Here is a 72,089-nt window from a genome sequence, read left to right as displayed (position 1 = left end):
AGCATCCTCACAACATGGTGGATGGATCTCCCAGAGATCCAGGAGACCAAAGTGGAATCTGCAATACCATTTATGATCTAGCCTTGAAAGCCACATGATGTCATTTTCACCATATTGCACTGGCCCCACAGGACCAGCTGTGATTCACTATGGGAGGGGACCACATAAGGGCATGAATACCAGGGGACTAGGATTCCTGGGGGATGGCTACCACATTGCTGCATTGATGGGTTCAATTCCTGGTTCCACAATTGTGCCAGTGCCACATCACCTCTTAACTTCCTGAGTCTTGAGTGTTGCATTGGTATTTTTCAACAGTCACCCCTGGCTCCTCAGGGCTGGGCCTTCCTAAGTGTCTTTAAGAGTTCTGAGAGCAGTGTTTATTATTAGCAAAGCACTGACCCCCATCACTGAGCTAACTCCAAGGCTCATCTGCTTGCTTCTCTAGAGGTTTTTTAATAGACAGAAATGTGTTAATGGCCTAGTACATCATCTGTCTGCTACAGTTTTGACAGGCAACATGGAAATGTGATTTTTTTTAAAGAAAAAATAATATTTTGATTTTATTCTTAAATAACCACAATTACTTGCTAATGGTATGTGTGTGTCTGTTGGGCACTGCACAGTCTCTCAAACCACGGAAACAAATTCAACACTTCCATCCATGTTTCCTGTTCCATGTTGACTTTTGCACAGTATTTTTTATTCTTAAAATTTTAGTTATTTATTCATTCATTTATTTATTTTTGGCCACACTGCACAGCTTGCAAGATCTTGGTTCCCTGACCAGGGATTGAACCTGGGCCCACAGCAGTGAAAGCGCCAAATCCTAACCACTGGACTGCCAGGGAATTCCCTTTATTTATTTTTAAAATATTTATTTATTTATTTGGCTGTGCCGAGTCTTAGTTGCGGCATGCGGGATCTTCGTTGCAGCACGTGGGCTCTTTAGTTGTGGCATGCAAACTCTTAGTTGTGGCATGTGGGATCTAGTTCCTGGACCAGGGGTCGAACCCAGGCCCCCTGCATTGGGAGCTCAGAGTCTTAGCCACTGGACCACCAGGGAAGTCCCTCCCTTTATTTTTAAATAAAAGAAAAAAACAGATGAACACTTTGTTTTCAATATTGTACCAGTACTAACAATACCTCAAAGAATGTCTCGTACATATATTCTTATTCATGTGTGAGAGTAGAACTGCTGGCTCCCAGGGCATCTACATTGCCAGTCTTAGCAGGTAACACTGAACTATCCTCCACAGCCATTGTACTAATTTATGCCCCTAGCAGCACTGAAGAATTTCCCTTTTCTCCACATCCTTGATGAAATGAATATTATTAAACTCCATTTCTGCCAATCTGATGGGTGTGAAATGCACCTCGTTTTTTAAAAATTATGGCAAAATACACATTTAAAACTTTACCTGGATCTCGCTTTTAATTTAAATTTTAATACAGATAATTATAGATTCATATAAATTTGTAAAAAATAATACAGAGAGATCCCTTGTTCAGTGAATGTTTATATATGAATACAGTAATGTAACTACCACCCAAATCAATATATAGAATATTTCCAACAACCCAGAAGGCTCCCTTGTGTCCTCGCCCATCAATACTCCATCAAAGGCAAGTTAGAGTGGTTTACATCTTTATTTCATGATAAGAATATAGTGTATTCATTATAAAAAGGGGGAGTTGTATCCGGTGAGGTTGAGAACCATTGTGTCTAGAAGGACTTCCTATAGCTAGTGGGTTAGAGATAGCGGGAGATGCCCCTCCCATCCTTTACTTATTCCCATTGCCTGTCCTAGACTGTTGTCACTGGCACTGTGCCCGGTAAGCACCATGTTAAAATGCAACGTTGAAGTGGTTTTTGACAATAATTGATGACGGCCTTGGAACCCCACCCTATCCCCACCACGACCACAATGCTGTTCCGCATTCATGCAGCTTTTGTGTTTCTACTGGGAAAGGAGACAGAAGAGGCGCATGGTGGCCTGCGGAGGCCACCTCTGAGCACCAAACAGCAGGCAGTCACCATGTGATAACACAGGACGGCACACAGGCTGTCTGCGGCCCAGGACCAGCCACCCTGTGTTCTCTATATTGTGGTGTAGCAGTGGTTGGTCACTCTTGGTTAAAGAGAGAAGAGGTAACTATGGCTACAGAGAGAAGACTTTCTGGGAGTGAAAATGTAGAATTATGCACAGGGAGTTCTGCTGGACACCTTGTGTTGATTTTCTCATTTAATTCTCACAACTATAAAGCAGGTGTTACTATTCCCTTTCTCTGGGTAAAAGAAGAGCAGTTATTCTGAAATCAGGCAGATGGGGATTTGCATCCTAGCTCTGCCAGTTAACTAGCCGTGCCTGTGACCTCAGCCGAGCCAGCCACCTTCCCCGAGACATGGCTCATTCACAACTCACCGAGTCGTCTCCCATCTCAAACTGGATAACAAATGTGAGGGGTTTTTACTCCATGAAGTGACTATATGTAATGTTATTAATCATTTATAAATATCTAAAACACAGCTTGCTAGAGGCCTAGCAAGGGCATTTTGGGTTCTGGACTCAATATGTGAGCAGAATCCCTGGATCCAGAAAGGAAAGAAGCCTCCAGAGTGAGAAGCAACATGGGGCAAACCTGTCCTCACCAACACAACCTAAATGTGAAAAGAAACTCTCTGCCGAGCAGAGCTGCCCCACCGGCAACCCCACCTTGGTGGCCCGTCGCCACTGGCTGATGAGAAAGGCTGCCGCTAATTAGCATACTAACACTCCAGGCTTAGCTACACTTGGGGGGCCTGGTGCCCCCTTCCTCTGTGGATTCACCTGTCCAGCCCTGACTAGGTGTCCCTGATGGGGAGAGAGCATGTATGCAGTAGAAATATCTTCAGAGCCAAACAGGACGAAATGGTGAAATGAGCTTCCTCATCTCTGTCCATGACTCCCCTTCCCTTCCACTCTGCCCGCTCCCCCTGCTTGCTCTCTGGTGGCCCCGGGGCTCTCGAGTCAGAGGAGAATGTCCAAACTCACTTTACATGAGAGGATTTTGGTCTCATCCCCTCAAGGACCTGCTCACTCTCCATTGGTTGGTTCATGTCACTCTTCCCTCTGTGCCCTCAGAGCCTTCTCTTAATTACAGTGCATTCTTCTCTCCCATGACCTAAAGCAGCTAGCCCTTAACCAGGGCCTCAAACTTTCACGTTAGCCCTTTGAGTTCACTGATAAAGGCACTCCCTCTGGGCACATGTAGCCCATTTGCTGTGGGACGTGCCTAGCGAAGCATCAACTGGATTTCAGCTTAAGCTCCTTCCCTTACTGGCATGTTTGGGCAGTGCACAACTTGTACAACCGTATGGGGAAGCCCTGTCATCAGCTGCTGTGTTTTACTCATCTCTGCATTTCACACTGCCTACCATTCTGCTTGATCTCAGTGAACATTTGTTGACTGAATACGTGCATAAATTGACGACCTACTGAGTACCACTACTAGGCTTTGCCGGTCCACTCACTCTCTTACTCTCACAAGCATGGTTTTGAACCCTCTCTACTCTCCTCAGATTTCTTCACTCAGGAGGCGATCTTGCTCCTACTATACAGAGAAATAGAAAGGGTTGAGACAGCAATTGCCCCCTCTTCTTCCTAATACCAGATGAAAGCCTGCCTTTTCTTCTCTGTGTTCTCTTGTTATGGCAGGGATGCCGTCCCTCCTACAAAAGCAAAGTCCTTCATTCCTGCCTTGAATCTTGGCCAAGAGTCCTTCGGAGGAACATAAAACTGTCCATTATCCCTTCTCTCTCCTGTTCTCAACCTCTGGCTTCTGGATCCTTCCTATTGATTCCATAACATACACAAGTCTTTTCCAACAAGAACAAAGCAACATACACACACGCACACACACATACACACACCCTTACCATCTTATCTCCGCTCACTGTCTCGTGAATGAGACAGTGAGGTCAAGTACTGTACACTGGCTGCCTGGAGCCCACCCACATACAGCGACAGAAAGTTTGGGACCTGACCTTGGCTCCTAGACTGGGAAGTACCCCCCAAGCATCTGTTCTGCCAGGTAAAATCCAAGTTCCTTAGTTTGGAGTGAGAAACTTACCACAATCTTATTCTACTCTGTTTTCCCAGTTTCTCTCCTGGCTTCCTTCCCCACACACATACCCGCACCTAATAACCAACGTACCAATAGAGCTGGCCTTGCCATGACTACAGGCCTCTACAGATGCTAGTCACATTCTAGAATGTTCTTCCTCCTTTCCCACCTGGCCAGCCTCAAGAAGCCGACTCAAATGTCATATTCTCATGAGTAAAAAATAAACTGGATTCTAAGTTGCATTTCACTGAGTTTTATCAACTCAGTTGTCATTGTGATAAGATTTTATCATCTCTGATGGGCAGTAATAGATATGTCTCACAAATATGAAATGTGCATAGTAAATTGCTATTAGTCACCACAAATTTCTATGAACCGGCATCCCTAAACCCTGACAGTGCAATTACCATTGACAGCAATGTAGAAGACACAAAAATTGTTTCTCGAATCCATTAAAAGTAAAGTTAGGTTGTATGCAAAAAAGAGATGCTTTCTGACCAGACTGGTAGTTGCAACTCATTGCTAGCTGGGCACGCTGCTGCCTAGATAAAGACTACACTTCCCAGCCTTCCTTGCAGCTAGATGTGGCCACATGACTAGGTCCCTGCCCTGGAATGTGAATCAAAGGGTAGGTGCAGCTTCTGTGTTTCCTGCTTAAAAGGAAATTGCCTGCCCTCCTCTTTTTCTCTTCCCCTTTCCCAGGCTGAAGCTTGGATATTGTCATGACCCAGCTTTGACAGTGCAACTAAGGACAACATCCTACGGATGATGACGCACAACGAGATGGGAAGCGGCCAGATCCCCAGCTGACCAGTCTGGACCACTCTGGTTTCTGGTGTGAGAAATAAATAAATTTAATTTTCTTTAAGCCACTGTGTGTGTGTACGTGAGTGTAGATAGATGTCTCTTTAACATAGCAGCTTAGCCCTAAACTGTTTTCCTAGGTGGGGTAGGCAGTGAGCTTCTCCAGAGCAGAGATGAAATCTCTGTTATCTTTTTATTTCCAGGTCCCAGAAAAGCACCTGATAAAAAAACAAGTGTTCAATAAGCCTTTCCTGATTGATTGAATGGGTGCCTGAATTGGTAAGAACTAAAGCCATAAAAAGTGAATTGGATTAAATCTGAAGGGCCTGGGGTGTCCTGGGTAGGAATTTGGACTTTACACTGCCCACATTAAGGCTCCATGGAAAGTTTTCAAATAGAGAGAATGAACTTTGCGTTTTCTGGCTGCTCAGAATCGTGTTAGCTGGCGACGCCTGCTGGCCATTTGGAACACTGCAGCCTAGCGCAGGCTGTGACTCCAGGGAAGAAGAGATGAAGCAGTTGTTAAATACTGAAAGTTACAAATTAGAGGGCTAACACCTTGTGATAAATAACCTTTTGGAACTACTCTGGACCATTCAGTGTGATGGGTGCTGTAGTGGGGATGGAGCAAACTTTAGACATGGTTCCTGGTGTGGAAATTTTAGGTTTCTTTTTTTAGCGTTTCTGTCCCTTGCTCTTAAGTTTATAAAAAATGCCTCTTCAACAGCTGGCCCAGCTGACACAACAGCTGGCCCAGACAGAGCAACACCTGAACAGTCTGATGGCCCAGCTGGACCCCCTTTTTGAGCGTGTGACTACCCTGGCTGGAGCCCAGCAGGAGTTTCTGCACATTGAAGCTGCAGAACGTGCACCAGCTGCTACAAGAGAGCAAGACAAAACAAGGGTGTGGAAGTTCCGGAACCAGAGGCCAGCATACTCTTTCCTAAGGTCTTATGTATAGAGGAGGGCGAGGAAGGGGCTGGTGACAGTCAGACCCCAGAGGACCCCCTAACCTGGAGCACAGGGACAAGAAACCTAGCAACACCCAGGGAAATGGTGCGGGGGGCTAAGAAGCAAATGCAGGAAGGTAGCAGCAAGGGCCCTGTCACAGCCCCCAACTGGGAAGGAGGGACAACAGCTGACGGTTTAGTAAAACAATCTGTTCTTATGAGAAAAAAAAAAAAAGGCTCTTGCACCCTCTGCTTCCTTCTGTAATTCTTTCTTGTCCATTTGCATCGACTTACGCTTTTCTCATTTCTACCAAAGGAGTAAGTTATTTGAGCCAACTTGTGATTTTGATTTAAAAAAAAAAAAAAGAACCACAACCAAACCAAAAACCGCACACTCTGTGCACCACAACGAAGAGCAGCCCAGCTCACCGCAACTAGAGGAAGCCCGCGTGCAGCGGCGGAGACCCAACGCGGCCAAAACAAACAAGCAAGCAAACAAGACCCCCCACTGTCATAAGAGATGAGCCATTTTCTCGGATGAGACGGTACACCGAGGTCTTTGGCTGGACCCGCTGGCGAGATTTTTCTCCGTTCTCAGTGTTGAGAGAATATGTTCTATTCCTAAAAACCAGTTAGATTGCACCTAAAGACGCTGTGCAGTCCCTGCAATGATCCTTTGCCCTTTAACTTCGGCCTCCGGAAAGAGACTTAGAGAAACTTTCTGGCCCCCTTTTAGCAACTGGATAAGACTGTGCTTTTCTCTGTGCCAATATCATACCTGAGTTTTAAAAATCTTCTTTACGTTTTTGTAAGCCACTACAGATCTCTAACACAACATATGACTAACCATCGTTATGACTGGCCCAGATAAAAAGCGTCTAGGAAACCACAGGACCGGAGAGGTGAAGGAGGAGGGCCTTAGGAGAGGGTCTGTACCTGGAGGGGTGGGGGGAGGAGGGCAAGGTTAAGCCTTGAAGGGAAGATGGTACATGGTAGGCTCTCCCCATTCCTAGCAATTCTCTCACACTTTCCTTATAACTCTTGTCCTGGCTACTGCAGATGACAAAAGAGCCGGTGTCTGAGATGATTTTTAAAATACTTGATGAACTGGTAACTAGCCACTCCCATCCTCCGCCCCGAGTGGGTAGGTCTAACCGGGGCAACTGCGTCCTCCCCAGGTTGCCGTCCGGATGCCCAGCAGTACTGGAGGCAAGAGGGTGGCCTTCCCTGAGCGGACTGTGCAGAGCTGCTTTTTGTGGGTTGGTTGTTGTTTGTTTGCGTCGGGGGAGCTCATGTAGGAGTTAAGTGAATTAAGCTACAAAGAGCTGGCGGCTCCAGCAGAAAGGGGCCTTAGTTTTCTGCCAGCAAAGTGTTGCAATCTGTTTTGACGGCCGTGCATCTCTGTGCACGGAAAAGGTGCTTTTCCTTGCTTCCAGCTGCTAGAAAAAGGAGGGGAAGGAGCTGTCGGCCCTCGTTCCCGAGGCCAGGCTTTCAGACCTGGGCGGGAAGCAAGGCCAGGATAAGTCCTCCAGGTCTATGTCCCGCTCCTTTTGCGTCCTCCCAGACCGTTCCTGGGCCGGGCTCGCTGGGGTCCGAGGCTGCCCCACCAGCTCGGCCAGGCCTTCAGCTCATCACTGGCTCTGTGACCCCAACACCGGGCCACATCCCTCACCTCCCTCCCCACGGTGGCGAGAGGCTCCCTACTTTGGGCTGGCAGCCCCCTGATGCAGAAGACTGGCAGAATCGACTCTAAAGATTCAGAGTGACCGGTAATGAGAACGATGGACTTCTGCCTAGAGCAAAGTGTCTATCTCTGCCCTGAGGCCTAGCGAGCAGTGGGGCTGGGGGGACAGCTGGGGGCTTGGGGTCGGGGAGGAGGCCCCTTGAGCCTTCCAAGGGCTCAGCGCAATGAGGCTGCAGAGCTGGGAAGGCTGTGGATTTGCATCTGAAGCTAGCATTGCCCCGGGTGGGCCTCCATAGCCCCTAGCTACCTCACCCCATGGACACTCAGAGGGTCGGGAAGGTGTAGGAGAGAATCAGGCCTGAGTGGGGGGCTTCTGGGTCCGGGCCTGGTGAGCAACCACTACTCCTCTCCTGAAGTCCTTACCCACATTAACTCCGAGGTAAGGAACGTGCATCGTTGTGTTAAGACAGTTTCGAAGTTACACAGCAGTTGATGACCAACACGTAAAATGAAGCTGGGACCTTCAGAGGACACGAAGGTGCCTCTCGGCAGGTGTGGCCCGCCTTCCTGCGGCGAACCACAGGAACTTTCTCTCCTGCCCACAAACCTCCCTCTCCCTCTGCGTCTTCATTCACAGCAGCCCAGGGAGAGACTGAGATGTATTTCCTCCTGCCATTCTGACCCCATAGGTGTAGGAAAAGTCGTCGAGCTCCTTCAAGACTCTGCGCTCCAGCACCACCCCTACCCCAGCCCTTCAGGAGGAACTTATTCCTCACCACACACCCACCTCAGGACCTCCTGGCAGCTCCTAGCCCCATAAAGACAGTCACTCCCTGGACCCCTGAGAGGTCCCCAGGTCTGCACATTGAAAAGTTGGTGACAACATCCCGCTCACATTTTCCCCGCCAACCTTGAGCCTCAGCCTCTTATCTGAGGAGAATCTCTCCATCAGCAATCAGTTTTTTACGACACCCCTCTTTTAAAGGAGGTTTCATAAAAATATTTTCTTTATGAGAGTAATATAAGCTCAATTTCGAAAAAGTAGAGAATCCGTAGAGCGATCACGGTTAAGGCTTGCGTGTGCCGTCAAAGCACATTCACTGTAAATAATGTATAAGCAACGAAGCGCTGAAGTGATTTATCTTGCTGTAGCCAAAGCTTTGAAATGAGACGGTTTGCAACTGGAGGCCTTGTGTATTGATATTTAAGGCATATTCTGGCAGACAGCTACTTATATCTTCTAGAAAAATAATGGATGCAGATATAAGGGAGGAAAGGGATTTTTGTGGGCCTCTTTCTGTCTGACCAGAAAGAAATAGCCATCAGGTGGGGAGGATGGTGGAGAAAGGAAATGACACAAAACACCTGTGTTTCAATTCGAACTTTGCTCAATGCCTGACACCTGTGATCTCTGTGGATCTCCCCCCCCACCACCAAATACCTCACTGCCCCTCACAGCGAGAGCCACTGTCCCTTCCCCCCACTCGAGTGCCAGAGCTCTGCCCATACCCGTGGCCCTCTGAGGCCACAGCTTCCTGTAATTAGTTTGCAAGCACTGCCGTAACAAACACCAGCACCTGGGTGGTTAAAACAACAGAAATTTACTCTCTTACCGTTGCGGAGACTAGAAGTCCCAAATGAAGGTGTCAGCAGGGTTCGTTCCTTCATGGGGGCTCCGGGGAGCATCTGTCCAGGCCTCTCTCCCAGCGGCTGCCAGCAGTCCCTGGCGTTCCTTGGCTCGTAGACGCATCCCTCCAATCTGTCTCCGCCCTCACGTGGCATTCTCCTCTCTGTGTATCTTTGTCTTCACGTGGCTTTCTTACAAGGACGACAGTGATTGGATTTAGGGCACACCTGATTCTAGTATGACCTCATCTTATCGAATTGCATCTGCAAAGACCCTGCTTTGAAATGAGGTCTTGTTCTGGGGTTCCAGGTGGATCTGAATTTGGGAGGGATGCTCTTCAATCCCGTACATTAATGCCCGAACAGTCCACATTATAGTCATCAGCCATGACAGTGCCTGGGTTATCCCCAGTGGATTATAAATTGTGAGAAATAAAGGAAAAAGAAGAGATTGTGAAAAAGAAAGTCTTGAAACCCGAACTCTGCTGAAACATGTTGGACTAAACAAGTTTTCTGAAGGTCCCAGGAGAGTCTGGATGAAGATTTTGCTGTCTTCCTTGTTGCTTGGAGAAAGCAGGGAGCAGTTCTTTGCAGGAGGAAACTCTAAAACATGGGTAATGAAAGCAAATCTCCTGGAAACATAAGGGCTGGATCACAGCTACCTTAGGCAAGAAAACAGTGCAATGAATGTCACACAACCTATAAAATTGTCTTTAAGAAGAGTTCTTAAGGACATGGGAAAATGCTCATGCTGTAACGCTAAACAACAAGCCAGGATTCAGAAATGCACTGCGGTGTGAGCTCGACTGTGCAATAAAGAGGAAGTACTTCCAGAAAATAAGGCTGGTGCCAACCGTGAGGTGAGGAGATGGAAGCAGGGAGCTATTGCCTTTTGTTTTACACACTTCCATGTTGTCCGAATTTTTTTTCCCAAAACATGGATGAAAATGATCAAAAGGTACAGACTTCCAGCTATATGATAAATAAGTACTAGGGATGTAATGTAGTATATGATTAATATAATTAACCCTGCTGTATGTTATATATGAAAGTTGTTCTATATGAACATTGTTAGGAGAGTACATCCTGAGTTCTCATCACAAGGAAAAAACATTTTCTTTTTCTTTTGTATCTATATGAGTTGATGGATGTTCACTAAACTTACTGTGATAATTATTTCATGACATATGTAAGTCAAATCATTATGCTGTACACCTTAAACTTTTATAGTGCTGAATGTCAATTATATCTCAGTAAAACTGGAAGAAAAAAATAAACTTTAAGTTTGAAAATAGGTTCAGATTTACAGAAAAGCTACAAAGATAATGCAGAGAGTTCCCATATGTCAAGTACCCAGTTTCCTCTATTGTTAACTTATTTGTCACAATTAACCATTTTTATTAATGAACGTCCATTCCTTTATGGGATTTTTAAAGTTTTTAATCTAATGTCATTTTCCTTTTCCAGGAGCCCATCCAGGACACCGCATTACGTTTAATGATCGTGTCTCCCTAGGCTCCTCTAGACTGTTAGGCTAGGCTTTCCTTATTTTTGATGATCTTGACGGTTTTGAGGAGTCCCGGTCAGATGTTCTGTAGAGCGTCCCTCAGTTTGGGTTTGTCTGAAGTCTACCCTCATGACTAGACTGAGGTTATGAATTTTGGGGGAAAAGACCACAAAAGTTAAGTGCCATTCTCATCACATCATATCAAGAGATATATTACTTAAAAAAAATATTTTTTATTTATATAAAAATAAAATAAAAAAATAAAATATTTATTTATTTATTTTTATATATTTTTTAATTTATATAAAAATGAAATAAAATTATTTTTATTTATTTTTAATTTATTTTTATTTTATTTTTTAATTTATTATTTGTTGTTTGGCTTTTATTTTGGCTGTCCCACACGGCTTGCAGGATCTTCGTTCCCTGACCAAGGACTGAACCTGGGCCACGGCAGTGAGAGTGCCCAATCCTAACCACTAGACTGCCAGGGAACTCCCTGTATTACTTTCTGAATGAAACATACAATAAAATATATTTTAAATAAGGATTATGCTAGAAAAATAGCGGTGTCTGACTCTGAGCGTAGATCATGAGGGTTTTCTTAATATCTTTCTTTATAGTTCTCTATAAGAAGCATAAAATCTATTTTATAATTAGAAAAAGGACAACAACAACAACAAATCCAACTGTAAATACACAGGAAGGGCGGCAGAGGGGCTTGGCTGTGAGGACAGGGTTAGAGAGCAGGAGTTGGGCCCGGGTCTGGTGCGGGAACAGTGTCAGCGTGATGGGGAACACGCCAGGCCTGGCTGCTGGGAGCAGTCAAGATTACTAATGGCAGGACAGACAGTAACAGCAACAAAAGGAGAGCGAGGTCCAGGGCTGGGAAGACAGCGCTAATGAGAACACTGAGAAACATTCCAGGCAAAAGGGTCACCCAAAAATGTAAGCAAGCCTAGAGCCAAGATTAGTTATAGCCAAATAAGTCTCGCAGGATTCAGGGGGTGCCGGCAGCTGGGTGAACGCTCGGGCACCTCTGCGTCTCTGAATCCGGCAACGCAATGCTTTGTGTAAATACTGACTTTTTAGGGAAGACAGAGAGGAGCCTCTTTCTTTTTCCACTGCAGGGATTAAGAAAAGTTTATTGATTTTTAAACAGGCTGTTTCTAATCTGGGCTTATTTTAGATCTAATAAGACTGTTATCATTATTTTTTAATTGGGTACAGGGAAGGGAATTCAACGTCAATCTGTGGGTAAAGTATTTTTAATTGCTTTGGAAGAGTTACATTAAAACTGAGATTGTAGGTCACACGCGAGTCCCAGGGCACTGGTCCCACAAGGATATTCTACTGGAAGCAGTACGTCGCCCCTGCTCTCAGCCCAGCATTAAAATGGCTGGGCAGACGAGCTGGCAACCTTTGAAAGAAGCAACCTTTCAGTTATGCTGGGCAAACTTCTATTCCTCCTTCCAAGACCCAAGTCAAGTGTTGTATGACATCTTCTCAAATTCTCTCAGGCATCAAAATCTCTCTGAGGTGATAAAAATCACCTCCCTTTCCACCTCACAGGTTATTCTAAGGAATGAGTGAGCCCAGTTTTTATGGAAGTGCTTTGGAGTCTGCAAGGCACCATGTAAATGATGGATGATGTTATTATAAAATATCTGCAGGGAATGCCCTGGCGGTCCAGTGGTTAGGACTCTGCGCTCTCACTGCCGAGGGCCCGGGTTCAATCCCTGGTTGGGGAACTAAGATCCCACAAGCTGTGAGGTACAGCCAAAATAAATAAATAAATAAATTTTTAATTAAAAAAATAAAAATAAATAAATAAAAATATCTGCAAGTTAATGGTATGTGCCTGTCAGCGGGCTAGGTAACTGTACCTTGGTACAAAGACGCTTCTGGGAGGAAAAAAGTCGACCAACATTGACGATGGATAATTCAACCTATTTGAGTTCGGCAGGACACATGGCTTGCATCCCATATTCCTGACTCTTTCTCCACCAGCTGCTCAGAGCTGGGACCGCTGGCTTCACTGATGCTCACCCCTCAGTGCAGGTTCCTTTGGCGCTCAGGCAGGAAAGGATTACAGAGTTTAAGCACCACCCCCCATACCTGTGGGTTTAGGGACCCTGGACCCCCAGCTGACCCCTGGGCTCACATCGTGGTCCCAGCTGTGCTTGGCGGCCAGTCCCATGGGGTGTCCAGAGCCTCAGAGAAGCCCAGGGCTTCATCACCACTGGACAGGGCATCTGTGTGGCTCCAGGTGTAATTCTGGACAGGGCATCTAAGATCCAGACTCAGGACCGCCTGATCCCTGGATTTCCTGGGCTGCTTCCCCCTCTCCAGGTGGGAACTTGCTGCCACCAGGGACCTAAATGAGGTTTGAGACCCGAGACTCTGTCAGTGGCCGGACATGCCTTCCCTGTCCTTTTCCACGTGGCGGGCCGAGCTGGACCCCCCTCCTCTCCACCTGTCCTGTTTTGCCAAGGAAGCGCCCTGCTTAGTGCCGGTCTTAGGTTTTAACAAGTTTCTTAACTAATTTGTTGTTTGTCTCTACATATATTCAGGTGTGATCTCTCCCATTATACCTCTCCAAACTGCCAAACCTCTACCAATATTTGAATAGTGTCCTGCTCTAATTTAGAATCCCTGCTCTCATTTCAAATATACTGAGGACCCACATAACAATAACAACCACAACAATCAAATAGCGACTGTTTATAGAGCACATCCTATGTGCCTGGCACCAAGCTGAGTGCTGGACCCTCCCTGTGAGGTGTGTCATCGTCTCTTTACAGGTGAGGACCCTGAGCCCCAGGGTGGACAGCTGGTGGGTGACAGGATTGGGATTCCGCCCAGAGCTGTGTGGTCCCAAAGCCCGTGCTCGTGGCCGTGATGTGACACAGGTGAGCAGACGACTCAGGTGCATAAACTGCGTGGAATGGATAGAAACACAGCCGAGTTCCTGCAATGGACATAGGTTGTGGTACGTACTTTTGAAGGTTTTATTACATTTCCAAGTTACACGTTATTTTTTTCCTCTGGCAAATCCAAAGGGCCCACGTCCATCCTATCCTGTCTTCTCCTCCAGCGCTTTGCCGTTCATATCCAAAGCATCCTGCTAGGAGCTGTGGGAAACAGAAAGAGTAATCAGATGTAGCTTCCGCGTTCAAAAGGTTTTAATACAGGAGATGAATGGGAAACGACATGAGAGCTGAATGAAGCTTTAAGTCAGTCTCTTTTCTGTTTCCTTTCGGCTACCTAGAAACGGCTCGATTTCTTCTGTGGAATATCTCAAATTGGAGAAAGGCCTTGAATTCAACAGTGAATGGCTGAGTTTTAGGAGTCCAATTTTTTTTTTTTTTTTTTTTCGGTACGCGGGCCTCTCACTGTTGTGGCCTCTCCCGTTGCGGAGCACAGGCTCCGGACGCGCAGGCTCAGCGGTCACGGCCCACGGGCCCAGCCGCTCCGCAGCACGTGGGATCTTCCCGGACCAGGGCACGAACCCGCGTCCCCTGCATCGGCAGGCGGACTCTCAACCACTGCGCCACCAGGGAAGCCCAAGGAGTCCAATTTTTATGTGTGCTTTAAGGGGCAAGGATAAGACTTGAAGGGTGAGGGTATGTGATACTGTCCATTGCTGTGAAAGGTTGCAGTCTGCCCAGGGATTCCGAGGGGGGAATCAATTTTACATTCGGTCACCCTGGAAGCCATTCCGTTTCCCAGTCCCTCCAGCCTGCCTTGAATTATGGTTGGGTTCAGTTAGCAAAGCTTGATTGACGGCCCACTCTGAACCAGATAGAGCGTGGGGAAAGCAGGGTGTTAAAGTTGCGAAGGACATGGTCTTTGACCCTGAAGGGTTTATCATCGAGATAGGAGGACAGATTTGTCAGTAAAAGCTGGTCAGTTCAGTGACAGAGGTTGGGTGCTAGGAGAGCCCGGGGAAGGGATTTAGCCCAGTCTTACAGTATGGTGCAGTATGGGGTGTGTGTGTGTATCTCTGTGTGTGTCTATATGTGTGTCTGAGAGTGTCTATATGTGTGTCTGAGTGTGTCTGTGTGTGTCGATGTTGTAAAAATTAATAAACAGAAACCTCAATTTCTTTTATTTCCTTTTTTTTTTGGTGGCACTGTGTGCCATGTGGGATCATAGTTCCCGGACCAGGGAGCTAACCCGTGCCCCCTGCAGTGGAAGCTTGGAGTCAACCACTGAACCGCCAGGGAAGTCCCCCTCAATTTATTTTAAATGGAGTTGGGAGACCAGAAAGGGGAGATCTCAGGGCCTGTGATGACAGCAGAGCCCACCAGGAAGAAGAAAGACTCCTTTCCTGGTTAGCACTCAGCCAATGAAAAGCCATAGACTCTTTGTTTACTGTAGCTCCCCAACTTCTCTCCTCCCTGCCCCATAAAAGCAATCTCCTTCCCTTGCCCCTGGCTCACCATGGCTGCAGACCCCAAACTGCAATTGCTGGGGAGTAAGAAATTTTCCTCTGCCCCTCTAGGTTCTTCTGGCTGGTCTAAGAATTAAATGCACATGAGACAGATTAACAAGAGAAAATCAAACAGAAGTCCAGTAACATGTATACATGGGAGAGACCCAGGAAAACTGAGTAACTCATGAAAATGACCCAAGCCCTCACCTTAAGTACCATCTTCATCTAAAGCCAAAATGGATGTTAGGGGTAGTGCTTTGGGACTTCAAAGGGGAGGAAGGCAATGCACATGGAGATGGAAAAGCAAATGTTTAGTAAATAAATGTTTGCTGGGCCTGCAGAGACAGTGGGACCCAGCGTGAACTCGGGTCTCTAGGCATTTCCCCCACCACTCGAGCCCATACTCTCTGCTGATGTCTCTGGTGACAGCTCTGTTCTGGGAACAGGCGCGCTATGCAAACTCCTTTAGGCAGTTAGGGAGAAGGTCAAAGGTTCTGAGCTTTGGGGCCCTTGACTGTTCTCAGCTTGAAATAATCTGCCTGACAAAGAGACATTTTGGGGTGGCGTCTTGCTCCCCTCCACAATTCTTTGCTGATCCCAAATAAACCCATTTTTGTTGGAGAAATATCTGGCACTCTATTTGTTTTAGGTCAACAGTGTATCTACATCTTCCTTGAAGACAAGACACATGACCTAAATCTTGAAAAGGAGATTCCAAGCAAAGAGAAGGGCAGAGCCAGTCAGTACACAGAGGCAACAGTTGACTTGCCGAGACCCATCAACAGGGTTGGGAGGTGAAGAGCGGCACGGATTACGACTGGGAAGCACGTGGGTTAATCCTGTAATAGCAGAGGGCCCTGGGAAGCAAGGGAGAGACAAGGTTACATTAGCCCCTTGGAGACACTGCTCTGGTGGCAGCCTGGCAACCAGAGTGATGGTGGGCACAGGTGGCGGTGGGACACTGAGCTTAGTCACCAGGGAAAGCAGTCCAGGAGAGAGGCAACCAGAGCCCAGATTCCAGCAGGGGAGAAAGCGATGGAGAGAAGGTGCCACATTATCCTGCTGTCCCACAAGCCAAATGACATTTCCGTCTCTTCCTCACTGGCCTCTCTGACCCCTCCAGCCCTCCCCCAGCCTTCCATGGCCTTCCGTGATCCAGCCTCTGCCAGGCTCCCCTTAAACAGTGGGGAAGCCGGCAGTCGTGGGGGCGGAGAGACCGATCAGAGAGGGGGCAGAGCAGAGTCAGCCCAGCCTGCCCACCCCCAGAGTCCTTATCTGATCATCACGTAGTGTCATTTGCTCTTTGCAGTTCATTAAGTTCATTACTTCTCTATCGGTCTAATAGAATTGTACACCTAGACACATACGAGGAGTTCTTATGCTGTTACGGGGATAGGGGTTCTAACCCTGGGAGTTTTTACAGCACCGGTACCTTTTAATGGAAACAAATTTTCCTTCTTCCTCCTTTCATTGCCCTCCCCTGCCATGCTCCGGGTTATCCAGGTAAAGACTGACCCCTCCCGGGGGGCGGCTGGTGTCTGTTACCTCCCGAACAGGCTTCCATGGTGAGAGTTTCCTCATAAGAGCTTGTTCTTTGCTTCTAGAAATCTCTTCAATAAATACCCAGCAGATTAGATTCTCATGTAAACAGTATCTGTTGTGAGGACAGGAGAGAATGACAATGTAATGAGACTGTTAGGAAACCGATCTGTGACTCCAGCTTTCTTTTTCTGGTGGAATCAAAGGCAGCAGGCATTTTTGAGCACCTGGCCCGTTGAAGTATCGCACTTGGGAGTCGGGTAGGTAGTGAGTGAGGAAGGGAACAGCCCTGAGCTCCAGGAGGTAGGTCCACGGGCCCATGGAGCTGTTGACTCTGCCCAAGGGACTGGGGGTGCTTGTGATGAACTGGGTTTTTCAATGGTGAGTGGGTGTTTGACAGGCAGAGACAAGAGCATTCCGAGCTGAGGAGACAGTGTGACTGACGGCATGCAGGGGGGTGGGGTGCTGGGGCCGGGAGACACGGGGCGTGGCTGGAGACTGGAAGTCATCGAACATGTGGAGGCGTGGTGGATTCTGTGTTTTGGGAAGATAACCAGAGACGGGGGAGTGATGAAAAGCAATCTGGAAGCCGTTACAGGATGAAGGTGATGAAGCCTGCTTCAGGCGGTGGGTGGGACGGAGAAAAGGGGACAGTGTCTCGAGATACTTAGGATGTAGGATTGAGCTGAGCTGGCTGGTGACTGTGTAGGAAGGAATAGCGCATGACAGAAAGTTTGCTGGTTTGGGAGAACAGGTCCTTGAAGCCATGCACTTGGATACCTGAGAAGAGGTAATGCTTCATGAACTGGTATCATCTCAGGTGCCTCTAAGGATGCAGCTGCCGGGGATTTGGCAGAAGGTACAAGCAGGAGCTACAGAAGGCACATGAAGAGAGGCTTGCTCTTCGTGCCCAGATGGAATCTGCTAGTTTTCCTAACGTCTGCAATAGTGCCACTGGTGGCAGCCACTGTATAAACTGGGACGGAATCAAGCGGGACTCACTCCAGACCCCCCCCGTGAGGCACCTCTGGGAGGCTGGTCAGGTGGAAGCTCACGTTGAATGCAGGGCTAGGAGGCCATCGGGTGGTGCTCTCTAGAAGACGGCCGGAGCTTGGATATCAGGTGATAGCCAGGTTGGAAATCCGGGCCACAATTAGCAGACTGGAGGCAGCTGAAGCCAGGGGCATGGGTGAGATGACTCACGGAGGGCCCCGGACAGAGCAGTCGAGGAGGAGGTGCCAGTGGAAACCGGTATGAAGAGGACGAGGAGAGGGCAGAGGCTGGGAGTCTGCTGTGGGACGGACTGGGCTGGCTAAAGGGCAAGTAAAACCAGTGAAGCCAGTGAGGGGAGGCTGGCAGAGAGGGAGCAAGGGGAATGGGGCGGGCGGGGTGGGGAGGAGGGCGGGGGACGGGGTGTCAGCCCTAGCAACCTGGACTGTCGTGCCCTGACCCGTGTACTAACTTCTCTGCATCCAGGCCCAGCTTAGTTTGCTCCGGGCCCATCCTTCACGGCTCTAAGGGAGGCCACCATCTTGACCTTTGGGGGTTCAAGCCTCTGGGATCAGAGGTAAAACAAGGAGGGTCTTAGAACCTCCCTTCACTCATCTCTTGGATAACAGCTTCTGGACTACTGGGCCAACGCCACTCTTCCTTGCTTTGCACTGAAAAAAAAAAAAAATCAGCGTAGATAGCATGTAGCGATATTTCTGAGCGTGGCTTTGATCTTGGGGTAGGAACATTCCAGGAGAAAAGCAAGAAAAAAGTTCTTAAGAATCTGTCGATTGTAAGCTGAGAGATTGGGTGTTGGGCTGATTGATGGAGGTCCTGCCGCTCAGCAGTCAGGGGAAAAAGGCTCTCCCCTCGCTCTCTGAAGACCAGCGTGGCGCGTTCTAATCCTGGCCGCCAGCTGCTGCCCTCATGGTTAAGCACCTCTAACATCTACCATGTGTCAGCTGGAAATTTTACTTAAAGAAACAAACAAAAATCCTAATAGTGAAATAGGGTTTGTGTATCTAGGCTCACATCACAGGTGGAATCATGTTCTATAAATGCAAACAAACTTTTTAAAATACATGTATGAAGTTTGATAATCACCTCTGAAGATTTTTAGTGTGGGGATGTGATGGGACAGGGTTGGAGAATTTAACAATGATGTAAAGACTCTACAAGTCAAATTGTTCTTTTACTTTCTCCGCTTTGCATAATCACAGTGTAAACAACACATATATTAGTATTAATGCTTATTCCTTTGGTTAAATAAAAATTCCAATAGACAGGAGGTAGCTTTTAGAGGTTCTTAACTGTGAACGAAGCGAGATAGGGTAGTTTTTCGCCTGAGATAAATCCAAGAAAATTACATTCAACTTGGTGGGTTGGGACCAAATGCAGATTTTTTGAGAAAAAGTAAAGAGACATCGAACCCACAAATTTTCTTTTCAGGAAATTAGTATTTTCAATTTGATTAATGATGGAAATTGACCATGTCTACATTGCCTTTCTCTTCTTATCAATTCAGAAAATAGAATATATTCCATCTGCTGTCCCTCCTCTCACCCCCAATCTTCTTAATCTCATTAAGACAGAATTGCTAAATAGTAATAGCTGATGACAGTTTCTGATCAGATGAGGAGAGGTGGATGATCATAGAGATGAAGGGGCATCAGGTAGGTCTGACTGAGGCAGGAGGCTGCCTATGTGGTGAAATCTAGGGGGTCTCATTTTGACAATTTTATTTGACAACTCATTCTCTTCTTTAAATGCTGTGGGGTTGTTTTGTTTTTCTGGACTGAACTGGAAACTATTAGGGTCATTTTTGTTTGGATGTTGTTTGGTTCTCATTCATTTACTTACTGAGTGTGCACCATGCACTGTGCTAGGTACCTGGGGAGAGGTAATGCTTTTATAAACCTCCTTCTGGTATCATCTCAGGTGAAACAGGATGGACTCACCTAAGGATTTGGCAGAAGGCAAAAAGGAAGAGCTATAGGAGGCATATGAAGAGAGACTTGGCCTTTGTGCCCAGGTGGAATCAACTAGTTTTCCTAATGTCTGCAATGGTGCCACTGGTGCCAGCCACCGTCTGCTGTATAAAGTGCGACACTCACTCCAGACCCCGACATGAGGCATTTCTGGGAGACTCGCAGGGACTGCACTAGGGCCGTTGGCTATACAAGTTGGTTCTTGAGGGCAGCATCTCAGATCCAGATGACAGATAACAGAAAAATCCTGTTTGGTTCGATTCTGTGTCTCTCTGACCTGCACTAGAAATATTTCTTGAGAGTCGTCTTATAGTTGAAACCTTCCATTATATGTGATGGGAACAATGGAAGTTACTCTTTTTTCTTATTTGTCATGGCTACCAAGAATCACAGAGATGTTTTGCAGACCAAAATACTGGGGACCTTGTTGCCTCCAAATTTTCCAGTCAGAGATGGAAGAGCTAAACGTATGGGAAAAGGACATTGCTAGTTTAATCTTTTTTTTTTTTTTTTTGGCCGTGCTGCTTGGCTGGTGGAATCTTAGTTCCCCGGCCAAGGATCAAACTCGTGCTCCCTGCAGGGAAGCATGGAGTTCCAACCACTGGACTGCCAGGGAGTTCCCAATCATTCTTTTTTAATTGCTGAAATGCAAGGCTCAGATGATCCTGAGTTAGAAGAGCAAGCTTGGTGCTGCACTGTACCAGAAGATTCCAATCCAATGGCATCTTGTTCCAAAATTATTTTAAAGCCTTAAAAATGAATGTAGCTGCAACTTCATGAGATGAAATAAAATGGGTATTTGAGAAATGTAATACTGGTTATGAATTATAATAATACTGTCTATGACTTATTAGCCCTTATCACGTTCCAGGTTTCCTGCTAACTGCCTTGTATACTTGCTCTTGAAGCCAAGTCTGACCGGCAGTCACAGTGGTTAGCTAGTTCTCGGGGTTAGGATGTCTGCTTCGCCTCATTTTCCCACTTGCTCTGTTCATGTCTACTTTGTTAATCTTTTTTTTTTTTTTTTTTGGCTACGTTGGGTCTTCATTGCTGCACACGGGCTTTCTCTAGTTGTGGCGAGTGGGGGCTACTCTTCGTTGTGGCACGTGGGTGTCTTATTGCGGTGGCTTCTCCTGTTGCGGAGCACGGGCTCTAGGCACGCGGGCTTCAGTAGTTGTGGTACACGGGCTCAGTAGTTGTAGCTTGTGGGCTCTAGAGCACAGGCTCAGTAGTTGTGGCGCACGGGCTTAGTTGCTCCGCGGCATGTGGGATCTTCCTGGACCAGGGCTCGAACCCGTGTCCCCTGTATTGGCAGGCGGATTCTTAACCAATGTGCCACCAGGGAAGTCCCTACTTTGTTAATCTTTTTTTTTTTTTTTTAAATAGGGTAACTCTGTGGGTCTCTGTGAGGTTTTTCAAGACAGGGTATTAATTAATTAATTTATTTTTGCTGTGTTGGGTCTTTGTTTCTGTGCAAGGGCTTTCTCTAGTTGTGGCAAGCGGGGGCCACTCTTCCTCGTGGCGCGCGGGCCTCTCACTTATCGCGGCCTCTCCTGTTGCGGAGCACAGGCTCCAGACGCGCAGGCTCAGTAGTTGTGGCTTACGGGCCTAGTTGCTCCGCGGCATGTGGGATCCTCCCAGACCAGGGCTCGAACCCGTGTCCCCTGCATTAGCAGGCAGATTCTCAACCACTGCGCCACCAGGGAAGCCCCCCTACTTTGTTAATCTTAATGTGTACACATTCTTTACCTTAACCCACTTCAAATTTCTTTTGGAAAAAGGCAGCATTCTGATGAATGAAGTACATTTTTGGAATGATTTTTTTAGAGAGTGATTGATCGTGAAGGCTTTAGTTTGTCTCAACTTCTAAAGAATCTATGGTTTACCTGAAAGACAACAGCCATTCTTGTTAAACTACTCTGCTCACGTTTACTTTGTAAGACAGCGGTATTTTACGCAAAGTTGGAAAGCCTTGACTTGGGCTCTGCAGGGGCAAAGGCCTTTCCTCTGCTACCAAGTACAGAATATGGTCCCCAGCTTAGTTTGACTTACAATTTTTCGACTTTAGGATGGCGTGAAAGTGATAGGCAGTGAGCAGAAACCGTACTTCGATTTTGAAGTTTAATCTTTTCCTGGGCTGGCGGCATGCTCTCCGGTGACACTGGGCAGTGGCAGCGAGTCTCAGCTTCGGGTCAGCCCTGCGATCATGAGGGTAAAAATCAATACACTGACAGTCATTCTGGACCCAGACAACCATCCTGTTTTCCACTTTCAGTACAGTATTCAATAAATGACATGAGATATTCAACACTTTATTATAAAGTAGGCTTTGTGTTAGATGATTTTGCCCAGCAGTAAGCTCATGTAAGTGTTCTGAGCATGTTTAATGTAGGCTAGGCAAAGCTATGACGTTCTGTAGGTTAGGTGTATTAAATGCATTTTCAACTTATGGTATTTTCAACTTACGATAGGTGTATCAGGAGGTAACCCCATTGTAAGTTGAAAAAGATCTGTACTGTCTGGTGGGGCTTCAGAGGGAGGCTGTGTCATTTCCACACCTGCCCATGGATCATAAGGGACAGGTGGGGTGATTGTCATCTAGAATGAAGTCTGGCTCGCTCTCCTTTATAGTATTTTTTCACGTACACATAATCTTTACACTTGTACTTTATGGACAGTCTACGTGTGTGCATATAAATATAGTATAGATGTGATCATTTCTCTAAGCTGTTTCATTTCTCCGTGAGTCACCCTCCGTAATTATGCACAGTAACCTAATTGAAATATAAACTATTCAAAGAGAATTTACACATTTCCAGAGAGGACAGGTGCCCATTGACAAGGACTCCTGGCCTTGGCAAGCAGTTTTTGAGGGAGCTGTCAGAAGTCTGAGGGGGTCAACGAACACCTTCACTCAAGGGCAGGAAAAGCCACCTCCAGCTGGCAGCTCCCTTCTGGCACTTGGGTGGTGGTAAGTCGGGATGGGCGCTCCCTCTGGGGCTGGGATCCCATTATCACCCCAGGCAGACTGCCTTCGGAAGAGGCTTCGGGGAGGCAGGGAGGGGACATCAGGTCTGGTCAAGGCTCAGAAATCTGTATTGTTGACTTAAAGATCGTCTCAGGAATTTCCAGGTGCCTAACAAGCAAGGTTTAAAGGGAACTGCACATCAAAGCAAGTGGCCCATAGACTCTGAAGGGGAAGGCAATTCAGTATCCCCAAATGGAAGCTTTGTTATTAAAAGAGCCCTTATCCGGTAGGCTCTGAGGTAAAACCAGTCAAGTCTTGACTACCTGTTTCTGTGTTTTAACTGTGGCGAGTTCTTGTTTTGACCTAGTGAGGCTAAGGTGGGTGGGAGGGATGGACCTTAAAGTGATGGGAGGATTTTTACTTCTAATTTTCTGATAACCATACTTCCGGCCTTGCCTGGAAAATGCTTCCTTACAGTGTCAAGTAGTACAAAATAAAACCAAATAGTCTTTGCGTATTTACACTGGGGCCTTAGTTATATAAAATATATGGATAGGAAACATTAGTAGAAAATACGATTAAATGGTACCAGTGGTTTTCTCCTTATTTTGGGGTTGTATATGGTTTTTTCCCCCCAAAATTTTATGTACTGAATGAGACATATTTATAATGAAACTGAAATACGGGAAAACAAAACAGAAAAAACCACCCTACCCTTGTTTTGCAATTTATGCCACACATTTGTCTGAAAATTCCATCAAATGTAACAGTCTTCAAACTTGGGGGCTGTGTGTCACCTGGAAAGCTTTTTTTTTTTTTTTTTTTTGCGGTACGCGGGCCTCTCACTGCTGTGGCCTCTCCCGTTGTGGAGCACAGGCTCTGGACGCGCAGGCCCAGCGGCCATGGCTCACGGGCCCAGCCTCTCCGCGGCATGTGGGATCCCCCCGGACCGGGGCACGAACCCGCGTCCCCTGCATCGGCAGGCGGACTCTCAACCACTGCGCCACCAGGGAAGCCCACCTGGAAAGCTTTTAAATTTTTCAGAGACTATGAGGTCTGGCCTGGGGGGCTGACGAACAGCCAAGGTAGAGGACCTATGAGCTTGTAAGCAGATAGGTTAGGGGACTTTCCTGACATGAGAAGAAGCCATTTTGGGATCTAAGTCTGGCCACAATGCTCGCCCTTGAACATGTCTCAGTAATTAATGATGCTAAGGGAACAAAGGAATACAGGAACAGAGAAAAGGCAGTCAAACAATAGTGAAACGATAAAGCAGAGTCCTAGTTCTTCCTCAAGGGATATACATAATAATGTCTTTGAGTTCTGCGGGAACGAAGGCTCCCCCGCAGGTAGAGGAGGAATGACCTGACACTCCTGACGTCAATCAACCAAAGCTTGGACTCCGTTGACCTCTGCCCCAATTCTGTGCTGAATTCTCCTCTGCTCAAGCCCCTTCATGAATATGCATGTACACTTAGCTTAAAGCTTCCCCAATTTTGTGGTTCAGAGAGACACTGCTTTGGGAAAGATCACCAGTGTTCTCCTTACTTGCTGCAAGTAATAACAAACCCTTCTCCTGATCTGTGGCTTGGTTGTGTCTTTTGGCTCGATGCCCAAAAAGAGGCAAACCCAGTTTTCAGGTAACAGGCTGATGGTTTCCAGACTTCCTCACTAATCGGGGGGGATGATGACCCTCCTGTGAAGTCCATGACAGCAAGACTCTGGCTGGAATCAGAAGCTGAAGGGAGTGTCGGCAGCCACCACTACTGTGAATGGCGGATAACGGGGTGGGTCTCCTGCGTTCGTCCAATTGAACAGATTCCCCATGGGGGCTTCCACGTCCATTATTAGCCTACTGGGTACTGGAAAATGGTCAAACTTAATTCTCAAAGCCATATTCATTTAAATTCATTAAAAAAAACATACAAATCTCACAGTACTCTTGGAAACAGGAGAGAGTTTGTGAAATAAAATATATATGCAACACTGCAGGTTGGGATTCACCTCTTCAGATGGTTGATATCAATCAACAGGCCAACCGTGACAACTTTTAAGCTAAATATTCAAGGAGGCATCTGTCTTTTTAGCTAGTGAGTATGTGGGTGTGTGTGGCAGTGGTGGTGATGGTGGCCAGGATCTGAAACTGTAACATGGGAAGTGACACAAATCCCTCAAGGCTTGGTTTGCAATAAAGATAACATAATGGAGATTTTGATCTAAAAGATCAATAAGTTTTCTCTCTTAATTATCATCTCCATAGGAAATGAGAGTATTTCATTTCAGATTCTAGAGACTCATACAAATGAAAAGTTCCTGAAGTTCAGGCATACAGACAAGCAAGTTCATGTTCAGTTGAGTGGAGCGGGAGACACAGATGGGGTGTCTCTCCGCCTCTGCTCCCCTTTCCAGGGGCAGCGTCACACTTGCTCCACAGGATGCTGCCTTCCTGGCTAGAGCTGATGGGATTAGCAGTGGGACTAACAAGAGTCTCAATCCTGAGAGTTTTGAATTGGGGCTGTGAGGCACTATTTAGTCATTCCTGCAGGGCAGTGAACGGAGGACGCGGAAACTAGGGAGTGAGGGCAGGCACTCCGGGTCAGGGGCACGCATGAGCAGTGGTGGTTGCTTCGCTGAGAGATCAGCAGAGCGGATAATTTGAGAGAACTCGAGCGAGGGAAGCTGGCTGCCGGCTTCCTGGGCCAGTCCTCTGTTGGTCCCAGCCAGGCTGGATGCCCTTGGATTCCATTAGCCACATCGAGAGCCTTCCATAAAGTCTTTTTCCCTTAAACTAGTGTGAAGTGATATCTTTATCTTGTGACCCAGAAAGCCTTGACTAGAAAAAAATGGTAACCAAAGCAAAATGCATAACTTAACCAGTAACTAACATTGAGAAAGAAATGTTAATGGAAGCAGACATTAAGAATGCATTAGTCATTTTTTCCCCAATGAAAATTTTAGAGCAGTCATTCTTAGCTTTTGCGGGGGTGGTAGTGGTTAGAATTCTTTAAGAAATTCACAGAAGTTATGGACCGTGACCATCTTTTTAGGAAAAAACCCACAGTTTGCATATAATCCATGGACCACAAGTTAATTAGTGTTTTGATTTGAGCCTTAATAAATGTGCATATATAGGTGTTATTTTCATTATACCTCCCAATTCGAGTATAAGCTTCATTATACCTCCCAATTCGAGTATAAGCTTCTTTCTGAGGGATAAAACCCGTGTTTCTCTGTAAAATTACTTTAATTCATTACCTGATGGCTCAATTAGTACTGTTCAATGCAGTTATTATTATCTGTTAAATTATTGGATGTATATTTTATCAAAATATTTTATAATGGGACTTCCCTGGTGGTCTGGTGGTTAAGACTCCACACTTCCAATGCTAGGGGCTAGGGTTCAATCCCTGTTTGCAGAACTAAGATCTCACATGTCATGTGGCCCGGCCAAAAAAACCAAATAAACCAAAACAAAAACAAACCACTCTATAATATTGAAAATACTTTTTTCAATTACTAAAATACTTTTTGCATGCAAGCCATGATCTGTGCCCCAAACATCATTAGTCATCAAAGAAATGCAAATCAAAACCATAAGATACCACTACTTCACACCCACTAGGATGGCTAAAATAAAACAGACAAATATTAACAAGTGTTAGTGAGGATGTGGAAAAATTGGAATCCTCATTCGTTGCTGGTGGGAAGGTAAAATGGTGCAACCACTTTGGAATACAGTTTGGTAGTTCCTCAAAAAGTTAAACATAGAGTTACCAGCAATTCTTCTCCACTCCCAGGTATGTATAAGAGAAATAAAAACTTGTCACACAAAAAAACTTGTGCATAAATATTCATACCAGCATTATTCATAATAGGAAAAAAAAAAAAGAAACTAGAAGCAACCCAAATGTCCATCAACTGATGAACAGATAAACAAAATAAGGTATACCCATATACTGGACTATTATTCAGCCATCAAAAGGAATGAAGTACTGATACGTGCTATTACTTACACGAACCTTGAAAACATTATGCTAAGTGAAAGAAGCCAGTCACAGAAGACCACATATTACATGATTCCATTTACATAAAATGTCTAGAACAGGCAAATCCACAGAGACTGCAAGTTGATTAGTGGTGGCCAGAGGTGAGAAGGAAGGAGGAAGGACTGCTAATGGGTGTGGGGTTTTCTTTTTGGAATGATGAAAATGTTAAAAAAAAAAAATTAGTCACGATGATTGTATTACTCTGTGAATGTATTAAAGACCACAGAATCATACACTTTTCTCATAAATCTCTCTTTAGTTTTTCCATTTGTCCATACCTTTATTGCTACATCCCAAGCTACCATCATCTCTTGTTAACAAAGTTTCTTTTCTGCCCTGTTTATTCATTCTTGCCCCTCTTCAATCTGCCACCCATGCAGCAGCAGGCAGTGCTGGGTTGCTCAACAGATGAACCAGGCTTGTGCTAACTACACGAGCAAAGCAGGCCACCAAAAAATTGAGGCGGGAAGACTGCCACCATGTCCTGCCTGCTGTCCGCAGTACACAGGGGGGTGTTGCTTCAGGAACTTGCTTCAGACATAAACTAAGAAACTAAGACCCCCATCCAGTGGAGGATGTTGACTACATGCTGACCACAAGCATGTAGACCCCAGACTGGTTGGAACCAGAAGACTGATGATTAAGATTTCCAAAACATCACCCTGTTACCTCACCACCAACCAACCAGGAGAATGTCCATGAGCTGATGACCTGTGACCCTCGCTCCTAATGCTGCCTTAAACAAACCCTTGCTCCAAAGCATCAGGGAGTTCAGGTCTTTTGAGCATATGTTGCCCATTCTCCTTGCTTTGTGTCCTGCAAATAAACGCTGTACCTTGCTTCACCACAAAAAAAAAAAAAAAAAAAAGAAAAAAAAAATTGAGGCAAAATTTCTTGAAAAATTTTGTATTTTCTGCAATAGAAACCCCAGCTAAGACAATGAGAAAATGTCTCCCCTAACAAGTTCAGGGTTAGGTAGGCTCTAAGGTTAGGCTCAGCCATGTCTTGGAGCACCTATCTTTCCATTCTGCTGCCTCCCCTCATGGTGGTAAGGTGGCTGCCAGCAGCAAAGAGGCAGCCTATTCCCCTATACACATCCTGTGGCAGAAGGAAAATCTCCTCCCCAACTCTTAAGTCCTTCCCTGGGCTTGAATTAAGCAAATTTAAGTTACATGTGCAATTGTGGACCAGGGAAAGGGCAAACACGCATTGGCACCGACTGACTGAGGTTTACTTGTGGATTGGGTAGACAACTGAACAAAATTTGAGGATCTACTCAGAAGGATGAAGTGGGGATGGATGCTTGCCCCTGATCTAATACGGCTCTTCTTTTATGCAAAGCTTGAAATATAGGGAAGGGGCCCTTGTATACTGCAGAAAGAGGAAGGTGATTTAAGCAAAATGTCATTTACAGCATGACTTTTCCCCCTTCTTATTTCAATATTCAAAACTCAACTGCACTTGATTTTTTGTCATCCAGCACAAACACACTTTAATAATTTATTTATAATTCAGTAAAGAGCTTTCTAATTTTTCTTACTGCATTATGATAAAGTTAAAATATAAAGGCTGACAGCATATGGGATCAGGTGTGGGTCATTCTTTCCCCTATTAAAAAATATATCGGGCTTCCCTGGTGGCGCAGTGGTTGAGAGTCCGCCTGCCGATGCAGGGAACGCGGGTTCATGCCCCGGTCCAGTAAGATCGCACATGCCGCAGAGCGGCTGGGCCCGTGAGCCATGGCCGCTGAGCCTGCGCGTCCAGAGCCTGTGCTCCGCAACAGGAGAGGCCACGACAGTGAGAGGCCCACGTACTGCAAAAAAAAAAAAAAAAAAAAAAAAAAAGTGGATGGGCCTTGAGCACCAGTCCTATTTTTCACAGAGAACAGAGACTGGTTCAAAGGTCTGAATCACAGGAAAGTGGAGTTGGTTTAAGAAACAGAACATCTAAATTCAGAGCCTTAGCCCTCAAACTCACATGAAGTTAGTGTGGAAACTCTTTTGTGAGGGATGCTAACAAAGATTTGAGAAACCTTTCTTTGCTAGGTCCCTGGTGGGACCAGCAATGCTTCTCTGAGGGAGACGCCGTGCCCGAACCCCCGTTTGGATGTGTGTAGCGTCACTGGTTCTACTCCTGGTAAATTCTCTAAAATGTTAAAATATATCTCCCTTTGAAGGGGGCAGGAGAGGAACTGTTTCTAGTTTATGTTTAATAAAATATGTTTAAAGTAGCCTTAATATAGGTTGGATTACTAAGGATAATAAAATTCTCTAGGAGAACCCAATTGCTAGCCAAAAGCAGAAAAAATGATGCTGTTTCCCTTCTGTGATAAAACAGCAGGCCTGCAGTGGAATTATAAAGTTCTAAGATTAAATTATCTTCATTTACCTTCATTAGCGGTTGGATTGCACACTAAGAAGTAGACACTAAAATGATAAAAGTGGTGGTGCTTTAGGGTGGGCCATGAAATTAGAAGTATTTCCTCTCTATCCTCTTAATGTCTAAAATGAAATTATATTACTTTTATAAGTAAAAACAACAATAAAAATACCACCACAATTTACCACCACACTTAATTAGTAATAATATGCAGAAGTAGTTCAAAGTTTTGGACAGAATGACCTGTAGCCTTATCATGAGAATCCCTCTTTGGGTAATTCTTACTGAATTCAGTGGGAAGACCAAACAATTCTTTTGAAATTTTCCTATTGTTTTGTCTCATGCGGTTTAAAAACTTTAAGAGAAACAAAAACTAAGCAAGACAAATCCACAGCTATTTTCCTAACTAGTATTTAGGAAGCTCACCAAGCTATGGAATCTCTATCTTAAAAGGTTTAACCAGTCTTCCAAATGGCAGCCTTGAAAGGGGTTAAGGTTATGAACTCCGGAGCTGAAATGCCACTTACCAGCTGAGTGACCTTGGATGATTACTAAACCTCTCTGTGCCTCAATTTCCACATCTGCAAAATAATGGTAATAAGATTACCTACCTGATTAAGAGTATTAAGTAAGTTAATGTGTAGTTAATAAGTTATGTGTAAACTGCTTTAAACAGTGCCTGGCATGTAATAGGTTCTATACAAGTTTAACAAATACATGCAAATTTTTAAAATGTCAGTGAGTTTACTAAGTACATACTTTAGCATTTCTGTATGATTTTCAACATTCTCTCATTCAACATCCTTATCCTTCAAGATTTTTATTAATAATTTCTATTAAGCCTAGACAAGTTAAACTGATGCTTAATGAAATGTATGCTAAATTTAGGACAAGTAATCTAAATGTCTAAGAAGACAGGGTTTGGGCTTCCCTGGTAGTGCAGTGGTTGAGAGTCCGCCTGCCGATGCAGAGGACACGGGTTTGTGCCCCGGTCTGGGAAGATCCCACATGCCGCGGAGCGGCTGGGCCCGTGAGCCATGGCCACTGAGCCTGCGCGTCCGGAGCCTGTGCTCTGCAACGGGAGAGACCACAATAGTGAGAGGCCCGCGTACTGCAAAAAAAAAAGACAGGGTTTATAGGTTATGAGATGAAGATCTTGAATGATGTCATGTGTGTGCCCATCAATAAACAGCAGTCCTTCCTAAAGCTTCCCCACAGCATGGGGGCCCCTAAGAGATGCTGATGGTGTACTAGGGAGGAACCCAGGTGGGAATGATGCGTGTGTATGCTGGCAGCTTTAGAACATGAACAGGAGTTCTTGGATGCCCCTCCCTTCAAAAGGTAGCACCTAATCACCCCCCCTTGAGTGCGAGATGGACTTAGGGACCTGCTTCTAGCAGATAAAATGCAATGGAAGTGGTGGTGTGCAACGTTAGAGACTAGGTCTTTCCTCGCTTGGATCTGGGAGAAGCTGAAGGAAGCTGAGGGAAGCCAGCTGCCCCATCACGAGGACACTCGGTAGCCATGTGGAGAGGCTCAACGTGTGCAGAGCTGAGGCCTCCTGCCGATGGCCATGTGAGGAAGCCACCTTGGAAGTGGACCTTCCAGACCCAGTTGAGCCTTCAGATGACTGCAGTCTGGCTTGAGTGAAACCTGAGGGGCACTGAGCCAGGACCACCAGCTGAGCCGCTCCTAGATTTGACCTGAAGAAACCACGCAAGAAGATAATACACATCTGTTGTTCTAAGCTGCTGTATTTTAGGGTAATTTTCTACACTGCATAGATAAACCCCTACAGTGTGTGTTAATGGATGAAGAAGACAGCAGGGTAAAAAGTACCCTTTCTAGACCTGACACTTCACCTGGTGAAAACCCATCATCTTGACCCAAGAAATATCACCAAACTGCGATGATAAAATGGTTTCTTTCTTATCCCTGCTTAGTTGCTACTTTTTATGTCATCAGCATGTCAGGGTTTGCCCTACCACTTAGCATAATTGCCTAGAATATCTGTGCTGAAGTTTGAGTATTGAATGTGGTCTCAGTGAGACAGAGACTGTCACCAGGAGAAGGCTGGGGGCCTGGCTATGGAGAAGCCCCAAAGAGTAAAGACTGCAATAAACTGTCTGGGCTTTGATTCTCTGTCCTGAAGGATTATAAACTATTTTATTAGAATATTCAAAACTCACAGACTAAACTGACGGACTAAACTAAATTCACATGATACTGATGTATAAATCAGGAAGCTTCTCTAAGTTTACTATGTGCAGAATGGAATTCTGATGCTCTCATACAGAGCTCCCCCTTTTCCTGAATGACAGCTTAGAGTCCATATCGGCAATCAGAAGGTGGCTCAGTTAAGCTTGCAGTTAGAGGACAAAGTGGCAAGTCTTGAGGTATGCTCTTCCCAAGCCACAGCAAGTCTTCATAAACTGATACTATGGGAAGTAGAGAACACCTCTGGTCACTGAATGGCTCACATCTCTTGGATTCAGCACCTCCCCTCCGTGGGTTAACACTATATTCACACTGTCACTTTTGTTTCTCTAAACTCTTGGTAAATTGACATTTTCTTTCCTCAAATGAGTTAATAGTGATTAAAAGCCACAGTGTACCTGGGAAACGTTGAGGCTCTTCTCACATGATGATTAAACTAGTTTGACTCTCTGGGGATATCTTATTACCAAGTCCTCAGGAGGGATCTCACTGCTGTCTTCACATACTACCTGTATAGTTTGGAGCACAGGGCATTTATTAGCATATCAGAGCCTGTCCAGAGATAATATTTCAGAACTGGTACAGCATTTCAAGGGCAGTTTTGTAATTTCTGATCTTTTATCTAGAAATTTTCATGATCAACAAAATCCTAAGTTGATCACCAGGGGTTGAAAAATGAATAAAGAGCAGTTATCAAAAACAGGACATTTATGTGATGTTCTCATTTTTCAAACCACTATATGTAGTAGTACAGTTTTCTAACTTGAGCCATGAATATTCTTACCAAAATCAAGTCGTTCACAACTGGAACAAAGGCTAATTTGTACCAGTCAGTTTCAGAAATTCAAAAATAGTTTTTTACTATCCACAATTAAAAATTAATCTTGTAATAATTTACAATGGAAAAGAATCTGAAAAAGAACACATATATACGTATGACTGAATCACTTTGCTGTATACCTGAAACTAACATAACATTGTAAATCAACTATACTTCAATGAAAAAAAAAGTTTCAAGAGAAAATATTTTAGCATTTAATGTCTTAGTATTAATCAACATCTACTGATTCAAAAGTTAAAAAGTATGTCCCATTAAATGTATGCACTTGAATTATTAAAAAAACTTGGAATTACAATAAAATCCTCAATATTTTGCCCATTATGTAATTAGGTAAATAGAATTATGACAAGGTCGATAATTAGTGATTAGTAATATGCCAAAATAATGTCATACATTTATAAATATATCAAAATCTCTTCTAGTTTCATTGTTCTCAGAAACCTAAGAATACCACTCAATGGTCATTTTACTTGTCATTTTCATCAGACACCATTCTTTTTGATTTTGTATTCTACTGAATACATCTTTCCCTGATTACTTTTGTTTTACTGAAAAAAAAACCAAATCTTTTTCTTGGAAACAAAATGAAGTCTAAATTAATTCAATAGCTGCTGAAATTTCACTGAAATTTTAAACAGCTACAAATCCACATTAGCTTTAATATATAGCTAGTACACAATAAAAATTAAAAGAGCTATTTTGGGAGAGTTGATGCAAGTAGAAAAATTGATTAAAGTATATTCACTGAAAGTCCTGTCATCAACATTTTTATTTAGTTTAGTAAATGTTAGAATATAAATACATGACAATATGTTCTTTCTTATCATGGGTAGTCTTTTATATAACTAAAATTCATGGCCAACATTTTACATAACAAAACAACACAAAATAAGAAATCTGTAAATTATCAGAAATGGGACAAGGACATCAGAAAATAATACATTTTATATAAATTATAGAGGACAGTTACAATGAAAACCCATTTCTTTCCTCTCTAACTCAATTTTACAAGATAAAGTCAACACATATTATTCTGCGGACTGCTAAGAGTGCATAAACACTGTGGCTCTTTCAAAAGACAGTGGTCAAAGACAAATGTTATCTTGATGTCATATATTGTTCTTAGTTCTTAACTGGAGTTGAGCTTCCTTTCATAGTCTTCTTTAGGTGATGGTAGTTTGGCAAGATTTTCATCAGGAAATCCAGCTGTAGTGTCTGGGGCTAAAAAGATAAGAGAATTAAGAACTGACCAGCAGAAAGCAAAGAGTATCAGGTAGAGATGATTATCACCATGTCATGGGATTACAGGTGATTTTCAGACTTTTTTTTTTTGGCCCTGCCGTGCAGCATGCAGGATCTTAGTTCCCTGACCAGGGATCCAGGGATCGAAACTGTGCCCCTGCAGTGGATCCCATTCACTGACTTATTTTTGCTTCTGTTTTTTCAACTTACAATGAACATACGTTAAGTTTGGTAATAAGAAAAAGCCAAAAAATTTTACATATAAAAATATATGTTAATCAGTTTTCAACCTTGCTTTCGTAGATTTCACCTTGGCCTCTAAGAATTGAAAAAGTTCCAATTATAGTAGACAACACAAGTAAAATACCCCGAGTACACTGCTTTCTACACGACCTTCAGAGCACACAGCTGTGATACTCACCTGATCTTCTCTCTTCATATACCAGCTTTGCTCAAACTTCCCTCACTGTAAATCTCACTGGGAGTACTTGTGAAAATTACGGACTTTTAGGCCCTTGCCCTAAGAACTTTGTTTCCAAAAGTCTGGGTGAATCCTCTGTAATAAGGACTTCTACATGATCCTTACGTTCAGCAAGATAATGGAAAACAGAGCTGCATACACACCATTATGTATTAAACCTCAGATATTCCTGCTCACTTAATTCTAATCTCCCTTAACCCAACTCCAGCTTCATTTCTCCCTCTTCAATTGTTTTGCTGTTATGCAGAAAGATAGTGAAAAAATACTGGAGTTGTTCTTATTTCCTTTTTGGTCTACAGAGGTAATACCTGCTTATAATAATAGTAATAATAATAAAAGCCAAACATTACAGCATTACAATAACCCAGAAAGAACTGGAATTTTAATTTCTGATAAAATATGGCTAAGAAGCAAAAGTGCTAAATGTCTTGAAAAATACTTTCTTTGGGGAAAGGGAAGGAGGGTGGGTAATATACTGAGTGTGCCAAACAGTGAGGCTCCAAACTTCAATCAGAATATCTTCTGTCCAAAGGAAGTCCCAAATGCCCTATCTTACTTATCTCCTACTCTAATGTGAAACTCCAAATACATACTTCCCATTATTCTTGGTTATTAGGAGGGGACAATTTCTCGTAAGACAGGAAAATATCTAAATATACCTGCATACTCACAAGCTGTGCTTATTTTCAAGGCACCTATGTTAGTAAACTAATAGATGAACCCAAGTTGGCTATTCAGTATAAATTTGGTAGGTTCATTCCTTACCCTCGAAGGTTGGTATTTTTAGGAGCAAATCCATATAGTTTGTAAGGCTTGGTGATGCACCTCCAGTGAAAATACATAAGGCTAGGAATAATATCCCTGGATTTTCTTTTCCCATAATCAATGTGTCATTGTCATCTTTGGACATATTTCTGATATTAAGGACTCAATAATTACAAAGAAATTATAGTTTTAGGAACGTTTCTCTCATGTTTTATTTTAATTATTTGCTTTTTAAACAGCTGACTTGCTGCCCCATTAAAACAATTATGTGGTATTTTGGGAAAATTAGCAGCCCTGGAAAAGACTCTTTTTAAAAGAGAGGTTCTAGTACCTGTGGTCGCTCAGTCTGCACCCGACGAAGGCAGTCTGCGCCATAAATCACTGTGTTCTCAGGGATGACTTCAAACGTGTTCAGGTTGCAGCAGGCCCCGATGATGCAACCACTTGTCAATATTACGTTTCTGCCTACATACGCTGCAGGAAAGACACAGAGAGAACTACCATGTAAGACATTCAATGACTAGAACACTATTTTTTTTCCTAAGATGATGCAAGTCTAAAAATACAAACTGCCCTTAAAAAAATATTAAGAAATCACTTTAGTCCAGAGTTTGTACGGCGCAGAGGCAGGCACCAGACTAGTATCAAGAGCATTCAAAACAGAGCTCTGCTGCTATCTGTGCAATCTTGGGCAAGTCACTGTAAATTCTCTGAGCAAGTTCATCTATAAAATGGAGACCATCCCACTTCATAGTTTGCTGTAAGGAAAAAATGAGATAGTAAGTGTAAAGTGTCAAGCACAGGTTTGACACATAGTAAGTATACAATAAATAGAAAATGACAGTGGGAATCATCATCATCATAATTGGTAATCCAAATTAAATAAAAACCATTATGCAGATTAACAAAAAGCCTAATTTTTTTTTTTTTAAAGAAAACATTTTCTTTCATGCCAGTCAAGACCAAGAAAGGAAAGGCACTATTCTAAAAAAGTCTTATCACTCCAGTTCTTTCTGCACAAGCTCTTGGAGCTGCTTCCCAGCAGTGATGGTGACTTACACGGCCCCGGCATTGCCCCACCTATGATAAAGTAGCTTACATTTGTTTCTGATGGGCTAGGGGAAAGCAGTCCTGAAATTCAAGAAAGTAAACTGCTAGAGAAACGAATTTTTTTTTAAAGGAAGGAAGGAAGTTTTTTTTGGTTTTAAAAAATCATTTATTTATTTATTTATTTTTGGCTGCGGTCGGTTTTCGTTGCTGCGCGTGGGCTTTCTCTAGTTGTGGCGAGCAGGGGCTACTCTTTGCTGTGGTGCATGGCCTTCTCATTGCAGTGGCTTCTCTTGTTGTGGAGCATGGGCTCTAGGCACGCATGCTTTAGTAGTTGTGGCATGTGGGCTCAGTAGTTGTGGCTCACGGGCTCTAGAGCACAGGCTCAGTAGTTGTGGTGCATGGGCTTAGGTGCTCAGCGGCATGTGGGATCTTCCCGGACCAGGGCTCGAACCTGTGTCCCCTGCACTGGTAGGCAATTCTTAACCATTGAGCCACCAGGGAAGTCAGACACTAGTTTTTAGGAGAAATCTTTTTCAAATCTTTCACCTGAAGTTTATGGTTTAACTCAATCCTGATTTAAATGTACATAGCTAGAATTTTAAATTAATGTATGAAACACATTACTAGATTAGGTTCCTTAAAGGCAAAGAATTCATCTCATAGCTGTGTTAGCCACTTCCAACCACGCCTTCCTTCCAAGCACACCGCTTTGCCGTGGTCTGTACTTAGGTTGTTTTCTGGAACACCACAAAGAGAAAGGAGGTAATCAGTTTTCACAATAAAGTTCCAAACATAACTTACCTTTTGATTCAATAACATTATTATCTCCTATTTTCATGGCTTGGGAATCTGTAAGCCAGAGTTAAGTAGACATTGTGAATATGTTCATCTTTCTTCCCTACTAATTCACTCTGTCCTTATCCTGCACTGGGGCAGAGACAGAGGCATGGGAGGGGCCACGCAGGCTGGCCTGGCCAGAACTCCTTGCCCAGGGCAGTCTGCAAGTAAAGTTTTAATCTTTATATAGAAATACCTCAAGTATAAATAAATGTCTTCTATATTTTTAAAGAAATGAGCACCTTATACCCCGATTTTATGAGTAACGTATTTTCACAATTGTTTTAAGGAAATGAAAACTAACACCCAATCACTTAAGGGTAGCACTGTTAATGGCTTGATATATCTTTATGTAAATATGTATAATTCCCTTTATATAACTGGAAATCAAACTGTACAAAATCAAACCGTATAAACGTCTGTAGCTCGCTTTATTCGGTTCACTTCCATTTGCAAGCCTTATCCCATACCATCAAAAATCTTTAAAAACATAATTGTAAATGACTGCTTAATGGTTCTAGTGGTCCATTTTATGCTTGCAGTTTAATTTATTTAAATATTTTGCTATTGTTAAACCTTTAGATTTTCTCCTTCAAGTAGTTTCTATTATAAAATAAGGTTTCGCTGACATCTTGAAAAGATTTTACTATCTTTTTAGAGTATGAAATCAGCAAAGACACTGGTGACACTTGGGGGGAAAAATGCAAAGAATGAAATGTTTTCATCTCCATCCACCATTTCCTTGTATCAGACAACATACTGTCAACCTGAAACTATATAGGAATCAAATGGACAGAGTGTGGTTCTTAAACCAGGACTGAAGCCAAGATTACTCTATTTCATGTCTACTGCCACTCAGTCACTGTACCTACCAACAAGATGTAGCAACAGGAGCGAGATGGTTCCTAAAGGTGAGTGTGAGTTTGTGTGTGCATGCATGCACACCTGAAAACAGCATACTTCTTTTACTCGGGTTATTCAATGGAACAGAGGGGATTATACTGTAAATAAGTCCTTTCAAAGAGCTGGATGGCCTAGTCCTAAAAACATAGTTTATATATGTTTATATATACACATAATATAAATTACACAATATATAACATATATTACATACAATTACATTATGTGTTAAAAAATAATTATATATATATAAAATGTAAGTATTTGATAGATAAATTACAACAATCTCTACAGAGGAGATTTAGGTACCAAGACAGCTGGAAACGATTTATCTTAAATTATGGCAAAGGATACAGCAGCCAACTTCAAACACATTATTGGTGCCAATGACCATAGGTTTGGGCTCTGGATCTTCAGCATCAGGAGTGATATTTTCAGGGTGACTATAGAAAGGAGAGACAAGTTATCAACAAGTTAACAGTGCAGTAAGCAATTCTGCTGGTTTGGAATTTGGGTTCGTTCTCTCAATTTTACCTCCATCAAGCTTAATATATGTAACGATGTAAGTAATTTCTTAATCCAAGTGAATTATTTATCCTCTATGCTGCAAAAGACTTTATTCTGAGTTGAAAAAGAACTACTGAAATGTAAAGAAGTCATAGGTGTGTACAGAAGGTCAGCTTTTCTTTGTTTATTTTTTAAACTCAAAGCCCAGTGTGCCTTTCCCAGGACAAGGTAGAAAAGATGCTGGCTAGGACTTTCGGCTTGTTGAAATGGAATCAAAATCATGCCTAACTTGAAAAATTCCCTTTCTTAATAATCATTCAAGATTGTGAAACGTAAACAGATATTCACATAAAATAATCATTTTATGCTGTTAGGTGGATAGCTGAAACATTTAGAACATAAGATGTTTGTGGTCTAAGAGGAAAAAAGCCATTTAAAAACAGTGCTTTATCTCTGACAGCTGAGTTACTGCAGAATATAACTTGTTAACTGACTTACACTAAAAGTGCCAAAATATATTTTAAAAAGAAACTGCTTAATATAGTAAGAAACTCCCAAATCCTAAGTAAGCATTAAGAGAAATCAATCTCTTTATCACAGTTAAGTATTTTCCCAAGGTCTTGATTAAAAATTCCATACACTGTTGCTATAAATTAGGTATAAGCTTGAATTTCCTGCCAAAATTTTACCTAGAAAGCTTTACAAATGCTTATAAAAATTTCACAGGTATGATAGTCTAGTTCACTAAGATCATGTACATGTTCTAATATTTTATAAAGTTTAAAAACTGCCTCTAGAACCCCCAATTTTTCAAATATAATTCTGAGTGTTATCCCTCAAAGCATATGAAAATATATATCAGATTTAAGTTCACATGTCTGGGTATGAGAAATAACATTGCAGCCAGAACCAAGACATCCAACTAAAAGACTATCTGAGGCAGTGAGCACAGCACTGGGCCACTGGGGGTGTCCTCAGGAAATGTTCGCTTCAGGAACAGAAGAGGCTGTCATATGTAAGGGGAAGATTATCAGACTGAGACTCGGAGATTCTAGTCATCCACCTACGAGCTATCTCACCTTGGACAAGTCTCTTTACCCCTCTGGTCTTTGCTTTCCTCATTTACTAATTACTTGTGTTGAAAAAGATGCTTAAGATGAATGGATAAAGAAGACGTGGCACATATATACAATGGAATATTACTCAGCCATAAAAAGAAACAAAATTGAGTTATTTGTAGTGAGGTGGATGGACATGGCCTGCCATACAGAGTGAAGTAAGTCAGAAAGAGAAAAACAAATACCGTGTGCTAACACATATATATGGAATCTAAAAAAACAAAACAAAAAAGGTTCTGAAGAACCTAGGGGCAAGACAAGAATAAAGATGCAGACGTAGAGAATGGACTTGAGGACACGGGGAGGGGGAAGGGGAAGCTGGGATGAAGTGAGAGAGTGGCATGGACATATATACACTACCAAATGTAAAATAGCTAGCTAGTGGGAAGCAGCTGTATAGCACAGGGAGATCAGGTCGGTGCTTTGCAACGACCTAGAGGGGTGAGATAGGGAGGGTGGGAGGGAGGGAAACGCAAGAGGGAGGAGATATGGGGATATATGTATATGTATGGCTGATTCACTTTGTTATAAAGCAGAAACTAACACACCATTGTAAAGCAATTATACTCCAATAAAGATGCTAAAAATTAATTAATTAATTATTTTAAAAAAGAAAAAGATGCTTAGTGTTTCCCTAGTTCTCAAATAGTGGGCTTTGCAGATGTCAGTTGTAAAAGGTCCCTGGAGATGGGGCTGAAATGAATGGAAACGCTCTCTGTGGCACCTGATTCGAGCATCTGTAAGAGTCTCACTCACGCATTTATGATGAGCGCCTGTTCTTCTATTAGGTTCCCTTCGCCGATCACTATGGGCCCGGCTTCCGCGATGATGCGTGCTTTAGGGTGGATCACTGTCCTGGGTCCTGTTAAAAGTATGGTGAAAAGAAATTACTTTTGAAGGCTGCGCTTCCAAGGAGGCTGTTGGGAGGAACGTTTCCTAAAGTAGGTGCCAGGCACCACACTAGGCACGTTACAAATGTTATCACTGCCGTTTGTGCCAAATCTCAAGCCGAGGTGAGTGGAGACAGCACACGCTTTGGAGCCGGACAGCCCTGGCTCACCCTCTGTTCTGAAGCCTCTGTTATCTCAGCGGTGAAATGGGGGCGGTGATAGTAACAGTCTTGCAGGGCTGTTTTAAGAATTAGATGAAATAATGTTTGTAGACATAGTATTCTGACACATAGCCAGCAATAAAAATTAATTCCTTTCCTTCCTTTCCCTCATAAAGGTAAGGCTCTCTTTGCTTATGGTGGTGCTTTCTTATGCTAGTGCATTACAGAATTAGTCCTTTTAATTAGCTAATTAATTTATTTATTTTAATTAATTTATTTTTGGCTGTGTTGGGTCTTTGTTGCTGCATGCGGGCTTTCTCTAGTTGCAGTGAGTGGGGACTACTCCTTGTTGCAGTGCGCGGGCTTCTCATTGCGGTGGCTTCTCTTGTTGTGCAGCACAGGCTCCAGGCGCACGGGCTTCAGTAGTTGTGGCACGCGGGCTCAGTAGTTGTGGCTCGCGGGCTCTAGAGCACAGGCTCAGTAGTTGTGATGCATGGACTTAGTTGCTCCGCGGCATGTGGGATCTTCCTGGACCAGGGCTCGAACCCGTGTCCCCTTCATTGGCAGGCGGATTCTTAACCACTGCGCCACCACAGAAGCCCAAAATTAGTCCTTTTATTAAGGGATTAAGAGGAAATATGGGCGAGATGAGAGTTAGAAAATATGGAGACTAACTTTGTTAGTCTTTCTTACTATGTTAACTTTGTTAACTAGCTTTGTTACTCTGTCACCATCCCTACTGGTCTAGGATGTGATTTTAACCAGGTGAAAGGGGTAACGGCAGGCAGAGGAAGGAGCCAAGCATGGTTACTGGAGTCCTACGACTCTGATAAAAGGAGACCTGAGGCAGTGACTCCAACCTCAAGTCGAGGGGCAGGAAGGGCTCTCATCAAGCCCATTGGCGGGTCAGGGTGAAGGAGGCACTGCACTGCCTAAATCCGGTAACATCCCCTCCCTATAGGCCTAGCATTTGGGTGATAATGAAACCACTAGTGAGAAAACAGAATCTCTCCCGGCAGCCGCTCTCTCCAACACCCGCCCACCCACCCATACCAAGGCCATTTTTATCTGTAAACAAGCGCACAGGAAGTAACTGACTCTGAAAGTAAGAGAGGGTGGGCAGAAGTGCTGACAGAAAGTAGGAGGGGAGTCAGATAGATGGCACTGTCCATGAAATTCAGTATTCTATTGTTTTAATAAAGTATATTAATAACTTGTTAATTTATTCAGTAATCATTATCTGCTTGTGACAGGCAGGGCTGTATGTTACAGGGAAACAAAAAGGAATGTGTGCTATATTTGCCCTTTTGAGCTTGTTTATCTTAAAAATTGGGATACTTAACATGCTTGCTCAAAAATGTATTAAAATAAAGAGGCATTCCAGGTGCCCAGAAACTGGAAGGAATCTCGGTGCAGCTTATTTTTTTCCCTAACAATGAAGAGCTCAGGATTGATAAAGAGGGAGGGGCCCAAGTCAAAGGATGCACAGAGAGTGGCTTTGTTATTTCTGTCACCTCTGGCTTCCCAAATTCTCAGCTACTAAAGTACAATTTCCCTGGCGAATTCTCCTGTTCAGGATAGGAGATTTCAGAATAGAAGACGGGATCACTGAGATCCCCGGGAAGCTTCTCAAGGCGACTGTGACTGTGACCACGTGTGCCTTTTTCCTTTGCTAAACACACACACACACACACACACACACACACACACACACACTTATAAAAGGAATACATACTCATTAGAAAAACCTCAATCAAAGCCAAAAGTGAAAGATCCTCTCTCCTCTTGCTAATCCCATTCCCTAGAGATAACTATTCTTAAAAATTTGGAGTATATTATTCCAGACTTAAGTACTACTATATACTTAAAATCTGTAAATATCACTGTATATAAAATATATTTCATTAGAAAGTTAAAAAATAAAGGAGAAAAAATACGAATTACAAGTACATACTTTTTCAAAAAAACAAGGAATAGTACTTATTCTGCAATTTGCTTTTTCACCTAATAAGTCATGGTGATTTTTCCATATAAGTATCTAGCTGGCTATTCTTTTTAATGGCTGATTATTATTTCACATCATATGAATATACCATAATTTATTTAACCAATCCCTTAATAAGGGGCATTTAGAAGTTAACACTTTTGGGGAGAGGTGCTAAAACATTTCTGAAACAAACACTGGATTCCTTTGAAATGAGAAATTTCTTACAGGTCTTCCAGCCATGTGAACCAATTTAAATCTGTAGTTTGCACAATACCAGATTTACATTTTACGTCAAAATATTCCATGATAAAGGGACACGATCTTTCTATTTTAGGTTCTTTATAATTAAAGCCCCAGCTAGCACCCCACCCCTTGTCTAGAAAGTCCAGGCTCTGGCCTTTATCACTTAAAGGCTATGTGCTTAATCTCTCAAATGCCTCAGTTTTCTCATCTATAAAATATGAGCACGATAACCTACCTCACTGGGCTGAAGTGTGGATTATATAAAATAATGTTTGAAAAGGAGATCATAGTTCTTCAAAATGGGAAGTTCATCATAACCTGACACTAAGAGCTAAGAACTTTATCACAGTAAACAAAATAACTTCTTCTGGTCTGAGAAATAGAAGAAAAGGGAGTGCTTTACTTCCCTGATACTCAGGTACTGGGGTAAAACCTCTTTTTAACCAGGGAGGAAAATTCTTCACCAAACTGTAAGATAGTGAAAAAGATTAATAATTAATAAAATGAATAACTTTCCATTGCTGGCATTAAAAATCTGACAGGAGGAAGAGATCGTCATGGCTGTGACAGAAAGCAGATCCTTTGCCACAGCTAGATAAGCAGCCAGAGGCACTAGATATTCTGCTGGTACTCAGGCTGCAGCTTTTGACAACAAGCAGCCTTGCAAGAAGCTACCTGAGAGAGGGCTAATAAGACAAAAGTACCACTGGGACCTGTGCTCCTTTAAAAGTTCCTCTAGAGTCCAGCTTTGAAAACAATTGGTATTTTCATCTCCCTTTCAAAAATAATATAATACATGTTAATTATACAAAAGAAACCCAAAGAGATGAGCACAAATTTTTAAAAATTAAATAATCCCAAATCCCATGTCTTCTTACACAATATTTAAAAATAATGCTGGGGCTATTTTAGCCAGGTGTTTATTATTGTTATTGTTTTTATCATTATTAATAAGTTTGTTAGTAAGTAACTGGAAAACTGGTTATAAATCTGATGGCCTTGCCCTGGGATATAAAGCATTATATGAGACCTGTGAGCAGCTGCTGTGAGACCTGTGTTTAGGACAACACCTCCACCTGGTGGCCACACTGCCAAACTACAAGTCTTGGAGTTCAGGGCGTGAAAACTATCTACTTCAAGTTGTGATGTTAACAACAAGGTCATGGGTGACAATAAACTGAATAGCTTCCCTTAACCTCTTGTAGGTCTTTTTTGGGCAGAGACTAGAGAGGTTAGTACGTGTATATGAACCGCAGGACATGTGACCGCTAAGACTTAAATTTGGTGAACTCCTTAAAGGAACCTTCTGACTTAGGTGAGTGAGGCTTTGTCTCTGCGCAGCGCTGGAGGTCGTCACCAGACAGCCCGGCAACCTGAGCACTAGTCCAAGACACTGGAATGTGAGCACAGTCTGCTCCATACTTTTCTGCACGCAAGAAGCATTTTTACCTAGAATGGGTCTGAATTCAAACCAAGCTGAAGGGTCTTGAGGTTAAAATGCTTTAACAATAAAAATCTGTCACCATGGAAAGTTTTTTTTTAAAAGGCTGCTGTGAACTTTCTTGGCGCTCTTTCTGGCGGGGCAGTTTGTATATTTTCTTACCAAATGTGCTGAAACCCTATTTGGCTTATCTCCTTGTTTGGATAAGTGTGTCTAGAGTCGGAGCTGCCTCACTGGCTGATGAATTATTTTTCTAAATGGTTGGCCGGGCTTGACGCAACCCAGCCAGAAAGACATTCCTTGCATCAAATTTCCATTCCCCTCATTTAGTAAAGGGCATTTTTCTTGTCTATCTTTGCCACAGAAAGCAATCTTTGTGGACATTTTCATATGTCAATAAATAGCTCCAAAAGCCACAAGGTCTCTTTTGAAAATGAAAACAATTCCTTTGACCTGTAAGCTGAAGTATCTTTAAGAACTGCTTTATATTCAATGAATTTCTCAAGTCAAAGCCACTGTTCTGCTTTAATGAAAAAGATTTCCATATAATGTATATATGAAACTTACATAATGTTATAAACCAATGTTACCTCAATTAAAAAAAGATTTCCACAATAAAAGGGAAGCTTATATTAAAAACTCTAATGGAAAGAACGACAGAATAAGTGGGACAAAGTGCTTCCATCACAAAGCTTTGCCACTATACCCAGTTCTGCCTTCACATTACGATGTCCCACCAAGCCCTGTCCTAACCCCAGGAGTCTGCCTTCACCCTGTAACAGGACTACAGGACTGTGCTCAGAGCTACCTTTCTGAAATGTTTTTCAGCTTTCAAAAAAAATTTTCAGGAAATAATGCATGGCCCATGAATCAAGGCAAACTAATTAAAAACAGCCTTCATACTATGAAATCTTATTTACCCAAATTATAATTAATGAGAGTGTTGTTAGTTTTCCCAAGGTCTGTTTCCTAGCTGCCTCTAATGAAAGGGTCAGGTTCCTGCAGAGCCACAGCCATAGGGTTTCTGGTTAAGGACAATACTTCAAAGCTTCGGACTAGTTACTTTGATAAACCAAATACCTGATTTTCTAGGAAAACAGAAGATCAGGTTTAAAGTTCTACTAACTGAAATATAGCAAAGGAAAAAATTACTTTCCTCCTCAAATATTTCAGAATGGAATAATTTGATAAGAGTAAAACTGATAAGGGAATGATAAGTTATGTAAAACATCCTGAAAAATCTATTAATTAAACTACACTTAAATTCATTGCCACTTAAGCCAGAAAACAGAGCTTATTAAGTGCTCAAATCTCATACTGTAACAGAAGACTTACATTAGTTGTTTTGATAAATTAAACAAAAACAGCCGTAAGTTGAAAAATAGTCCATTGACAGAGGAATGGATAAAGATGTGGTATATATATATACAATGGAATATTACTCAGCCATAAGAAAGAATGAGATAATGCCATTTGCAGCAACATGGAAGGACCTAGAGATTATCATACTAAGTGAAGTAATTCAGACAAAAACAAATATCATATATTGCTTATATGTGGAATCTAAAAAAATGGTACAAATGAACTTACTTACAAAACAGAAATAGAATCACAGATGTAGAAAACAAACAGTTACCAGGGGGAAAAGGGAGGGAGAGGGATAAACTGGGAGATCAGAACTGACATGTACATACCACTATATATAAAATAGACAACTAATAAGGACCTACTGTATAGCACAGGGAGCTCTACTCAGTACTCTGTAATGACCTCTATGGAAAAAGAATCTAAAAAAGGGTGGATAGATGTATATGTATAACTGATTCACTTTGCTATACAGCAGAAACTAACACAACATTGTAAATCAACTATGCTCCAATAAAAATTATTAAAAATAAATAAGAAAATAAAAGTTTCCCTAAGAAGAAAATTCCACCCCCCCAAAAAAAAACCACAACACTAAAAATAAAAAAACACAACATGGTAGGGAGAGTGAGGTTTAATCAGATAACTTATCTCTACTCTCAGCTTTGATTTAACTTTATATCTCCCAGGAGCTTTTTTAATCTGATGTATGACATCAGAAAAATGAATTAATAGTATCAAAAGATAAGAGATAATTTTATACCAAATATAACATGATAGAAATGACTAAATACCAATACTGGAAAATTTCGATATTTATATATAAAATTAGAGATAAGAAACAGGCACAATGAAAATGAGATAAGAATTGTGTAACATAGAACACTGGGTAACTATATCACTTCTGAATTTTTTTCCTTTTCTTTTAAAATATTTATTTATTTATATTTTTGGGCTGCATCAGGTCTTAGCTGCAGCACATGGGCTTCTCTCTAGTTTGGGCACGGGCTCAAGAGTTGCGGCGCGTGGGCCTAATTGCCGCGAGGCCTGTGGGATCCTAGTTCCCCAACCAGGGATCGAACCCGTGTCCCCAGCTCTGCAAGGCAAACTGCCAACCACTGGACTGCCAGGGAAGCCCCTTTCCTTAATTTCAAAAATTGAGATGTTTCTGTAACGTGAGCAAATTTTCTTGTTCTAAAAAACTGGGTCAAAAATAAACCCAACAAATATTAACTTAGATCCATTCTATGATAAACTTCAAATCCCTAGTTTTAAAAAAACTACCATTTCTTATGCTACAATCCGTCACTGAAAATCTGTGTTGAACAATCATTTTATATTTTAACCATCAAAGTTGTGCATGATCAGATGGTAATGAGCTTACATGGAAAGTAGATTTAAATACTGTATTTCTTTACATAATTTCAACATTTACAGAAGGCAGGAGGATAAAAGGGATAAACAAAGGGGAGAAGCACAAAGGAACAAAAGACAGAGGGGGAACAGAAAAGCGAGCGCTGATTCCTGAAACCCCCAGGCCCCAGTCCTATGTAGTGGTCCAGCTCTCCTTTTCACAGGATAAAGCCTTTACCGCTATTCTAGGGATGCTTTGCAAGGACAGGACCTGTTATTTCAAATCTGAAACACACACACAAACACACACAAACATATATGTATACCTGTGCGTACATTTATGCCTGTAGAGACATTTATACCATCTATATATCTGCTATACAGTAGATACTGAACACTTATTGTTTAAAGTGAGGAAGAAGTAGAAATGAGAGGGAAAGTAAGTACTATAATCTTATTTTCCTTCTAATTACAGAACACCTTGTGGGCTACTATTAGATGTTATTCCTCGAATCATGAAGAAAACCATAAAAATACTAGAATAAAAATGCAGAGGAGGGACTTCCCTGGCGGTCCAGTGGTTAAGACTCTGTGCTCCCAATGCAGGGGGCTCGGGTTCAGTCCCTGGCTGGGGAACTAAGAGCCCACATGAGGCCAAAAAAAAAAAGGCAAAATGCAGAGGAACATTTTGATAAACATGTGACCATCATAATTTCTCCTCATAAAAAGTTTGCAAGTGGTTTAAGAGTTAACAAAGAGTTAATACAGCACTGGAAAGAAAGAGCCATCACCTAAACTTTGAAATTCTGTCAATTTAAAATATTATAATTAAATAAATCCAACCTGGCAAATTCCTAATGATGTTCCCTAATACTGGCATGATCTTTTTAGTAATTTAATGCTGTATTTCCTTTATTTATTTATTTGGTTATGCTGGGTCTTAGTTGCGGCAGGCGGGCTCCTTAGTTGTGGTTCACGGGCTCCTTAGTTGCGGCTTGCCGGCTCCTTAGTTGTGGCATGCGAACTCTTAGTTGTGGCATGCATGTGGGGTCTAATTCCCTGACCAGGGATCGAACCCAGGCCTCCTGCATTGGGAGTGCAGAGTCTTAACCATTGGGCCACCAGGGAAGTCCCCAATACAGCCACAATCTTAACTGGTTTTATAAGACATGATGCCTGAAGTGGCTGGAGGCTTAGACTTACTGAAATTAAAAAAAATTTTTTTTTCTTTTACAGATACTGTTAGTATAAGGGAACAAGGCATATCTTCTCTCTGCAAGTGTACTTAATTCCCTGAAAGCTCTACTCCAGCAACACACAGTGGCTAGTAAAGATGGGCTCACGTTAATAAAGCTACCAGGGCACCATGTCCAGTGAAAACACATGTAAAAGAACTAGAATGTGCTAAAATGTGCATTTGGGGGAATTCAATCATGTTCATATAAGCAAGTTGCCTCATGTTAAATTGTTCATTTGATTTAAATGTTGGATTTCACCTCTAACAAGGCTACAATGATTTTACACTGTGAATTAGCCAACGTTTATTGAGTGCTTACTATCTGTTAGGTATTGGGCAATGACTTTCACAAATATTTATTTGTTTGTTTGTTTGTTTGCAGTACGTGAGGCCTCTCACTGTCGCGGCCTCTCCCGTTGCGGAGCACAGGCTCCGGACGCACAGGCTCAGCGGCCATGGCTCACGGGCCCAGCCGCTCTGCGACATGTGGGATCTTCCCGGACCGGGGCACGAACCCACGTCCCCTGCATCGACAGGCGGACTCTCAACCACTGCGCCACCAGGGAAGCCCCACAAATATTCTTTTATTTTTAATTCTTCAAAAACCTATAAGGTAAAAAAACAAAAAAACAAAAAAAAAACCTCTGAGGGAGGCACTCCTATTTTTGCCTGTGACAAAAGCTGCTAACTACCACTGAACATCCATTCTTTCCTTTTGCCTTGTAACAGAACCCAATAAGGGGGCAGCAACGTGTCCAGTTCAGACTACATCTCCCAGCCTTCTCTGTAGCTAAGTGTGTCCATGAGACCGAGACCAAGGCAAAAGACCGTGTGGAACTTTCAGGAAGACTATTTAAGGGGAGCTGATGCACTGGGAGGTACACCCTTTGTCTCCGCTCCTCCCCTTTCTTATCCGAGATCACTCTTCATGCTCTAGCCATCACATCCTGGCCTGCAAGGCTGGAGTTCCCAGACAATCAACTGACAGGCCCTGAATTGCCTACCCCTGGGCTTTTTACATAAGGGAGTAAACCTTTGAGCGTGTAAGCCACCACTACAAGCAGTTGAACCCAATTCTGATACACACAATTACACAGATGGGGAAAATGAGACAGGTTAAGTGACATACCAGAGGTAACACATCAGGTTAAGAGCGAGGATGCTACCCCAAGTCTGTCAGACTCTGTGGTTTATACTCTTAATAGAATGTAAGCTCTGTGAAGGCAGTACCTTTGTCTGCTGTGTTCACTGCTGGGTCCCTAGTGCTAGCACAGTGCCTGGCACGTAGTAGGTACACAATAGCTGTCTCTCAAATAAATGACTTTATTATATTGCCTTGTTAGTTTATCAGACATGAGTTTAAATATAGACTCCATCACACTAAATTCTTTTAGAAATATTAAACACTTAGAGAAATACACTGTTTCTCGATAAAATTAGGGCATCAGTCAAACATAGAAAATAATACCTAATGAATTGTAAAGCACTGAAAGAAATCACAATTCTTGAGAAACAACACTAATAGGCTATTTTCTTACCTATAGTTACATCACCCTTGATTTCACTCTCTACACACACAACTGCTCCAGGTGCAATCTTCACACTGCAGGAAAAAAAGGTAACATTCATCATGTGTAAAGTTTAAAAATACTGTTATAGAAGCTATCTTGACACTGCAATGAGAAAAAGGTTAAAACAAATTGAGGGAAAAATGAAAAATAAACTGTAAGATTTAATATATTATAAACTTCTCAGGTGGCACACCATCCTGAGCTAAAATTATTTATCATGCGTTCTTAAAATGCTTGAGAGGAAAAGAGGCTTTGGACTCTTTTAACACCAACATTGTTTCTAAATAGCAAAAAGCTCAAAACAATCTAGCTATTCATTAGTAGGGAACTGTTAATAAATTATGGTATACTATGAACTAATATACAGCATAATAAAGAATGAATAATCCTGTATGTAAAGAGTTGGAATGATCTCCAAGCTACATTAAGTCAACAAAATCAAAGCCAGAGATGGACAGTAACATGCCAGTATTTTGGTTAAGAAGAGGAAAAAGAGGGCTTCCCTGGTGGCGCAGAGGTTGAGAGTCTGCCTGCCAATGCAGGGGACGCGGGTTCGTGCCCTGGTCCAGGAAGATCCCACATGCCGCGGAGCAGCTGGGCCCGTGAGCCATGGCCGCTGAGCCTGTGCTCCGCGATGGGAGAGGCCACAACAGTGAGAGGCCCGCGTACCGCAAAAAAAAAAAAAAAAAAAAGAAGAGGATAAAGAATGTTCATTCAAAATATTTAAGAATGCAGCAATGTAATATTAATGTAGAAATTTAAAATTTATAAATATTCCTATTTATTCTCTATGTATATGATAAAACTGCTGATCAAGTGATATAAATTGTAGTGCAAATTATTCAAAAAATTAATAATTTATTTATGTTTTTGATATTCTGCTGTGATCTTTTGTTGGACACAGCTGAATCTAGCTAAATGCTACCCTAGCTGAGCCATGAGCTGACATGAAGAACTGTACCAAATGACTTCCCCATTAAACTGATAATCGTTAAGTAACTCGTAGTCATTAATAATTTTTCTTAGTAGTAATGATATTATTCATGGTGTTAAATCTGCTCTCAGTTTCTATGAAATAACAATACCATTTTAGATATTTCTATTTTATATCTGTGTGGATTTTTCAAAATTTTGATTTCTAGCTGTTCATTGCAAGTTTATAGGAATACAATAATTTTGTATATTGACCTTGTATCTTGCAACCTTGCTAAACCTACTTAGTTCAAGTAGTTTTATAGATTCTCTGGGATTTTCCATGTAAACCAGTTTCATGTAAACAATTTTGTTATCTGTGGATAGGGACAGTTTTATTTCTTCTTTTCCAATTTGTATTCATATTATTTCTTTTTCTTCCCTTATTGTCCTGGCTAAGACTTCCAGTATGATATTAAGTAGAAGAGTGTTGAAACCAGACATCCTTGCCATGTTCTAGCTCTACAAGATAAACAAAACCTATCAAAGTTTCTTCTAAGACATGAACTTTGCATTTCAAGTAAATTACTAAAACCTGGTATACAACAGTTGAAGTTTTCTTGACTTGCATGTTACAGCCTTGATTTATAAATTTTTCAAAAAATTGTTTTCTCATTTCAGTATATATCATATTTATATTTAAATATTTGTATCACCACCAGCAAGGACTAGAAATCTAGAGTGCAATGATTCACTCATATCAATATCATTAAGTTCTATAAATATTCATGTATGAAAATACTTGCTTATTTATTGATTTATTTTTAATTAATTATTTATCTATCTTTGGCTGCATTGGGTCTTCGTCGCTGAGCGCGGGCTTTCTCTAGTTGCTGTGAGCGGGGGCTACTCTTCACTGTGGTGTGTAGGCTTCTCATAGCAGTGGATTCTCTTGTTGCGGGGCATGGGCTCTCTCTAGGCGTGCGGGCTTCAGTAGTTGTGGCACTCGGGCTCAGTAGTTGTGGCTTGCGGGCTCTAGAGCGCAGGCTCAGTAGTTGTGGCACATGGGCTTAGTTGCTCTGTGGCATGTGGGATCTTCCCGGACCAGGGCTCGAACCCATGTCCCCTGCATTGGCAGGCGGGTTCTTAACCACTGTGCCACCAGGGAAGTCCCTACTTGCTTATTTTTAACATACAGTAGATACTATAAACAAATTTAATGGTACTTTCTGTTTGTGTTTCATGTCTTTTTTGGATACTTCTTTGATTTTAAAAAATATTATTGCAAAGTTTTATTTTTTCAAATGTTTTACTCTGAAACAGATTCATATGTTTTTAAAATTTGTCCTCCTTGATGACTGAAAATTTTCATTATATGTAACATGAACTTAAACAAGACAACCTTACCATTCTAATAAAATACTTAAGTGTTCAGCACATTCAGCTTTTCTGAAATGACTTTTGAGCGTCATTTACAACTGGTGCAATGTGTACAGTAGTACTAGTGTGTAACTGCTTAATATTTGTATTTTCTTGAATATTTCCAAACTATCTCTGGAAGAACAGGTAAGAAACAATCAATACTCACTGCCTTCAGAGAGAGGAGCTAGATAGCAGGGACACAAAGGTAGATGGAAGATTTTTTTCATTATATATCATTTTTTAAATTGTTTGCATTTTGAATCACACAAATGCATTACCTATCCAATCAATCAATCAATAGCTGATCAAATTTTCTTAAGGCCAGGTACTACAGAAGTCCTGGATATGTTTCCATAATCAGGGTGAAACTTTATCCACTTTCCTGGAAAAGTCCCCCTCAAATCATAATCCCTAAAAGTGTCTCCCCTTTATCTAAAAATACTTTCATGTAACTTGTAAGTATCATTTAATGAATTTTAGACTCCTTAGTTTCCCTTTAAGACCAGTTTTTCTGTTCTTCAAATCATTTCTCCCACTGCTTCAGCAACAATCCTCTTTAACCAAGGAAAAAATGATTATTTTTCATTAGCATTACTTCTCATTACTTTCAGTCTCCAAATAAATAAACTGCTATCACAAATATAACCTGATTACACCATATTCACAATGGCATGGGTTAGAATATTTCTAGACCACTGTTCATAACTGTTCTGTCATATTACACCCAGGATGCTTGATATCGTACTAGCAGAAACATGACACAAGTCAATGGAGGGAAGAAATGAAAGGCTGTGTTATGAGATAAATGTGAATACGTGGAATATTCAATATGGTTATATTCTGGTCCATTTCTTATCTCATATTAGTTTGTTCAGGGTGATGAGGTGTTTTGTTTTTCCTTTAATGACGCTATCCAATGATGATGCAGCTGTAATTTAACTGAGACACTAGGACATTTCTGGTGGCAGTATCAGGACACGTCTTTGAAATTACTGTACCAATATGCATCAGGAATCATAAAAATATTCATAATGTGTGATCTAGGAAATCTATTTCTGGAGTTCTATCATCAAGAATTCAATAGGAGGAAAATATATGCACAAATTGGTCATTATAATATTATTCAGAACAGTGAAACATTGTTAATAACATTGATAGCCATAAAAAGGGAGAGGTAATGAAATAAAATATTGCCACCAGCTTACTGGAACACTATGTACTCCTTAACAATAAAAACAAGGTAATATTAGCTTTTTACAGAAAAAGTTAGCCCACCCCTGGTCTACATGGACAACTTATCTCTCCTTTCAAAATACCACTAAAACAACAGTAAAGGAATAAAAGAAGTACTATTCCCAAAGAGCAAGGGAGAGGAGGTAACAGCAGATGAAAGATGTCAAGACTTTCAGAAGCCTGTAAGCAGCAGGAAGAGAGTCACTGAGAGGCTTAGCTTGGGGGCACCAGGCACTAGGGAAGGGGAGAAAAGTGAGGCAACCAAGCAGTCAGATGTCTGCCCCCGTCCTCATCCTCAGGAGCACAGCCGGGTGATGACTGGCCCCTCCATGAGGCGCTGCACTTAAGATATCAAGCCAAAGCCAGGTGACAATGACGGGCAGAGCAACAGTGAGACCACCAGCACCCCTTCCCCATGTCCCTTCCTGGCCTCATACAGAATTTCAGGCAGCAAGGAGATAAGACGATTCTTTTCTACAGAAACTACCAGACATCCTGAGTTCTTCAATGAAAAGCTCAGCTTCCTGCCTGACTTGCTCTACCCTGAAACACATCAGAGGACAAGCCTAATGCATATACCTGGAGCTCCCAGCTGTGCTGTTCTCATGCTTAACAATGGACAGAATGGACAGAAGGCCATTATCAGATACATCCAGGAAGCCTCCAACTAGGAAGGAAAAAACCCAAAACAAACAGGAAAAAAAAATAGTTTGAGGAAACACAGTTAATTCAGATAGTAGAAGAAAACATGAAAAACACACAACACTTATAATTGAGAGAAATGAGACACTACTGCATAAATCAAGACAGAAGCCTATGAAAAAGGAACAGAGTCTAAGAAAGAGGTCCTAGAAATAAAAAACATGACTAATATTCAAAATTCACTAGAAGGATGGAGGTTAAAAAGAGCTCTCCCAGAAAGTAGAACAAAATGTAAAAAAAAAAAAAAAAAAGAGAAAAGGCAAGACGGTTAGAGGACCAATACATGAAGTATAAAAGTAATCCCAATAAAAGTAATATTGAAAGGAGAAAAGAGAGATATTGGTGGAGAATAAACTATGAAAGAATAACACAAGAAAATTCCCCAGGACAAAGGCTATCAATCTCCACTCCAGAAGGACTCAGTGAATGCAAAACACCCATGGGCAAGTACCATTATCATAAAAATTTTGAACACTATAGAGAAGATCCTCAAAAGTTTCCAGGGGTGGGGGGTGGGACAGTCACACACGGAGGAGAAGAAATAATCGGAATGGCATCAGATTTCTTAAGAGCAATACTGGATACTACAACACCAGCAAACAAAGCCTACAGAAATCTGAGTGAAAACTACTTTTAACCTAGAGCTGTTTATCCAGCCAAACTAGCAAACAACTACGGAAGGAAAATAAAGACATTTTTAGACTTGCAAGGACTAAAAAAAAATATCTCCTATGTACTCTTTATTATGAAGCTAATGAAGGATGTACTTAGCTAAATAAAAGTAAACCAGCAGACAAGACAGATTCTAGAAACAGAGGCTCCAGCGTGCAAGGACAGAGGGAAACATCAAGATAACAGCTGTGCATCAGTCTTAGAGAGCAAAGTTGACAGAGGACTTCAAAGGGAAGATTTCTAGGCAAAAAGAAAAAACCAGAAAGATTATGTGATGAGCATTTGTAAAAAATTTGTAAAAAATTTTGAATTTTTTAAAATTAAAAAAATTTTAAATATTTTTTAAAATTTTAAACATTTTAAAATATTTTTATTATATAGGAACAGCACAGCTGGGAGCTCCAGGTATATGCATAATATTTTAAAATATTTTTAAATATCACCACTTCCTTACTGATGTGAAAAACTAAAAAAAGACGTGCAAGAATTTTTCTTCTATAAATTTCTGTGAACAAACCTTCCTACCACAAAGTATTTTTAAAGCTCTAAGTAAAAAGAATATCAAACCAAGAACTAATAATCCCTGGGTCTATCTTCAAGAAATGTTGTTGAGATTAGACACAGCTATGTCTGCTCCCATCATTTTAACAGGCACTGACTTTCTACAAGGAACAAGTTAATAAAATTTTAAAATGATCCATCTGGGTTACTATGTGTCACTTGTCTGCTGAAACCACAGAAAATATAAAACCTTTCTACTGAATAGAAGAAAGAAAAAACTTCAGTAACATGAAGTAGAAAACAGAAAATGGTCCAAACCTCTCATTTTCTAGATGAGGAAACTGAAACCCAGAGACTTTAAATGTCTTGAAGCAAAGTTCATTTCCGGGACATCATTATCCTAACACCAGTCATCTCTTTTCTGTTAGCTGAAAGTTTCCTGGAAACATCCTGTCATTTTGGATATTCTTTCTGTGACAGCTGAATGATGCTGCCCTTGAATGTATCAACATTTGTAAATGTTTTTTCAAGTTGGTTTGTGTGTTCAAAAAAGCAATTTTATTAAGCCCTGGACAAATAAATTAACCTCTATAAAACATCTCATTTTAGACATGATTTCCCATCCCAGTTTTCCATTCCCTCACCCTCCCTCTCGCTATGATTTTTTAATGAAAAAAGTATTATCTAACGTTTAACTTATCCTGGGCAAGCGAGAACAGGTGAAACTCAAAAATGCCCTGTCTTCAGTTTTATGCAGAAGGAAGAGGCTCCAGGCAGTGTGTGTTACAATCAGCACACTTTGTGAGGAAGGAATAATTAAACTCACCGCTAGATCAATTAAAACGTGGTCCGAATATCTCCACGTAGACCTCACTGTACCTGGGAGTGATGGGGCGGACGGGGAAACAGGCAGCTGGCAGAAGGCTTAGCCAAAGACCTACCTATTAAAACAACAATCAACACCACCTTCATCTCCACTGCACACTACTATACACTGTACATAATATTCCTTTCCTCTTTATCTTATGAAAAGATTACAATTACCTGCCTAAAGAGAAGAAAAACCTAAATGTTAATTTATGGCACCCAAAACAAGGTTTGTCGGTTTTCTTTTTCAGAGAGAATCACCAGAGAGTGTTCAACACTGCTGCTGTGGGAAACAGTTTAACTTAAGCGTGTCCCCATCCCAGCCGCTCCTTTCCACCCAGAGTGCCCAGCCAGTAAGACCACTGGAGAAGCAACCCCAGGGCCTGTCCCCACGCGTCTACAAAGCAGCTAGTTCTGGTCCAGGCGCGGCCCCCCTGGAGCCCGTCTACACAAACACAGCGCCCACGACAGGCACGAAGGGATTGGGGAGCGGCCGGCACTCCCACGTGTGTCGAGGACACAGGGCAGCTACAGGAGCCCCGAAGGCAGCGGAAAGAAAGGGGACAGTTCCTCCGTGTCCGGGGCGGGGGACAACACCCTCCTCCCCTCGCAGCCCCGCCCGAGACCGCTTCCGCGCAGGCGCGTGGCGGAGGAGAGCCGGAGACGTCGCGGAGGGACCGAGAACCCAGCCCCATTCCGTATACCTTCCCGGGCCGCTCTACCGCTACTCCGTCTTCCCCTCCCTCCGCGGACGCCCAGGTCTGGGCCTTAGGAACCGTCTAAGCCGGGCGCCCGGGATCTAAGACACTATCTAAGTCCCCACCACAGGCGACCAGGAACAGGTTCCACCCCTGCGGAGAGGACAGAACAGGCTTTTCTCAGGCAGCGACCCACCTTTTTTGAGTCTTTTCCGCCATGGTTTGGGCCTGACCTCCAGTTGGATCTACACAACCGCCTGGGCAAAGCGACGATCTCTACGAACGATTGCAGAGCCTGGCAGGATCGGGAAGGGGCGGAGCCTGGGGCTGCTCGCGGGGGCGGAGCGAGGGCGGGGCCGGCTCTGGTGTAAGGTTCCACTTCGCTGGGGTAAGCGGGTTTGTGCTAGGGGGCGGTGCATGGCCACCATCTGGTTTTAGCGCAATCCGGGGATCGATGGACTCGGATTTAAAACAGCCGTTTAGTTTGATCCAACGCACGTCATTGTGACCTCATTATACCCACTGTTCATTCTCAGTCTCCTTTCCTTAAGCATCTTACTGCTAAACGCTGGGCCCTTTTCCCTTTCAGTGTGAGCTCGTTATTCCCGTAAATTAAGTACCCTCTACCTGCTGTCGGTCTCAGGTTAATATCTCTAATTCTGTCCTCCTTGCTGGGCTGATTATTCGATTGCCTACTTCACCTGTCCACTTGGGTGCCTCAAGGTCTTATGAAACCTAAAATGTCCAGAACAGAGCTTTTGATTTACGCCCTTGCCCTCTCTCCAGAGGATCCAAGTTGGTCATTTGATCTCTGTCTAGTAAAGGAGTCCGCCATTCACCCAGCTGCTCAAGTAAGAAACTCAACAGTCATCCTTGGCAGTCCTCACCTCTCCATACATAATTCACCGGCAAGTTCTGCAGCTCCTACATCTCATTCTTATACTTTGCATCATTTACTCTGCCACCTCTCTAATCTAACCTCCCCCTGTAGCCTGCCCCTCCACCCGTGACCTCTGAAATCACACCCCCATCCAAGCCACTCTCCTGTAGCTAAAATCATCCTTTAAAAACCAAATTCAGTTATTTTACTTCCCATTCCTTTCAAAATCCAGCCCCTGCCCAGTTCTCTCTTCTTTAATTTCATGTTCTCTTCCTCTTTCTCTAATCACACTTTCATTCTCCAGGAAGCCAGGCTGAATCTCAGACCCAAAGAGCTTCCACCTGCCCTCGCCAACCCCCCCCCCCGCCCCCACTTCTGACTCTAGTCTCAGATAGATGTCATATACTGGGCGTATCAGCCAGGGTTCCACCACAGAAGCAGAACCACTAGGAGATAATATATTAAGAGATTTATTGCAGGGAATTGGTCAGCGTGATTGTGGGGCTGGCTAGGCAGGTGAGAAATCTTCCGGGCAGCCTGGAACTCCGACACATGGAGTGAAGCCCTGTCTACAGGTGGACTTTCTTCAGGAAGCTCCAGCTCTGCCCCAAGGCCTTTTAACTGATTGAATCAAGCCCACCCAGATTATCTAGGATAATCTCTATTCCTTAAAATCAGCTGGTTATGGCATTTAATCACATCAACAAAATACTTTCACTACATCACCTAGACTGGCGTTTGATTGAATAACTGAGAACTGTAGCCCAGCTCAGTTGATACAAGAAACTGACCTTCATTCTCAGAGAAGCCTCTCTGACCACTGAGTCAGAAATAGGTCACTCTTATATGTATATATATAACTGAATCACTTTGCTATACACCTGAAACTAGTAAAATATTGTAAATCAACTATAGTCCAATATAAAATAATTTTTTTTTAAAAAATAGGTCACTCTTGCTATACTGTTGGTTATCTCCAAGGGATAAGGATAGCATCCATCACCAGCTGTATTTCTTTTCCCACCTCCCCCAAAGACTAAGTTCCATGAAAGTAAGGCCATATGAGTTTGTCCCTACTCTTTACTCACTGACCACAGTACCTGACACATAGATGATACTCAAAAAAAAATTGTTGACTAAATATATGGATGAACTTAAAACATCCTGTTGTCTCCAAGCATGTAAACACCTATTCATTTTTAAGCAATGTCTGTCTAAATTAATTTGAAAGACTTCCATGGCCCAGTCAGAATGGCCATCATCAAAAAATCTACAAACAGTAAATGCTGGAGAGGGTGTGGAGAAAAGGGAACCCTCTTGCACTGTTGGTGGCAATGTAAATTGATACAGCCACTATACAGAACAGTATGGAGGTTCCTTAAAACACTAAAAATAGAACTACCATATGACCCAGCAATCCCACTACTGGGCATATACCCTGAGAAAAGCATAATTCAAACAGAGTCATGTACCACAATGTTCATTGCAGCTCTATTTACAATAGCCAGGACACGGAAGCAACCTAAGTGTCCATCGACAGATGAATGGATAAAGAAGATGTGGCACATATATACCACGGAATATTACTCAGCCATAAAAAGAAATGGAGTTATTTGTAGTGAGGTGGATGGACGTAGAGTCTGTCATACAGAGTGAAGTAAGTCAGAAAGAGAAAAATAAATACCATATGCTCACACATATATATGGAATCTAAAAAAAAAAAAGTTTCTGAAGAACCTAGGGGCAGGACAGGAATAAGGACACAGACGTAGAGAATGGACTTGAGGACATGGGGAGTGGGAAGGGTAAGCTGGGACGAAGTGAGAGAGTGGCATGGACATATATACACTAAGAAACATAGAGTAGATAACAAGTGGGAAGCAGCTGCATGGCACAGGGAGATCAGCTCCGTGCTTTGTGACCCCCTAGGGGGGTGGGATAGGGAGGGTGGGAGGGAGACGCAAGAGGGAGGGGATATGGGGATATATGTATATGTATAGCTGATTCACTTTGTTATACAGCAGAAACTAACACACCACTGTAAAGCAATTATACTCCAATAAAGATGTTAAAAAAAAAAAAGACCTCCATGGCCTGGGTGCTAGTGTTCTCCAGAGAAGCAGAAGCCGTGGGAGACACACATTTATTTTAAGGAACTGGCTCACGTAGTTACGCAGAACCCCAGGCTGGAAGAAGTTGATCTTGCAGTCTCAAATCCAAAATCTACAAGTGGGAAATTCAGGCAGGGTTTCTATGAGGCAGAATTGCTTTCTGCGGGGGGGAAACCTCAGTCTTTGCTCTTAAGGCCTTCAGCTGATTGGATGAGGCCCACCCACATTTTGTTTATTTTATTTATTTATTTTTGGCTGTGTTGGGTCTTCATTGCTGCGCGCGGGCTTTCTCTAGTTGCGGGGAGCGGGGGCTACCCTTCGTTGTGGTGCGCGGGTTTCTCATTGCGGTGGCTTCTCTTGTTGCGGAGCACGGGCTCTAGGCGTGGGGGCTTCAGTAGTGGCAGCATGTGGGCTCAGTTGTTGTGGCTCGCGGGCTCCAGTAGTTGTGGCTCGCGGGCTCTAGAGTGCAGGCTCAGTAGTTGTGGCGCACGGGCTTACTTGCTCCTCGGCACGTGGGATCTTCCCAAACCAGGGCTTGAACCCGTGTCCCCTGCATTGACAGGCAGATTCTTAACCACTGCACCACCAGGGAAGTCACCCCCCATATTTTGGAAGTCACCCCCCACATTTTGGATGGTAATATGTTTTACTAAAAGTCTACTGATTTAAATCTCATTTTAATCTCATCTTAAAAATACCTTCGCTGCAGTAGTTAGACTGGTGATGACCAAACAGCTGGGCAGCATAGCCTGAGTTGACACAGAATTAACCATCATGGCATGCTTGTAAAAAGGACCATTTTACCAATATTAGCTACAGTGTCTAGGGCCTATAAGCCTTTCGGGGAACCTATAAAATGTTTGAGACCTGCAAATAAAATATGCTGATTCCAAAATGCAGAAAGTACAAGTAAGAATTAATAAATATTTAATTCAATGACAAAAAGCATAACCTTTTCCCTAACAAATTAAGTGCAACTCAATTCTTCTGAACCTAGCAAGTATATTTAATGGGGGTTGTGTTGCATTTTAATATGTTTACTACGATGCTTATTCATTGCTTAGGGAGCCCTTTTCTCCCATTAATTGCTCTACTGTTTGTCTAGGTCTTTGTGCCATCTGTGGCCTGGAATAAATTATCCATCTGTTTGGAAACATCCTTCCAGAGCCAATTTAAGCATTCCCCCTTCCCCACTTCCCCTGCATTTTAAAAATTCCTTATCTCTGCAGATGATTGCTTCTTTATTTGTCCAGTACAGTGTGCCAGTGGTATACTGCACCTATAGTTCTTTAATGCAAGTATTTGTTGCCATTTCCTTCTCCCTAGTAGATTCAGACCTACTTGAGGGCAGGAACCGTATCTTATTCATCCTTCTATTCCAAGTGCTTAGCACAGGTCTGTCATAAAATGGTAGCCCAGGGACTTCCCTGGTGGTGCAGTGGTTAAGAATCTGCCTGCCAATGCAGGGGACACGGTTTCGAGCCCTGGTTTGGGACGATCCCACGTGCCGCAGAGCAACTAAGCCCATGCACCACAACTACCGAGCCTGTGCTCTAGAGCCTGCGAGCCACAACTACTGAAGCCCGCACACCTAGAACACGTGCTCCACAACAAGAGAAACCACTGCAATGAGAAGCCTGCGCACCACAACGAAGAGTAGCCCCCGCTCGCTGCAACTAGAGAAAGCCCGCGAGCAGCAACAACAAAAAAAACCCCCAACACAGCCAAAAATAAATAAATAAATAAATTTATTAAAAAAAATAATAAATAAAATGGTAGCCCAATAATGCTCATCATTTTTATTATTCAATTGTGTTACCTTCAACTACATTCAACCAACCAGCTTTATCCTCCATGCTTTTACATATGTTATCTAATCTTCATAACAGTTCTGTTGAAGACAACACAATTCTGCTGAATAACAGTCATTATTATATAGAATTTTAAGATGAAGATGTTCAGTCTCAGAGAAGTGACTGATTTGCTCAGAGTTCCCTAGCTAATTGGAGGCTCTCTTTCATGTTTTCTCTTCTGAGCAGAGCTGTCTCCCACTAACAGGCGGTCCTTGCCCTTAAGATGCTTTTGAATCAGGCTATACTCTCCTGTTCCTTATTTAAGGCTGCTTGCTCTTGCATGTGCCTTCAGAGATGAAAAGTGGTTGGTCTGGGATGGCGTTGTAATGCTCTGGGCTCAGTAGATAGACCTCTACCCGTCAAGAAATGGCCTCTTGTTCTTTTCTTTTTTGCGGTACGCGGGCCCCTCACTGCTGTGGCCTCTCCCGTTGCGGAGCACAGGCTCCGGACGCACAGGCTCAGCGGCCATACCCGTGTCCCCTGCATTGGCAGGAGGACTCTCAACCACTGCGCCACCAGGGAAGCCCTGGCCTCTTGTTCTTGTCTTGCTTGTAGGCAGTGTCTCTTGGATTTCTTGTCCACACCCTAAAGAAGAGCTTCTCTTTAAATGTTCCTCTCCACACTTTAGCTTCCTTAAAACCTTTCAAATGTTAACAGGTACTTACTGAGTACATCGTACGCATCCAGCACTGTTCTATAGGTAGTGGGGTACAGCAATAAACAAAACAAATTCCTCCCTTGCAGAGCTCACGTTGCAGCAGGGAGACGGGCAATAAACTAATCGAGAAATAGGTATATAAAGGGTGGTGACTAGGTACTATAAAAAAAGAAGAAGAAATAACATAAGGGAATAGTATAAAGAGCCTAAGGAGGAAAGGGCTGGGAGGGGGAACCGGCTTCCCTTCCTCACAGTTCGTTCCCCCTCCCCAGTCGGGTGAGTTGCCTGTCCACAATTGGAAAATGAGATTTTCCATTTACTTAGTGAGAAGAATATGAAAGTCAGATGACTGGAAAGGCAAATACTGCAGTGTATAAACAAAACCAGAACTTCTGAAAGCAATGCTTTTCATACATGTCCTTACTAGGTAATCTAACACCAGATGCGTTTTGGTTTCTATAGTGAGTTCCCTTTATCAGAAAGCCAACTTTTATACTGCTTATCTCCAGTGCTTTTGTTTGCCTTTTGCTCAGCCAGGCCTTCCTAAACCATATAAAAAGATCAAAGAGAACCTGGTTGAGATTTCCAGGAAAGCATCCGTTAAGGATTCTGGAAAGGACAGTATCTTTTGTTCCAGTTCATGATGGATTGGCTTCAGCTGTTCTTCCTCCATCCTGTATCACTTTATCAAGGGGCTGCTTTTCCTTTTGCGCTTCTCTTTAATTATCTCTGCATTATGGATTCATTTTCCACTCATGCCAGGTAGGTTTGATGGCTAATTTTGCTCTTACGTCTATGAATACTATAGTAGATCAAAAAGCCCAGGTTGGAGTGCAGATGTGAATATTAAATACTAATTACACTGGTTGTTTTTAAGTTATCATCACTGCCACCAATTATTGATTGCTTGATCATGATTATGTCTAATAGAGTGAATCGGAACTGGAAATTGACATCATGTCTGCATTGACTCAGCCAAAGTTTGATAGGGTCACATTAAGTAGGAAAAGGATGAAAATAAATGGGGGACAGAGGGATGTTGGGGTGATATAGGAATTCCCCAAATAGATGCATCTATAAATCAACCATATGCCCCAGATGTTCTTGAACAGTCTTAATTTCATGGTATTCTATCATTTTCAATAAAATTAAATTTTATTAAATATACAACTATGTGATTTTTTTAATGCCTTTGTATGATTTCTCAGAGAAATGAAAAAAGTCAAAATAAATTTTGTTCGATTAGTTTTATCTCTATGTGGGATCCAAAATTATTGTCACTAGAGATTTGATAACTTGATCGAAATGATTTTTTTATACCTGGTAAATTCAATACATTAGAGACAGTCCCTATTTTTAAAAAAAGGTTCTATGGAATATCCTTTTGTAAAGTGAAAATCCATTGCCGAAGTTCTACCTCTTAATAATTCACTTATTTTGGAAACTAGGATTTTTATATATTGGGGATTCATAAGTAAAATCTAGCTGTTTCTAGCAACCAGGATGGCTGAGTTCGATTAAACTATGGCAGGTTATTACATCGTCACAACTGGTTAATGGCACTTTACCTCTGTTTAGGAGACGAGGGAAGCAGTTGTTAAAAAAAAAAGTTTCCTCTTGAGAAGGAATCACAAACAATAAAGCAAAACAAGTGCAAAAATAAGGGCTAATTCCCATAGGTTAAGATTGCTGACTTTGGGAGTTAGCCTGGTGAGTCCTGGTCCCTCACTTCCTGAGTGTCCTTGTGTATGTGAATAAACTCTCTGAGTTCATCTGTAAAATGGAAATAATAATGCCGACCTCATGGGATTGTTTTAAGGGTTAAATGAAGATATTTCATATAAAAGAATTATTGGCCCAATGTCCAGAATAAAATAAGCACTCCAGAAAATCATGCATCCTGCATTGTACATGTGTAGACATAATAATGTTTACAAATCCCCAGGGCAGTTGCTTTGGGAAAGGGCACTGTTTCGTGTTTCATCTCTGCTGTGTAAGGAATAAGTGTTCTCCCCTATTTTCCGATGGCAGGGAGGCGAAGGCTTGGGCGGGTAGAGGAGGAGTCATCCCAAGCATAGTCTGAAGCTCAGGAATGGCCAGGGCCTGTGGAATAGAGCCTCACACACTGAAGCACCTGCCGTCTCCCTCAAGAAAGAAAGAAATTCTTGCAAAGGCGTGTGCGTCACAGGCCAAGGAGCCATGATCTATACCCTGTGACATAGAGATTCATCCACTTTTCCTGTCCCTGACCACTCAGTCCCTGTTTCAGATTTTTTCTCTGGCCTGTTTGTTCAGATTTCTTAACTAGGCACCAGTTAAAAGGAAAAAACAAACAAATCTCCATATACTGTGGAAAGAAGAGCTGAGTCCTCATAATATGGAAACTCTGGTGCCTCTGCAGATCCAGAGGGCATCCGCTGGCTTCCAGAGGAGGCATGCTCCACAAACCACTTCACTGATGTATTTACAGCATCATTTACAACATGTATTTACAACATTGCAAAAAGCACCAAGTCATGAGAACTTAAAGTACAGTAGAGAGGATTAAGGGTAGATATAAAGACAAATCTCGTGGTATCACTTACAGGTAGAATCTAAAAAATGATACAAATGAACTTATTTACAAAACAGAGATAGACAATAGACTCACAGACATAGAAAACAAACTATGCTTACCAAAGGGATAGCTGGGGAGGGGGTAGAGATAAATTTGGAGTTCGGGATTAACATATACACACTACTATATATAAAACAGACAACAAGAACCTACTGTATAGCACAGGGAACTACACTCAATATCTTATCATAAACTATGCTAGAAAATAATCTGAAAAGGAGTATACATATGTATAACTGAATCGCTTTGCTGTACACCTGAAACATTGTAAATCAACTATACTTCAATAAATTAAAAAAACAAAATATTATACTAATGATAGGAGCTTTACTCAAATAAGCAAATACTGTATGGTTTTATTCGTATGAATTTGGAGAATAGGCTAAACTATGTATGCAGACGACAAAAATTATTAAATGATACACTTAAAGACTTTGTAATCGAGTTCTCAAACACTTATCAAAGGGAGGCATTGAGGGCCGGGGTGTGCAGCTCTGTGGAAAGGGAAGAGACTCATCTGTATGAGATGATGTCTAGAGTCCTCCTAGATCCTGGATCCTAGATTCCCATCACTTTGGTCGGGCAGCAAGCGCAGGGCTGGGTGTGACCCCACTGGGAAACATTCCAGACCGGTCCCCACAGGATTGTTGGGGGCAGGTGTCTCCCCACTGGTCTGGCAGACATCAAAGAGGGGTGCCAAGGGTCCCAGAGGCAGAAGTCAAGATTTGTCTCCTGCAGAAGTGGTTTACAAATGGACTCTGCCTCTACCCTCCATGTTTTTCTCCTTCGGAACAGGAGGAATACTGCAGAGTGACAACAGTGTGACTTCTGTAGGGGTGAGGGGGCGCCCACCTCCACTGGGTTCCACAGATGGGCTGCCATGGGAAGTGACTCATCTGTCGCACTGCTCCAAGGCGTTCTGTGTTCCAGGTACCTGTTCCTCCTGGTGGTAGGAGGAGCCCTGGCAGTAGCCGCCATGGGTTCCTTCGCTGTGCTGGTCTTCATCCCCGCTCTGTGCACCGTGGTCCTGATCTACTCGCTGGGCCCCCAGGACGTCCACAGGCTGACTTTCCTCTTTCAGATGAGCTGGCAGACGCTGTGCCACCTGGGTCTGCACTATACGGAGTATTATCTGCAAGAAGCTCCTTCCACGAGGTAAAGCAGCCCGTTCCTGTGTTCCTACGGAGCCCACCAGGGTTTGCTTGCACCGGGGTGCTGGTGGGGAGGACCTGGGCGTGGACTTTGAATCCAAATTCTTCCGCATCCCATCAGTGTGATCTTGAGTGAGTCAGTCAACCTCTCTCAGCCTCAATGTCTTTTCCTGAAATAAAGGGTGTGTGTAAGTGTGTGTTGGGGGGATAGCAATACCTATCTTGCAAGCCTCTTAGGTTAGAGTTAATGAATGAATGTAAGCGTCATTGTATGACTAATCTCCTAGTAACTACCATGTGCTGCCTGCATGGCACAGTGCCTGACACTAGCTGTAATTCACATTGTGCCCGAGAAAGGGGGTGAACCAGGAGTCCCAGGGCCCACAGATGAAGCCGGCCTGCAGGTGACTAAGCAGAGTACACACACCTCAGTGTAGGTAGTTTAGACACATAGCCGGCAGCTTCCCCGCTGTTTCAGTAGGACAGGAAAGGTATAAATCTACCATAAACCTTTGCTGCCTTCCCACACACCTGCTCTGCAAGAGTTTTACTTTCACTGACACTCAGCTCTTCCATCCCCCAGAAAACGGGAAGTCACTCAATCCAGGAAGAAAAAAAATAGGGCGCTAATTACAGTCTAGGGACGTTGTTTTCCTGAGCCAGTGAGATCACCAGGATTAGAGGGAAACAGGCGTCTCTGCCATCCTGAAGCCTGCTGTTCCTGGCTCTCGCCGTGATCACCATTGGACTGGCTTCATGGTCGCACGGTGAACTGGAGCGGTGACCTGTCGAGGGGGTCACCTCTCTGATTCTAGCTGCCATGGGTTGCCTTACTCTGCCATCCCTCCCACACCCAGAATCCTATTCTTTATTCTGACTGTTTTCACCAAAGGCTCCAGGGCCTGCTTCTCTGAAGAAGAGGCAAGATGGTGGGTGGATAGGGAGTGGGGAGTACTGACCGCGAAGTGGTGACTTAGGATTTCAGGAAGAAGCCCGGACCTGATAGGGGCTGGAGGAGCAAGTTGAAGAATCTGGCTGCACAGGAGGGAGGCTGAACCTGAGCTGAAGCGGGAAGATGTGTTAGTTTGCTCTGGCTCTCATACAAAGTACTGCGGACAGGGTGGCTTCAACAGCAAACATTTACTTCCTCTGGAGGCTGGAAGTCCAAGGTCAAAGTGTTGGCAGGTTCAGCTTCTCCTGAGGCCTCTCTCCTTGGCTTGTAGATACCGTCTTCTCCCTTTGCTTTCACATGGTCTTCCCTCTATGTGTGTCTGTGTCCTTATCTCTTCTTATATGGAAACCAGTCATCTTGGGTTAGGGTCCACCCTCATGACCTCATTTTACCTTAATTACCTCTTAAAGACCCATCCCCAAATATACATATTCTGAGGTGCTGGAGGTTAGGACCCCGACATATGAATTTGGGGTGGGGGAGGACACATTCAGCCCTTAACAGAAGAGGACTGACTGAACAGGGGTTAGTGGCATTTGGTGGCTACTTCGTTTACTGTTTGATAGGTCAAGTAAGGAGGTCAGTTGTCCTTAAGTTCTCAGACACAGAAGCAGCAACGCTTGGGAAACAGAGCCATTTTCTCCCCACAGGACAGTGTTCCTGATTGTAGAGTGTGTCACTGTAATTTTCATTGATTTTCTCCATGGTCAGCAGGATCTTCTCTACTGTGTGATGGTGATGCAGGAACAGGTCAGGTGATTGGTTAAGAACACAGCTCAAGTTGCTACTGACTCAGGATACACCCTGAACCTCTAGCTTGACTCACCCTTCCTCAGCCCAAATCCCAAAGCCTTCAGAATCTTGCAGTCAGGGACTGGTTCACAGTCCAAATCTCCAACTTCCTATAGTGTCTATAGGAAGAACTAAGACTAAACAGAACTAAGGTCTTGTTTCTTCTGTGACAAATTTCTCCCTGATGCTCGATCCTAATCTTTATAAGGTATTCTTAGAAATACGATAAGCAACGTTTCACCATAATATTCCTCATCATTCATTTATTTGCCTCTCTAATGATTCATTTCTCCATTTACCTTTCCATCCTGCTCGGAGGAGCCTGTGGTTCTGGATTAATCCAAGAGTCTTTGTGGGGGAACTGCAGGCCATGAGATTGGTCTTAATTGTTCAGAGCCACCCATTTGCCACTGGGTCTTTTTTTTTTTTTTTTTTTTTTTTAATATTTATTTGGCTGGGCTAGGTCTTAGTTGTGGAACGTGCGATCTTTAGTTGCGGCCTGCAGACTCTTAGTGGCAGCATGCATGCAGGATCTAGTTTCCTGACCAGGGATCAAACCCGGGCCCCCTGCATTGGGAGCATGGAGTCTTAGCCACTGGACCGCTAGGGAAGTCCCTGCCATTGGGTCTTGGGTGAGGCACTGCAAGGGGATAAAGTAAACGTGGAGTGTTTTTACATTAAAAAAAAATCTCTTTCAGGTTCTGCGTCACTCTTTCTTCCCTCATGCTCTTGACCCAGAGGGTCACATCCCTGTCTCTGGACATTCGTGAGGGGAAAGTGGCAGCAGCAGCAGCAGGAGGAGGCATCAGGAACAGGAACTCTTTGTCTGAGCGTCTGTGGGGAGCTCTGCCCTATTTCAGCTACTTGCTCTTTTTCCCTGCTCTCCTAGGAGGCCCCCTGTGTTCCTTCCAGAGATTTCAGGCTCGTGTTCAAGGGCCCAGCAGTTTGTATCCCAGGCACTCTTTCTGGGCTCTGACCCGGAGGGGTCTGCAGATTCTGGGACTAGAGTGTCTGAAGGTCGTGGTGAGGCGGGCGGTGAGCGCAGGGGCAGGACTGACAGACTGCCGGCAACTGCAGTGCGTCTATGTCACGTGGTCCACTGCCGGGCTCCTCAAACTCACCTACTACTCCCACTGGCTCCTGGATGACTCCCTCCTCTACGCAGCGGGCTTTGGATCTGAGTTTGGTCAGAGCCCCGGTGAGGAGGGATACATCCCTGATGCGGACATTTGGACGCTGGAAACAACCCACAGGATAGCTCTGTTCACCAGAAAGTGGAACCAGAGCACAGCTCGGTGGCTCCGACGCCTCGTTTTCCAGCAGGGCAGGACCTGGCCCTTGTTGCAGACGTTCGTCTTCTCGGCTTGGTGGCACGGACTCCACCCGGGACAGGTGTTTGGTTTCCTCTGCTGGGCTGTGATGGTGGAAGCCGACTACCTGATTCACACCTTTGCCAATGTGTTCATCAGATCCGGGCCGATGCGGGTGCTCTACAGAACTCTCACCTGGGCCCACACCCAGCTCATCCTTGCCTACATAATGCTGGCCGTGGAGGTCCGGAGCCTCTCCTCTCTCTGGCTGCTGTGGAATTCTTACAACAGCGTCTTTCCCACGGTGTACTGTATTTTGCTTTTTGTTTTAGCGAAGAGAAAGCATAACTTTAACTGACATCTTTCCCCAACTTTCATCTTATACCCGTGAAACAGACTTTAGAAAGTACCAGATGGCGCCTTGAAGATGCAGGTGTTTGCACTTTTCCGTGATAAAAGTTATTTTTTTTTTTTTAAGTATTGGATGTATGTACCTGGAGTAGTGTTGACTTACAATGTTGTACTAGTTTCAGGTATACAGCAAAGTGATTCAGTTATACATATATATATTCTTTTTCAGATTCTTTTCCCATATAGGTTATTACAAAATATTGAGTAGACTTCCCAATGCTAGGCAGTAGGTCCTTGTTGTTTATTTTACATGTAATAGTGTGTGTATATTACTCCCAAATTCCTATTCACCTTCCTTTTCAATTACTTTGTAGTCTTGGTGTCTGGTTCCAAAAGTCTGTGGAATGAATAAATGCTGATGGTGGGCCACGTAACGTTTCAGGTGGGAATGCAAAACATCACATGAGATGTAGAGTATTCGGTATACTTTTCCCTTTCTTCCCATCCACGCAGATAGCAGGTTCTAGGTTCACTGTCTCAGGACAGTATGCCACAGGGAGAGAACACATTGTGGAGAAAGGTTTATCAGTAATAAGATTATTCTACGTGTCTTTGAATCAAATCTATTGTTATAGGAAGAAGAGCCTTGAGGAAAAATAAAGTAGTGTTTTCTCCAAGGTTCGGTCCTGGGGAATCGTAATTGGGTTTGGGTGCAAAAAAAGTAAAATGTTCTGTGACTTGACTCCATCAGCCAGGTTGTGTACAGCACTCGGTGTGACCTTCTGGGCCAGTGGATAGCTCCAGTACTCAAAACTGTAAGCATGGAGCATCTTTTTTTCTGTCAACTGTTTCCTTGGTGGTAAATTCTGTGAACTTGTTTTCTTCCATTGGGCTCTCCTGAACTGTTCGGTTATTCCTGCCTGGGAGCTCCTCCCCTTTGCTGAGATCCCCTGGGTAGACCACCTGCTGCCCCTGCCTGTGCAGCCCGCCTAAAGGGAGAGGCAGTGCTTTCACTGGCAAAAAAGATGTGCCACTGAGCAGGGTACCTTGATGGCTGGTCTTCTGGACTGGGTATTCTCATTCTTGCTACTGGAGGATACGGGTTTTCCCCACCCTAGAGGGCGTGAGACGGGGATGTGTGTGTATGTGATGCAGGTGGACCTGCTGGCTTGGCTGTTCCCACTACAGCGCCCCATGTAATCCCCCTGTGAGTTGCCCAAGCCCGTCCTGGCCCCAGGTTCCACCACTTGCAGTGGTACGGGGCCTCCCCGGCGCGGTGCCTCCCCGGCACGGCTCCCACCTTTTAGGGTAGTGTTCGCTCACGCACCTGCCACCGGTGTTTCAGGCTGCAGCTTCTCTCTTCAATTTGATCCCTGATGTTTTCATTTTCTCAAGGATTTCTTAGTTTCAGATTCACCGTGACTTCCCCTTCTTGTTTTAAGTCTGGCAATATATTGATATTTCTCTGTTCTAGAAAAAAATGTGTACATCTCAGTTCTGAGGCAGAAGTAGGGGGTGGGAGGATCATGTGTCCTTAGTGCACTGGAAGCACGTGTCACAGCACCAGGCAGTGTCTATTGGATAGTCAACAGACCCTCTTGATTACCCTGAAGTACTCAACAGACGGGGAACAAGGTGGTTACAGCATTTCCAAGAGATACTATGAGGCTGACAGTGACTCGTGTCTGTAATATATTCTCTAGAGAGACTGGATTGTTAAAATGTATTTTTAAAAACAGTTTGTCGGGCTTCCCTGGTGGCGCAGTGGTTGAGAGTCCGCCTGCCGATGCAGGGGACACGGGTTCGTGCCCCGGTCCGGGAGGATCCCACATGCCGCGGAGCAGCTGGGCCCGTGAGCCATGGCCGCTGAGTCTGTGCGTCCGGAGCCTGTGCTCCGCAACGGGAGAGGCCACAACAGTGAGAGGCCCGCGTACCTCAAAAAAAAAAAAAAAAGAGTTTGTCTACTTGTGTGAGAAGAGGGAACTGCTTAGCAGTACAGAGAACTGGCAAGAGAAACAGTAATAATGGCTAACACTGAACAAGACCATCACTGTGAGCTCTCTCTACGTCACACTTGAACCCCACCACCACCCTGAGGTAGGTACTACTATCATCCTCATTTTACAGGTGTGGAAATGGGACCCAGAAAGGAGAAAGGACTCGCTTGAGGTGACACATCTAGTGTAAGGAAGAGCCTGGAGACCAGGCAGTGTGACCCCAGAGCCCACAGTGTAACTGCGAGGACGAGATGGTGTGCTACCACGTTGCCCCTCAAGCAGTTTATAAAGCAGATACAGGGCAACAGGTCAGCAGTATTCTCTTGTCTGGTAAAGATTTTAAACATGGCGAATGATATTTCTAGGTAACAAATACATATGACAAACCAGTAGTTTGGAAGTGGTGTCCACCTCAGTTGTCTTTTTCCAACTCTCCCTCATTACATCTTCTCCCCACGGCCCTGACAGGGACAACTGAAAACTTGCTTGTCACGCTTGACTTCTCCCTTTCTCCCACACAATTCATCAGCGAATCTGCTTGATCAGTTCCTTTTTAAAAATTTTTAATTAATTAATTTGTTGGCTGAGTTGGGTCTTCGTTGCTGCACGCGGGCTTTCTCCAGTTGCAGCGGGGGCTACTCTTTGCTGCAGTGCGTGGGCCTCCCAGCGCAGTGGCTTCTCCTGTTGTGGAACACGGGCTCCAGGCATGCGGGCTTCAGCAGTTGTGGCTCGTGGGTTCTAGAGTGCAGGCTCAGTAGTTGTGGCGCATGGGCCTAATTGCTCCGCGGCGTGTGGGATCTTCCCGGACCAGGGGTCGAACCCATGTCCCCTGCATTGGCAGGCGCACTCCCAACCAGTGCGCCACCAGGGAAGCCCTGATCAGTTCCTTTGAAATATACCCTAAGTCTCACCACCTCTCCCATCTCCACTGTATCTGGGACCCAGAGATGAGGGTGTCAGAATCAAGAAGCTCCCATGACCACTGCTGGTGCGCTCACCACCTCCCGAGCCCCAGGGAGCTGAAGAACCGCCACCAGGACGTTGCTCTGGACACACCCTCGTGTCCATGACCCTGCCTGCCAGCAGAAGACCGGCCAGAGCAGAACGGGAAACTCCCTCCACCTCACTTTTGCTTCCCAAATCGTTTCCTCCTGTGAACCCACAAACTTCTCCTTTGG

The 72,089-nt window shown here is 43.3% G+C and overlaps 2 protein-coding genes across 3 annotated transcripts; one reads left to right on the top strand and one right to left on the bottom strand.

The window, feature by feature from the left end:
* Positions 1 to 32,194: 32,194 nt before the first annotated feature.
* DCTN6 (dynactin subunit 6) lies at positions 32,195 to 56,553 on the bottom strand. 2 transcript variants are annotated; one of them, XM_082680304.1, is made up of 8 exons: positions 56,436 to 56,517; positions 55,501 to 55,615; positions 49,200 to 49,264; positions 39,741 to 39,846; positions 37,714 to 37,802; positions 36,424 to 36,471; positions 34,904 to 35,046; positions 32,195 to 33,305 (listed from the first exon to the last, which is right to left on the bottom strand). In XM_082680304.1, the coding sequence occupies exons 5-8, from the start codon at positions 37,751 to 37,753 to the stop codon at positions 33,207 to 33,209; spliced, it is 330 nt and encodes a 109-aa protein (XP_082536430.1). In that variant the 5' UTR covers positions 37,754 to 37,802; positions 39,741 to 39,846; positions 49,200 to 49,264; positions 55,501 to 55,615; positions 56,436 to 56,517; the 3' UTR covers positions 32,195 to 33,206. The 2 variants fall into 2 exon arrangements, with proteins under 2 accessions (XP_082536430.1, XP_082536429.1); XM_082680303.1 differs by lacking the exon at positions 55,501 to 55,615 and having other exon boundaries at positions 56,436 to 56,553.
* A 5,630-nt stretch (positions 56,554 to 62,183) lies between these two features.
* On the top strand, positions 62,184 to 68,921 carry MBOAT4 (membrane bound ghrelin O-acyltransferase MBOAT4; the record flags this gene model as incomplete). The annotated part of the gene is made up of 3 exons (XM_082680552.1): positions 62,184 to 62,503; positions 65,289 to 65,513; positions 67,952 to 68,921. Exons 1-3 carry the CDS (start codon positions 62,382 to 62,384, stop codon positions 68,919 to 68,921), a joined length of 1,317 nt encoding a protein of 438 aa, XP_082536678.1. The 5' UTR covers positions 62,184 to 62,381.
* Positions 68,922 to 72,089: the final 3,168 nt, after the last annotated feature.

This window comes from Grampus griseus, assembly GCF_964374135.1.
Source record: "Grampus griseus genome assembly, chromosome: 21".
In the NCBI taxonomy this organism is placed as follows: Eukaryota; Metazoa; Chordata; class Mammalia; order Artiodactyla; family Delphinidae; genus Grampus; species Grampus griseus.
The sequence above is the reverse complement of the archived record's forward strand: the minus strand, read 5'-3'. Positions and strand labels throughout refer to the sequence as shown.

Bases quoted from the DNA above. Each gene is read 5' to 3' on its own strand.
- DCTN6 (XM_082680303.1), bottom strand. From the start codon at position 56,458: ATGGCGGAAAAGACTCAAAAAAG. The intron at 36,472-37,713 runs GTATCCTTTGCC...TCTGGCTTACAG, and splicing joins TGTGTTTGAAGTTGGCTGCT to ATTCCCAAGCCATGAAAATA. The intron at 33,306-34,903 runs GTACTAGAACCT...TTATCTTTTTAG, and splicing joins TGCAGACTGAGCGACCACAG to CCCCAGACACTACAGCTGGA.